Here is a 64,659-nt window from a genome sequence, read left to right on the forward strand (position 1 = left end):
GGTCTCTGCATAGGACTGATTTCATACTGATCATGGAATCAAATCAAGGAGCCCATTTAGTGTAAGGAGAGCTCCAATTTTAGCAGACAGAATTGGATCTGAAGCCTAGGGTCCTGGCCACTGAGGTTACAGCTGTTCCCCAGCCTGTCTGGAAGGTATCACAGACCCAGTTCTGGCCAAGACATACTCCCTTCCAAAGGAAAAGGCATGCTGTTCTGGGCAGTGCGTCTCTCACCCTGCCCACGAGCCTCTGCACACACCCACACTGCAGACACAGATGTGTGTCCTGGGAAGGCCCTCCTGGGCACTGAAGAAGGATTCTGAGATAGCCTTCCAACCTTGAGTGAAGATCGGGAATGAGGGCCTTGCTGAGTGACAGGGAGAGAAAGTCAGGGGCCTCTCAGCAGGAGCCAGCTCACTCACACACCCCCCATTACCATCTTCCCCCCTCCCCGCCCCCGCTCCCTTGGGGTCCTGTTGGTGTTCCTAGGCAGTCAGGCCTCTGTGGAGTGAAAGCTGTGGCCAGTCACCCAGAGGGCCACTTACCCTGGAAGAAACAAAGCCTGGATGCAGCTCTGGGACTACAGGACCTGGAGCTGGGTGGTAAGCAAGGTGGCAAGCGTCTGCTTGTATGAACCATTCACCTCTGGTATGCCATGGTCATCTTACAAGGCTCCTCGGAAGGTGGGCAAAGGTGGGTGCTGAAGGGGTTTCCACGGGAAATGGCCTCAAAGATTACAGGCGTGGCTGCGGAGCATGGGCTCTGCTGAAGGTGTCTAGCAATAACAGTCCCAAGAGGGACAAGCACGCTGGTGTCTGTATCCAGGAGTCGTGAGAATGGGAATGAGCCATGGAAGCACCTAGCTCCAGTGCAGAATGCCAAGTTAGGTGTGCAGTGCCCTCCTTGGTGACGCGGAGACAATGCTCCACTTTATCTGTGGGTGCCAGCAGCCAGTCAGCCTTCTATGCCATTTTCCCCCTGATCTTGGCTTTTAGAAGTGGCCCTGTCAGGGAGCTCCTACCCCAAATCAACATTTTGCTGGGACCCTTTGGGGCTCATGGAACCTCTGGTGGGGCTTTGGGGCAATTCTGTTGCCACTGCTTCTGGCTGGGGCCCCATAGGAGTGTGGAAAGAAGGCAAGCTGCTGACAACCTGAGCCCCCACCATTCCTCCTGCCCCCTCAGGACATACTGGGGATTCATCTTGGGATGTTCTTAAGTCCTAGCATTTTACACTGTACCCGATCCACAGCAGGGGCTCCAGTATGATGTAATCCAAAGTAACCAGGAACACAGGATGTCTGGGTCCACTGACCCCCCCACTTTCTCCTACCCTCAGGTGTGCTGGCACCTGCTAGTGTTCTGGGAAGTTCCAGGAGGCCCAGGAGGGTAAGGACTGTCTGTGCACCTGAAATTCCTGAGAGACTCCGGCAAACTGTGCCACAAATGTCACCACTATCTACCTAGCCCATGGTAGATCTAACCAGCTCATCAAAGACCACTAGTGCAGGCCAGCTGGCCCCTGCCTTTCTAGCCTAGCCTGGAGAGCAATGATTGAATCACCTGATTGAGTCACCGTGGGTAGGTGCCTCAGCAGGGACCTGAAGTTATTAATCTCTGTTTACTCCTTGAAATGCTTTTAGCACCACTGTGAGCTTTCCCATAAGATGTGTGGGGTCATCAGGTTGTGTCCGCAGCCAGCCCCTACTGGAGGAAGGCACCCTTGGGCATTTGGCCTTAGGGTCCTCATCTAGCACATCCAGGTACCTCTGTAGGCTCCCAGAGCCATCCTGCCCTGAGATTTTGGGCTTTCCCTCTGAAAAGGACTTATTCCCAGCCTAAACCCAGCTCTACATACAGGCCCTAGACACCATTCCTAGAGGCAGCCAGATGGGACAACGCACCTTCTGCCTTAGAGGGACTTCCTTCTGTGTACTACCAAATTTTAAAATAACAATACTTCTGCTTAAAAAGTAATGCTACCTCATTGAGGAAAAGCTGGAAATAAACCAGATGTGGTGGCTCACCTTTAATCCCAGTACTGGGAGGCAGAGGCAGACAGAGCTCTGTGAGTTCGAGAACAGCCTGATCTATATAAAAGCTCCAGATCAGCCAACTCTACATAGTGAGATCCTGTCTCAAAATATAAATAAATAAGTAAATAGACAGAGAGATAAAAAATAAATAAAGCTGGAAGTAACTAAATAAAAGGAAGGAAAGACTACCTGGTGATGACTGTCCATTGGGCAGAGCCCTCTTCCAGGGTTCTGTGTTCAAGTGCCCTTCTAGCTAGAGGCCAAAGTATCTAGGAATAGCATTTACAGATTGAACTTTTTTTAAACTTAAAAAAAAACAAGTAAAGATAAAGTGATCTTGGGAATTGATTACAAAACAACCCCATGTATTACATATAAGACACTTTCAAAGCCTGGGAGTGGTGACACACACCTTTAATCCCAGCACTTGGGAGGCAGAGGCAGGTGCATCTCTGTGAGGCCAGCCTGGTATACAAAGCGAGTTCCAGGATAGCCAGGACTATTACACAGAGAAACCCTCTCCCCCAAAAAATCAAGCAAACAAAAAACGTACATTCAAAGAGACTCAGAATGTATGGGAATTAAATATATACCGGAGGAACACACTGAGGAAGCAGGTATGTGTCTTAGCTGCTTTTTATTGCTGTGATAAGATATCATGACTAAAGCAACTTACAGAAGAAAAAGTTTATTGGGGGCAGAGAGTGAGAGTCCATGACCATCATGGCAGAAAGCATAGCAGCAGACACACAGGAAGATAAGCTCTGAAGCAACAGCTGAGAGCTTACATCTTGAGATACAGGAGAAAGTTAACTGGGAAAGAATGGTATGGGATTTTGAAACCTCCAAAGCATCTTGAATATGACCTCAGAGGGAGGCACTGAACAAACCTATTCCTGGGGTATAGACTAGGGGCCAAGCCTTGTCTGCCCAAGAGTGGGGAGAGGGGTAGAAGATGCCCTATCTGTTTAACGACAGAAGAGAGAAGAAGGCCATGTTAAGGTCACTCCTCAAATGTCACTTCCCCAGAAATACCAGCTGACCCTTTGCCTCCAGATCATAATGTTCTGGGGCATGCCCATTCAGCACTGTCTTTTCCGGACTGGCACTGAACCCTGCTTTTAAGCCATCTTCATGCTAGTGTAATTTGCCCCTGGTTCCTGAGACCCCTGAGGGCAGAGACATACCTACCCTGTTCTCAGCGTCTCTCTGCAGTATAATGGCTTTCCTCAGTTGCTGAGTAACCCTTGCAGGAGCAGGATTGGGGTGCTATTTCTTAGTCCCAGCAGATCTAAGCCCAGAGTCTTACGCCAGAGGACAATAGGATGGCTGTGGAGGCCTGTGATTCTTTTAGAGCCAGGACCATAGCTGGAACCTGTGCTGGTGCCGTGTGGTTGCTCAGAAGCAAGGAACGAGGAGCAAGCCCCTAGCAATTGTCCTGGAACTCGAAAATCCTGAGAACACTTAGGAGTGGTTGTACAGTGAGGAGCTGCCAGTGGGTACATGAACATTCTCAGACCTGAAAGCTGCCCTAGTCCCTGAAGCGAGAGCCAGGTGATAAATAGTGCAGGCTGAAAGACCCTTGAGACGCGGAAAATTCAGGAGTCGGAAACACATTTCTTTCTGGGAGCATGCTGAGAGGTTAACACCTTCTCCCGAGAGGTCCAGGAGAGCACAGGCTCTGAGATAGCCATGAGTGAGGCCTGGGCACAGGCGAGCATGCCAAGTGGGCACCTGCTTCCCTCTCTTGATCAATAATTGGGTCATAACTCACTGTGGCTCCTAGAAGCTATTTTTAAATCCTTCTTTATATAAATTCTGAGAAGCATTTTACAGAAAAAAGCCAGTGCATCCAAATGAATTTTAGAGATGAGATGAATTCATCCAGCTAGGGCCAGAGGTCATTTTGTTTAAGGGAAATGCTCTGCTTTTGGGAGAGATAGCCAGACCAAGGTCAAGTATACCTCCTTTTTTTTTTCCTGAGACAGGGTCTTGCTATATAGCTATAGCTGCCCTGGCACTTGCTATATAAACCGAGCTGGCCTCAAGCTCACAGTGGCCAGACTGCCTCTGTCTCCTAAATACTGGAATTAAAGGTGTGGTGCATACTAAGAGTGACCATGTTGAAAATAAAGCTTGAGTTCTAGGAAAATTGCCATGTCCGGCATCTCTAAGCAGGGCTACTAGTTCCCACATTGACTAAGTGCAGGTAGCTCAGTGTCCTGCCCAAAAATACCAGAAAAAATGGCTAAGGTTAGAATTGCAGCCTCAAAGTAAGGATATATGACCCAGTCTATGTCCAGGCCCTGTGTCTTGGACACACTTGGCTTCTGTGTAGATGTAAATCCTTGCAAGTCCTTATTAGAGACTAAACCAGTACCATAGGAGCTCCCAGGCAGGGTGTGCCCCTGGGCAGGTGTGGCCCCGCCCTCAGGCAGGGTTTGTCCTGGGAGCTGGCATGGCATGCTTATGGCAGCTTTCTCATAGAAGGTCAAGATTGGGTGGCAGCATCTCTGCTCATGGTGGCCCTGAGCTCACTCCTGAGATTCACAGATCTGTTTCAAATCCCTGTTGGTATCGCTGAGCATAGGTCCTGAGCACAGCTTCATTTTCAACATGGTCAGTCTTAGTGTGCTTGACAAGCTGCTCTTATCACCAGTGGAACAGCTACAGACATGTGGTTCATGCCAGAGAGAAAGCCCCCAGGGTTCACTCTGACAGTAGGAGAGCTCTCTACACCTTATCTTCTACCTCTCTGGAAGTCTGATTCCCATTCTACGACTGCATTGAGCTAAACACTTGTGTGCACACACATACACAACACACAACACAAAATGTATACAATATACACACAATACACATACACACACACACACACACACACACACACACACACACACACACACCAGGGCTGAGGGAGAGCAAATGGCCCCAATGCCTGAGCCTCAGGACACAGAAGAATGAGGAGGAAGGAAACATTCGTGTGCTCTGTGATGTGTGAATACCCCACCACACACACAGGCTTGAGACAGGGCAAATGGTCCAAAGACACAGAAGAATGGAGAGGGAGAGGTCACTGTGATGTGCATTGTGATGTGTGGGTCCCGTTCTCCCCAACCCCACCACCCCACGCACCAACTGCAGCAGCATAGTTGGTTGGCTCTAGTAGGATGGATGATTTCCCCCAACTCCCATGCCTGTCATATCCTCACCCAAACTTGTCATTCCATGGGATCTCTGTATCATCTAAATGGACCCAAAACTACTTGGAAGCTGCTGGGCTCCCACCATCCGAATTCTGGAAGATTCCCTGAACATGCCCTCCCTACTAATAGGAGACTGATTGATAGGACTGTCTGAGATGTCTGCCAATATACAGGACCTGTCTAACATCTGCTGCTTGGACCCAGTGCAGAGGGAGTGTGGAATGCCTCATGCTCCTTGTGCTTCATGGGCAAATGTCCCATGGAGGAATGTGGTAAGAAACATGAATACTGGGTGGTGGGGACATGGGGTCTGGTAGCAGGCAGGGGCAGAATGCAGCATACACCTTCCCTGGATCCTGAAGCACAGCATGATGAGCAGCAAGGGTATTACATACTCTATCCTGGGGTCAAGTTCTCTCCTCACCTTCCTGCTGGGCTCTCGGTCTTGTGGTTCTTTCAGTTCTCGGCCTTATGATTTCCAGACTCAGAGGCCCCTGGGGACACATTCACTGATCACACAGAGGGAGAGGGAATGGCTCTTTGAAGCAGTGTTAAGGCGGATGGGACTTATTGCCATTAACATGAAAGCCTGTGGTTATACGATGAAGATGCTCTCAGAGCCCAGAGTCCAAAAGGAGTCATGCTGACTGTGACCCAGTTTCCTCTCCCAGTCACATGGAGCCTAGATCCAGACTATGTTGAGTCTAATCATCCTGGGCTGGCTTATGTTCATGGTGGACGAGGTCAGGGTCCTCCTGTGCCGAGCCCATCCTACCATGGGCATGGCATCCTTCCCTGGCAGGTGGCCCTAGGCTACATAAGAAAGCTAGCAAGTAGCATCCTCCATGTTTCTTGCTGTTCTTCCTTGGCTGTGAGGAAATTCTACTCTTAGGTTGCTTTATCTGCTTTATCTACTCTTTGTTGGCATGAGTGTTTTATCATGGCAACAAAGAAGATTGCTTTGCATCTTTGACATTTATAATGCTTAAGCATCTTGGGTTTGTAAGATGGCTCAGTCACTAAAGACCTTGTTGCCACAAGGACGAGAACCTAAATCTGGATCCCCAACACTTGTATGAAGGTTGAGCCAAGCAACACACTCTGTAACCCCAGCACTGGTTGGGGGAGGGGGCAAAGATAGATGGAGCCCTGGGACCCAGTAGTCTGCTAGCCTACCCAATTTGTGAGGTTGGGTTCAGGGAAGAATGCTGTATCAAGAATTAAGGTGGACCTGATATTAACCCATACATGTATGAACATCTGATCTTTGACAACGAAGCTAAAACTATACAATGGGAAAAAGAAAGCATCTTTAACAAATGGTGCTGGCATAACTGGATGCTGGCATGTAGAAGAATGCAGATAGATCCATGTCTATCGCCATATACAAAACTTAAGTCCAAATGGATCAAAAACCTCAACATAAATCCAGCCACATTGAACCTATTAGAAGAGAAAGTGGGTGGTACCCTTGAACGAATTGGTTCAAGAGCCTGCTTCCTGAACATAACACCAGTAGCACAGACAGTGAGGTCAACAATTAATAAATGGGACCTCCTGAAACTGAGTAGCTTCTGTAAGGCAAAGGACACAGTCACCAAGACAAAAAGGCAGTCCACAGAATGGGAAAAGATATTCACTATACCCACATCTGACAGAGGGCTGATCTCCAAAATTTACAAAGAACTCAAAAGCAAGTCTCCAAAACACCAAAGGATCCAATTAAAAAGTGGGCTGCAGAACTAAATAGAGAGTTTTCAATAGAGGAGTCTAAAATGGCTGAGAGGCACTTGAGAAAGTGCTCAACATCCTTAGCCATCCAGGAAATGCAAATCAAAACAACTCTGAGATACCATCTCGCTCCTGTCAGAGTGGCTAAAATCAAAAACACCAACAACAATTTATGCTGGAGAGGTTATGGTGAAAGGGGAACACTCCTCCACTGCTGGTGGGAGTGCCAACTCGTACAGCCACTTTGGAAATCAGTATGGAGATTCCTCAGAAAAATGGGAATAAACCTACCACAAGACCCAGCAACTCTACTCTTAGGCATATATCCAAAAGATTCACATTCATACAACATGGACATCTGTTCCACTAAATTCATAGCAGCATTATTTGTAATAGACAGAACTTGGAAGCAACCTAGATGCCCCTCAACCAAAGAGTGGATAGAGAAAATGTGGTACATCTACACAATGGAGTACTAGTCAGCAGAAAAAAACCAATGGAATCCTGAAATTTACAGGCAAATGGATGACACTAGAAGAAATCATCCTGAGTGAGGTAACCCAGTCACAAAAAGAGAAACATGGTATGTACTCTCTCATATATGGATTTTAGACATAGATCTGGGGAGTGCCAGCCTACAATCCCATGACCAGAGGGTCTGGGAAACAGAACCTTCATTCAGTGGCTGATGGAAGCAGAGGCAGACTCCCACAGCTGAACACTGACCTGAACTCAAGAAATCCAGTGACAGAGAGAGAGGATTGATGAGCAAAGGGGTTAAGACTGGGCTGGTTTAACCCCTAGAAACAGCTGACCTGACAAGGGTTAGCTCTTGAATCCCAGACTGATGCCTGGGAATCCAGCATGGGACTGATCAAGACCTCCTGAATGTGGGTGTCAGTGAGGAGGCCTAGGTAATCTATTGAGCCTTGGATAGTAGATCAGTATTTATCCCGGGTTTACAAATGGACTTTGGGCACCCATCCAACAATGAGAGATGCACTCTCACCCTGGACTCTTGGGGGAGGGTCTAGGCCCTGCCCTGGATGAAATGACAGACTATGGACACCCCCATGGAGGGCCTCACCCTCCCTGGGGAAATGAGGGGATATTGGAGGGGTTGGTGGGAGGGCGTGGGAGGAGGGGAGGGAAACGGAGAGGGACCTGAAATTGATATGTGAAGCAACCTTGTTTCTAATTTAGATTTAAATTTAAAAATAAAATTAAAATAAAAGAATTAAGGTGGAGAATTGAGGAAAATGACAGATGTTCACGTCTAGCCTCCACACGAGTATGTAATGTACATGCACACACATAAACACCTACATACAGATGTTTACACATCTCTCCCTCAACTCAACTTTCTTCAAATGTCTTTTCTTCCTGCCTGTGTGGACCACACCAGTTGTGGCTGCCAAAATGCTCCAGTTGCATTTGAATCTCTCCAACACTATGTGGGACAGTGTTCCAAGTTTACTCTACCTCCAGAGAAGCAGGCTTATGATGGAGGGGAGCCAATGGAGATGCTAAGGAAGGAGTGGTTTGGGAGGATAACTGCGGTACCAACGACTCTTCCATAGGAGCATGCTGTCCCCACTCTCAATGACTCTTCCATAGGAGCATGCTGTCCCCACTCTCAGAGGGAGTGGCAAGTGCCCAAGGAACTCAAAGGTGCTATCTCAACCCATGGTGGCTCCTCCCTTACCTGAAACCTGGGAATCGCAGGCATTAGAGTGCCCTATGCCACTGCTCTCTGACAAGTAGTTCTTTCATTCGAGCTCTGTGTGTGTGTGTGTGTGTGTGTGTGTGTGTGTGTGTGTGTGTTTGTAGATGGAATGCAGGACTTTGAATGCTGAGTTACATTCCTATCCCAAATATGCCTAATAGTAGAACTCAAGGGCTCACTGCAAGCAAATCAGCCAGGCACAATTAGTGTTTACTGTGTCCAAAGAAAACTCCACATGAGGGAATCCACAGATGGAATCCCTATGAAACTATCAGACCAAGAAACATGAGACAGAAAGTAGATTCATTGCTGCCCAGAGCTATTCTTGGGGGTGATAGAATTGTTCTACAAATGGCTGTGGTGATTGTGGTGTCAGTAAATTTCTTCAAACCACCAGACTGCACACCATGAGTGGGTGGGCTGTGTGGTATGTGAACTGTAACTCAACAGAGTTGTTTTTAAAAGATAACACTGAAGGAAGACTTTTCCCAGACAAGTCCCAACAACAGATGAGGGAAGGAATTAAACGCCACCAGGATCAGGCTGCCCTCAAGACTGGGAGTGGGGGTGGGGTTGGCTGCTCTGATGGGGGTATCCAGAGACTCCTGATATGGGGCACGCCCCCTCTCTCTATGCTGTTGAGATTCTAGATGAACCTTACCTCTAACAAGCCCCCTTGTAGTTCTTACCCAATTTTACCCCTAGGAAGCCATAACCTCCGAGTTTCATCTCTCCTTCTCTCCCATCTTTCCAGAAAACGTGTGGTCCCCAGACACTACATAAGGTAGGGACAACAGAGGGATTCTTAGAACTCTCACAATACAGAGGCCATACCAAGTCCATGGCAAAGGACCTCTGATAACCCTCAACTGTTAGAAGAAAGAGGCATCAGTATTAACTCTGAGGGGTCCAGGTTTCCATCCAGAAACATAGCCTGTACCATATTCACTCATGGAGGATCCCAGAAAGAGCACTTTCTGATGCTCTCAAATAGTTCCTCTTTTGGACTCAGAGTGCTCAGAGTCTTCAAAGGCAGGGTCCCTGGGTCCCTGGGGCTCCCAGTGTTTTTACCAGTTATCAGAGGTTTTCCTAGAGTATGGAACCAGCCCCTCTAGCCATTGCCTGAACCACTTGAGGCCTATGGACTCTGTAGTACACCCTTCTAAAGAGGATCCGGCCCAAACGCAGTTCTAGAAAATGTGTCCAGCTCCTTCTCATGCCGATCATGGCCTGAGCCACCAATGAGCTGCACGCCAGCCTCAAGCCTCCTTCCGGGTAGCTCGCCTTACAGAGGTCACAAAGTGACAGGAGAGGCCCTAGTCATAAGGGGATGCCAGTTGTGTTCTTGGTGGGCTTGGCACTCTGTTCTCCACAAGGAACTCGGGCCAGCACCCTGAGCTCTGCTCACAGTAGTCACAGGCTGATGGACCCATCCCCAGCAGAGGCAGACACGGTTTGAATTCCCTCCTTTTCAAAGTTCAGGGAGGATGTGATGCTGATGCAACAGTTCTTCTATAGCTCGAGTCTGTTCATCCAAGGGCAGGGTGTCCCCGTTGTAATTAGGTGGCTCACATTTAATTTGGCAACGATATTAAAAATCATCCCGGAGGAGGCCCCCGGAACACAGGGCTGAGGAAGGAAGGCTCCCGTGGAAACCCTTAGAAAGAGGGCATCTGATGAGCTACAGCAGCAAGGTGTGTGGTGTCCTGAAATCTGGCTTTCAGTTGCCTTCTGCTGTGTGACAGGTGTAGGATGTGCAGAGGCCCACCTCTCCCTGCTCAGAAGGGCTTCTGAAGGTCATCCCAGCTGCCTCGGAGCTCTGGTAAGTGATAAGACACTCTGAAAGTCAATAACAACTCAAAAGTCCAGCCAGCACAGGATTCCCTCTCAATCAAGGACTGACCAAACCTTTTGAATGTGCTTACATGACTGTTCACCACTCCTATCAAGCCTCTACCTGAAGACACACCTCTGCCACCAAGCATCTACCTGATGACACACTCCTCTCACTATGCATTTACCTATATAGCACATCACTCCTATCCCAGTCCACCCACCTAATGAAATCTTACCACCCAGAAGAAAGGAATGGCCCATTAATCAAGGATGATAACAGCCATCCCACCTGGTGACATATATGAGCCTCCAGGTATCTTCTAGGTCCATTCTCCAGGCAGTTTGCCTGAGCTGGAATCTTAGACTGTATAAAAAAAGAGAAAGTGCTGGGCATGGGTGGTGTATGCCTTTAATCCCAGCACTTGGGAGGCAAAGGCAGGAGGATCTCTATGAGTTCGAGGCCAGCCTGGTTTACAGAGCAAGTTCCAGGACGGCCTCCAAAACAATACAGAGAAACCCTGTTTTGAAAAAAAAAAAAACAAAAACAAAAAAAGGAGAAAGTATCAACTATAGGAGCATACACTTTTAATTCCAGCACTTGGGAGGCAGAAGCAGGTGGATTGCTGTGAATTTGAGGCTAGCTTGGTCTACATAGAGAGCTCCATGCTGTCAAGAGCTACAGAGTGAGACTGTGCTTCAATAAATAAAGAAGTAAGTATGAGAAAGTGGACTGGGCACAAATGTTTACCATTCTCTGTTTCCTGACTGGGTGCAATATGATCAGATGCTTTGAGCTCCTATAGCCAGGACCTTCTCATTAGAGTGGATATACCCTCCAACTGCGAGACAAAAACAAAACAAGTTACTTTTGTTAGGGTATTTTATCATAGGAAAAGCAACTAAAATGGAAAGCTGGCATTAAGAAATGAAACTAGTTGGGCATTGGTGGCGCATGCCTTTAATCCCAGCACTTGGGATGCAGAGGCAGGAGGATCTCTGTGAGTTCCAGGACAGACTCCAAAGTAATACAGAGAAACCCTGTCTCAAAAAAAAAAAAGAAAGAAAGGAAGGAAGGAAGGGAGGGAGGAGGGGCAGAGAAAGAGAGAGACGGGGGGGGGGGAATGTTGGAGCTGGAGAGATGGCTCAGGGGTTAAGAGCACTGACTGCTCTTCCAGAGGATTCGGACTCAATTCTCAGCACCCACATGGTAGCCAGCTCACAGCTGTCTGTAACTCCAGTTCCAGGGAATCCAACATCAGTGCGCATAAAATAAAAAGAAATAAAAAAATGTAAAACTGCTGTGAAAAACCTGACCGTGTTGCTCTTAGGTCTTTAGAAGTGTTATATGGCTGGAATGTGGAAGAATTTGGGCCAGAAAAAGCCCAGTGTGTGTGAAGTAGAGCTTAATGGGCCATTTTAGTGGGAGCTTGGAAGGCAAGAGTGCTAAGACAAATAAGCTATAGAGGTATAGTTCATGAGGTTTTTTTTATGGGAACAAGAACCCTATGAGGACCAGAGATAAGGCCATTCATGTGGTATTTTGGCCAAGAACCTGGTTTCATTCTACCTATATTGTGAGAACTTGAGTAAAATTGAATTTAAAGGCAATAGACTCATTTGGTTGGCAGAGGAAGTTTCAAGACAGGAGAGCATTCAGGTTGGTGCTAAGAAAGCAGCTATAATTATTAAAGAGAACAGCTCCACTAAAGATAAACCTCCCCTGCTGCACTGGGACAGCAGGGGAGATCCTGAGGGCGAGGTCCCGCTTATTGGAGGCTCTATCTTGTGAAAGGGGTTCCCTAGTTCTTTTATTTTCCTTCTTTTTTTATTTAATTTAAATTAGAATCAAGCTTACTTCACATGTCAATTCCAGTTCCTTCTCTCTTCCCTCCCCCTCACCCCCCCCAACCCTCCAACCAATCCTTACTCTGTTCCCCAGGAAGGGTGAGGCCCTCCATGGGGGAGCTCCAGATTCTGTCATTTCATTCAGGGCAGGATCTAGGCCCTCTGCCAAAAGTCCAGGCTGAGAGAGCATCCCTCATTGTAGGATGGGCACCCAAAGTCCTTTGTATGCCAGGGATAAATATGCCTAGGCTTCCTCACTGACACCCACATTCAAGGAGTCTGGATCAGTTCCATGCTGGCCTCCCAGCCATCAGTCTGGGGCCCAAGAGCTAACCCTTGTCAGGTCAGCTGTTTCTGTGGGTTAAACCAGTCCAGTCTTGACCCCTTTGCTCATCAGTCCTCTCTCTATTCACTGGATTCCAGGAGTTCAGTTCAGTGTTCAACTGTGGGTGTCTGTCTCTGCTTCCATAAGTCACTGGATGAAGGTTCTGTTTCCCAGATTCTCTGGCAATGGGATTGTAGGCTGGCACTCCCTTGATCCACGTCTAAAATCCATATATGAGTGAGTACATACCATGTTTGTCTTTTTGTAACTGGGTTAACTCACTCAGGATGGTTTCTTCTAGTGCTGTCCATTTACCTGCAAGTTTCAAGATTCCATTGCTTTTTCCACTGAATAGTACTCTATTGTGTAAATGTACCACATTTTCTCTACCCACTCTTCAATTGAGGGGCATCTAAGTTGTTTCTAGGTTCTGTCTATTACAAATAATGCTGCTATGAATATAGTGGAACAGACGTCCTTGTATGAATGTGCATCTTTTGGGTATATATCTAAGAGTGGAATTGCTGGATCTTGTGGTAGACTGATTCCCATTTTACTGAGGAATCTCCATACTGATTTCCAAAGTGGCTGTATGAGTTGGCACTCTCACAAGCAGTGGAGGAGTGTTCTCCTCTTTCCACATCCTCGCCAGCATAAACTGTCATTGGTGTTTTTGATTTTAGTCATTCCGACAGCAGTGAGATGGTATTTCAGAGCTGTTTTGATTTGCATTTCCCTGATGGCTAAGGATGTTGAGCACTTTCTCAAGTGCCTCTCAGCCATTTTAGACTCCTCTATTGAGAATTCTCTATTTAGTTCTGTACGCCACTTTTTAATTGGATCCTTTGGTGTTTTGGAGACTTGCTTTTGAGTTCTTTGTAAATTTTGGAGATCAGCCCTCTGTCAGATGTGGGTATAGTGAATATCTTTTCCCATTCTGTGGACTGCCTTTTTGTCTTGTCGACTGTGTCCTTTGCCTTACCGAAGCTTCTCAGTTTCAGGAGGTCCCATTTATTAATTGTCGATCTCACTGTCTGTGCTACTGGCGTTATGTTCAGGAAGCAGTCTCCTGTACCAATTTGTTCAAGGGTACCTCCCACTTTCTCTTCTAAGAGGTTCAGTGTGGCTGGATTTATGTTGATGTCTTTGATCCATTTGGACTTAAGTTTTGTGCATGGTGATAAACATGGGTCTATCTGCATTCTTCTACATGCCAGCATCCAGTTATGCCAGCACCATTTGTTGAAGATGCTTTCTTTTTCCATTGTATAGTTTTAGCTTTGTTGTCAAAGATCAGGTGTTCATATGTGTATGGGTTAATATCGGGGTGTTCAATTCAATTCCATTGGTCTACCTGTCTATTTTTGTGCCAATACCAAGTTGTTTTCAGGACTATATGTCTATAATAGAGCTTGAAGTCAGGGATGCTGATGCCTCTGGACATTGCTTTGCTGAACAGGGTTGTTTTGGCTATCCTGGATTTTTTGTTTTTCCATATAAAGTTGAGAATTGTTCTTTCAAGGTCTGTGAAGAATTGTGCTGGGATTTTGATTGGGATTGCATTGAATCTGTAGATTGCTTTTGGCAAGATTGCCATTTTTACTATGTTGATCTTACCTATCCAAGAGCATGGGAGATCTTTCCATTTTCTGGTGTTTTCTTTAATTTCTTTCTTTTGTGATACAGGTCTTTCACTTGTTCGGTTAGTGTTACCCCAAGGTATTTTATGTTGTTTGTGGCTATTGTAAAGGGTAATGTTTCTCTGATTTCTTTCTCAGCCCTTTTGTCATCTGTGTATAGTAGGGCTACTGATTTTCTTGAGTTGATCTTGTATGCTGCCACATTTCTGAAGATATTTATCAGCTGTAGGAGTTCCCTGGTGGAGTTTTTTAGGTCACTTATGTAAACTATCATATCGTCTGCAAATAGTGGAAGTTTGACCTCTTCCTTTTCAATTTTGTATCTCCTTTTGTTGTCGTATTGCTCTAGCTAGAACTTCAAGTACAATATTGAAAAGGTATGGAGAGAGTGGACAGCCTTGTCTTGCTCCTGATTTTAGAGGAATCGCGTTGAATTTCTGTCCATTTAGTTTGGTGTTGGCTGTTGGTTTGCTGTATATAGCTTTTATTATGTTTAGGTAAGTTCCTGTTATTCCAGATCTTGCCAAGACCTTTATTATGAAGGGGTATTGGATTTTGTCAAAGGCTTTTTCAACATCTAGTGAGATGATCATGTGATTTTTGTTTCTCAGCTTGTTTATATGGTGGATTACATTAATGGATTTTCATATGTTGAACCATCCCTGCATCCCTGGGATGAAGCCTATTGATCATGGTGGATGAGTTTTCTAATGTGTTCTTGAATCCTATTTGCCAGTATTTTATTGAGTATTTTTACATCAATGTTCATGAGGGATTTTGGTCTGCAGTTCTCTTTCTTAGTTGTGTCTTTATGTCGCTTGGTTATCAAGGTTATTGAAGCTTCGTGAAAAGAGTTTGGCAAAGACCCTTCTGTTTCTATTGCTTGGTTCTCTACTTCTTAAAGGCCACTGCCTAGGCAAATTTTCCTGAGTCAGCACAGAGAAGCTGATATAGCTGTGTTCCCAGCAGGTCGCATCTCAAGCTGGTAGCAGAACATAGCAGATTCATCTATACAATATGGTTTTCCAAGTATGGAAGATTAAAGATCTAGAGAGTATTGGAATCCTGCTCTACTGTTTCAGAAGGCAGCCAAAGACAGACAATGTGTGGCAGCATCAAAGTCCCTGAAAAGAGGTCCTGAAAGGCCAGTACTTGAAGCTGGTAGGGTGAAATCTAAGTTATGATTAAGACCCTCAGGATGCTGGAGATCCCAGAACCAAGAGACATCTAGCAAGGCTGGCTTAAGAGCAACTGAGTGTAATGCAGCAGGCAGTAGAGCTTCAAGTGGTGTCCGTCAAGATCGTTAGGTCATAACCCTACCCACAACAAGAAGAGGAAGAAGAACAAGAAGGAGGAGGTATCCTGACTACAGTTGACAACAGCAGTGATCTGTGGCTGTAAATATCAGTGTTAAAGAGGTAATTTGGAGGCTAGAAAGATGGCTCAGAAATTGAGAACACTGGCTGCTCTTCCTCCAGAGTACCTGGGTTCAATTCCCAGCACCCATACAGTGACTCACAACCATCTGTAATTCCAATTCCAGGGGATCCAATGCCTTCTTCTGTCCCCTGCAGGTACCAGGCATACACAGACATACATGCAGGTAAAACATCCATACACACAGAAATAAATTAATCTTTAAACCTTTTAAGGTGATTTGATGGGTACATTATATCCATTATATATAAAGGCAGTAGTTTCCACATTAGAGCCTATGACCTTTATAGTCACAGCATCCACCCCAGGCTTATAGTACCAAGCATTCATTTCCTTCTGTGGAATGGGAATTTCAAACCAACATAAATTAGTTGGCTACACCCTCATCAGTCAAACCACTATCGCACCAATGGACATATCTTAACTGGCATGTGGATAACAATATGCAGAATCCATAAGTAAGAATAATCACTTGTGATACACCCTCTGGCACTATTAATACAAACCAGCAGGAAGAGAGATTTCAGCTAAATCAGCCTGGTTTCTACATATCCTACAATAAAAATAAGTGATTTTTTGGTAGTAAGGACTTATGTTCAATTTTGGCATGCAGCCAACAGCACTGCAAATATCCTGTGTTATGTGTGAACCCCCATTCCAAGAACTAGTAGGAAGGAGGCCCATCTCCAACACTGGGAATTTCATCTAGTAAACTTAATAACTTGTGAGGTCTTTTTTTTTCACCACTGTAGATAGGATTCTTTCATTCAAACTCTTGAATTGCTATTTTAGGAATTCGTCCTTTTAAGGTTGTAAGGTAGGTAGAAATGATGTTTGATTTAGTGGTCCTCCGCCCAGTTCTGCAAATGTGTGTTTGTGAAATGAGTGCCCCTGTGACTATTGATTTTCTGATGTACTCACTCATAACACTGAGTTGGGTGAGAGCCTTGATGGTAGTCTTACTGTTGTTTGCTGTATGTAAATGTTTACAAGAGGCCCATGGCAATGTCCATACAGGTGAGGGCATATTTGAATCCCTCACTGACAAGCATAGGTATTCCTATGTAGTCTGTTAATATCACACAAAACAGGTATATTTATACACTTGCTCCATTATACTATTTACCCACTGTTCATCTGAGAGGACTCAATGAGCTATTGGTTGTCACATGGAGAACTCCCAGGAACTGATACATAATTGATCTGTTATGTATCCCCCTTCCACATATGTTATCATCACAATTGCTAATCCAGCATCTGCCAGTTCTCCCTTTTCCATTGGGCAATTCATAAAACCAAGTCTCTCCATACAGCCTAATCGTCAGTAAAGATCACCATAGGCCAGTTTTCATTCATGTTGCTCTTACTGCAGTCCACTAGGTATTCCTCCCCTCTCCTCTTTCTTGGCCTCATGATGTCTGTGTTCATTTGTATCGCTGAACATCACAGTCACTATTCTATAGCTGTAAAGAGATACCATGACCAAGGCAACTCTAATGAAAGAAAACATTTAATTGGGGACTTTCTTACAGCTTCAGAGGTTTAGTCCTTTATCATCATGGTGGGAGTGTGGCAGCAAGTAGGCAGGGAAAGAGGAGAGAGAGAGAGAGAGAGAGAGAGAGAGAGAGAGAGAGAGAGAGAGAGAGAGAGAGAGAGAGAGAGAGAGAGAGAGAGACTGTATGGACTTTTGAAACCTCAAAGTCCACACCTAATGGCATACTTCTTCCAACAAGATCACACATCCTAATCATTCTCAAACAGAACCACTCTCTGATGACTAAGCATTCAGATACACGAGCCCAGGGATGGGGAGTAGGGGACATTCATATTTAAACCACCACAGTGAAGTCACCCATTCTTGTGTGGTAACTTTATGTGTCCCACTATTGTACCAGACATCTACAAAGATATACAGTGTCCTTTCCAGTGTCTGACCTAGTCTGGCAATTGGTTCAGTTACCAGAGGAGGCTAAGTAGCTTGGCCCCAGAATAGCCCACATGGCATTAGTGACAGGGATTGCAGGCAGAAAACCATGCTGCTGCAATATATATGCTGTTTTTGCAGATTTTGATTCTGTGCCATGCTAGACAACGGCTTGGGCAGAGGACTTTACCCCAAACCTTGAATAAATAAGCTCTGTTTTACTGTTACTAAAGTGGAATCATGGATGCAGTTGTTTTTACATAGTTGGCAATTGCTGTTGTGGCCCTGGGGGTCTAGAGGACAGAGCTCTCTATGCCTTTCCCTGCTCCTCTATGGCTGTATAACCACAGCAGGGAATAGAATTGAGAGACCAAGGAAGCTGGACAAGGGAGGCTTTAGGACCCTGGAGGTGTGCACCTACCTTTGACCTGCCCCAGTCAGAGCTCAAGATCATGGAGTAAGAACCTGCAAATGGCTGCATAGGTAGTTTTTTTCAGTACTTCCCATGCAACGAGGGCAGGTAGCTGCGCCTACAGGGTGGGCAGCTGTGGGTGTCCCTGTGTCTGTGTGCACCCACAGCCTGACCTGAAGGACAGAAGCCTCTCCTGCCTTGCCTTTGGGACCCTGGTGTCCTGAGGGGTGCTGTGGGAGACAGGACCATGACCTGCATTCTGGCTCCCTTATCTTAGTCCCACCCTTCACTGCCCAGCTTCAGTGTGCAGGATACTTGTATCCCCAGCTCTATGGTTGTAGTCTGGAGACCCCCTCACAGACTCATCCCCACTTTTGGACCCAGAAGCCAAATGAGCTGTCAAGAAGAGCCCACCTGCTGCTTGCTAAGGGAGCAAGAGGCAGAGCATCTCCAGCCCCAGTTGCCACTTTGGCAGAGGGAGGCACACCAGGAACTGTGCAAATGAAGCCTAAATATAGCTATGGCTTTGGTGTGTGCTGTGCTCCAGGGATGCAGGCACCAGTGGTTTAGGCAGTAGTAATCAGGCTGGTCTTTGCTGACCTCCTCCCAGGATGCTTTTGAGTTAGCAAAGGGCGTGCCCTCAATGTGGACTTGGTCCCTTGGCAGCCTTCACCATCCAGATCCTTGCCTATACACTCCAGAGTGCTCTGGGTGTGGAGAGCTGGATGGGCCTGTCCTGCAACCCACAGAAATCTCAGATGTCTTTGGGTGGCTTCTGGCTGGAGGCCTCTGTAAAGTGGGTGATCCCAACTTCAAGGCTCATGGCCCTTCGCATGCTGTCTCGGTGGACTTGAGATCAGGACAGGGCAAGGGGAAATCTCTCTGTAACTGCGCAATAGTCCGTTTACTGCTATCTGATGGGATCACTGAATGAAGAGGGAGTGATGGGGAAAGAATGTGCTTCATTAACATCAAGCCAGCATGTGGGAAGATGGCAGTTTCTGTGCTGATTAAAAGGACTTTTGTCTGGGCTTTGCTGCGATTGAACTTCTGGCCAGCACCCTTCCAGGTGTGATTCTTGACCATGCCATAAAAGTAGGAGGTTCTTAGGAAGGGAGGGTTTGTATGTTCCTGTTCCTTCTATAGAAGACGGCCTTCAAGGGGCTGAAAAGAGCTCAGTAAAGTATGTGTTTTTGAGCATGAAGACCTGCGTTCAATTCCATGTTCCAATACCATGTGCGGTGCTTTAAATGAGCTGTCCCCATTGTCTATAGCACATGAACGCCTGGTCTCAGTTTGTGGTGCTGTCTAGGGAGGTTTCAGAGCATTGCTGGAGGAAGTGTGTCATTGGGCAGTGGCCTTTGAGAGTTAGAAACCCTCTCCATTTCCAGTTCTCTCTCCCTCCCTCCCTCCCTCCCTCCCTCCCTCCCTCCCTCCCTCTCTCTCTCTCTCTCTCTCTCTCTCTCTCTCTCCCTCTCTCTCTCTCTCTCTCTCTCTCTCTCTCTCTCTCTCTCTCTCTCTCTGCCTTGTGTTTATGGCTCAAGACGTAAAGTTGAGGCATCACGCTGCAGTTGCCATGTCTGCCTGCTTGCTGCCTCTGCCCTGCCATGCCATGATGGACTCTAGCCCTCTGGAGCTGTAAGCCAAAACCAACTCTTCTATACACTGTCTTGGCTGTGGTGTTTTATCACAGGTACAGGAAAGTAACTAAGACATAAGGAAAAAAGGAGTCTTGGTGTCACGCACTTGTAATCCTAGTGCTGAGGAAGCAGGTCCTTGGGACTTGTTGGCCAACCAGCCTAGCCTAGCTGGTCAGCTACAGTCCAATGAGAGATCCTGTGTCAGGAAAAGAAGTAGACAGTGCCTGTAATAGTAGACCAAGTTGTCAGTTACCTCTAACCTCCACTACGCATGCATTCACAGTCCCCCTTCCTCCCTTCCTCCCCCCCCCGTCTTTGTCCCCCTCTTACTTGCTCACTCTTGCTTGCTCTCTTGTGTGCACGCACACAAATAGACAAACTTCGGGGGCAGCTAGTCCCACTGAAGTGGAACAGGCAGGAATGAGAAGTCATGCCTAAGAACTAAAGAGAAGAGGACTCATGTGCAGTCACTCCAGGCCATCCCTGTGGGCACAGGTCAACGGGAGCAGGATGGCCCCAAAATGTAGGGGCCCAGATGAGCACCTTTGTAGTTTCTTGAAGCTTCATGAATCTACTGGTACAGTATGCAGGACATGTGTATGACATTTGTTCTGCCTCCTGAAGCCCTCAGCCACTAGGGGGAGCAAGGAACTCATGAGGGGACCAGACACACTGAAGGAGGGCACTCTGAAGACTTGAGGGCTGATCCTCCAGTGAGACAGAATGGGCTCCAGGTGGGTTGTAGGTCAGAGGAAGGGAAGCCAAGGGCAGTCTAATGTCAGAGCTGATTCTTCAAAAGGTTGAGTATAGTCTCGGGGCTATGTCCTTAGGAAGAGGGTTTTAGGGGTGACTAGAGGTGGACCCACTATTAGAGACAGGTAACACATGAGGAGATATTGGATGCAGCTCAAGGGGTCAGGTGGAGAAAGATGACAAGAACAGAAGCACTGGTGGGGGCTGGCCATCAACCTGAGGGACATCAAGGAGGACCCTGTACCATTTCCTAGCATACCCACATCTTCATCCATCAGTGCCTCAGGCAGGGGTGCAGCTAGATAAGAAATAGGTACTTATCCCCCCAAGGAGTGAATACCTGGTAGTGAGGGTCTTGGAGCTTTGCCAGCCCCTCACCAGACTGCTGGCAACCCACTTGCCCTCTGAGCCCTGATGCTACAACTCTGACCATCTCCCTGTTCTGTGCATGTAGTGTGGGGCAGGTCTTATCTTTGGGTGACAAGGGGGGGTGATGGCAGCCTCGGCCCAAGCCCTTTCCAGCTAAGAACCTAAGCAGCCACTCTGACTAGTATTGGGTTAAGCCCTAGATTTGGGAACACATCATGAGCGGGGCAGCTGACAGCCGCAAAGGTTGCCGCTGATTAATTCTTCCCCAGCAAAATGCCACAGGCTGTCAGACACACAGCTTCTCTGTCTGTGGTGGTAAATAGCTTATTGATTACCAGCAGGAGCTCACTGAAATCTAAAGAGCATCCTCCAAACCCCAGCCCATAGAGACAGCAGATAGCCAGGGTGGGGGCAACGGTGTCTCAGCTTGGACTCATAGACCAGGCACTCCACCTGGTCTGTGCCCATTCTGGGACCTGGATTCCCAGGACACGGTCTAGCTAGAGCAAGTGTAGCAAGGGAAATGGAACACTTTAAATGTAGATGCTTGATCAGTGATGGATGCCGGACATCAGCAAGCATGGGGCTCCTCTCAGAGCCTGGCTCTCCACTGCTCCTGAAAGGCAGACTTTTTCCAATTTTTAAGAGGGACAAAGACCAGCAGCAGCTACATGAGAACGGCTGACAAACATTGGGATGTCCAGGGGCCGAGCCTATTTAGGTTAAGTGTGAAAGCACGGGATATAAAAGATGAAGACTCATTGACAGGTGCCTGCCGCTCTTGGTGGGTCAGGCCACCTCCTCCAGGGAGGTATACAAGCATGCACACAGCACATTCCCATAAAGCAACATAAACACGTATGGGAGACACATTTGCATAGACCAGCACACACAGGAACACAATATATTCTCACACTCATCCTACACATACTTATTTACACTTATTCACACATGAATATATATACAAGTGTGTGCAACCCATACACATGCATGTGCCCAAAATAAACTCACATGGAGCCTGAAAGAAGATTCTCTATCATGCAAATTAGAGGGTATAATAGCAAAAAAAGGTGATGGAAAAATTTAGAGATATTTTCTATCAGAGAAATATTTTTTAAATGCCTGCTTTGTACTTTCATTAAAAAACAAGAAAAAATGGACTCGGGGCACAAAAGGATAAATAAGATTCTTCATAAAGTAAGATCTTTTTAAAGCAGAGAAACTGTCTGCAAGCCGGGTAAGAATGAAGAGTGTGACATGGAAGATTAAAGAGACTCAAGTAATCTAGAGAAAGGCACGTCTGTGTGGACGTGGGCTTGAGAAGTCTATTCCTGTTCTCCAATGCTGGCAGCTGAGAAATGACACCAGAGAAAAGTCATCTGGGAAAGGATGGGCACATGTTGAAATTTAAAATATTTATAGTGGGTCTTGAAATAAATAAAGTGTAGAAACGGCTTAAACAATTGTTTACCAAAAATGGTTTACTATAAAAATAAAAGCAGAGTCATGTACAACACTATAACACTTGGGCATCTCAAAGGAAAGTGTGCCTCGAGTGGTGACGTGCACCTGTAATCCAGGCAGATCCAGGAGGATTGAGAGTTCAAGTCCCCGCTGAACTAACATAGTAAGAACCAGTCTCAAAAGGACAAGGAGACAATTTTCTAGGAAAAGAGCACTCTCCTAAAACTGTCTCAAGGAGAAACCTGAAATGTGACTAGATAATAACTGTGGAATGATTGCAACGGTGTGCCAGATAATTACTTTCATACACCGTACCAACCAACACAGTTTTATGGGTTGAACATTTAAAACTTCGAAGGAACAAACAGTTCTAAATGTCAAAGACAACTGATGTAAAACTCCCCAAAGAACTGAGTCTAATATAACCTTGATACTAAAAATTGACAAAAATTTCATTCCAAATGACAGTGCAGTCTCAATTATGTGTAGTAAGAATTCAAATTCTTAGCAAATTCAATTTAGTCACCACCTTCAATTAGCAATGCATTAGAGGGGTAGATTTACTCCTTCAAGACAATGATGAGCTAATATTTTAAAATCTAACTTCATCATATTAATAGGCTAAATGAGATCTATGGTCATTTGATTATCAATGAGTAAAGTTAAAGATATTTGGTAAGTCAGTTAACAGCAGGCAGCAGTGGCACACGCTTTTAATCCTAGCACTCTGAAGGTAGAGGCATGTGAGTCTCTATGAGTTCTAGGGCAGCAAAGGCTACATAGTGATATCCTGTCTCAAAAAACAAAAAAGGAAGTCAACTTTAAAAAGACAAACTTTGTTTTATTTTTACCGTATTTAGATTTTGTTGTTGTTGTTTTGACTTTTGATAAAGGGGATCTATACAGCTCTGCCTATCAGGGAACTCTTTATATAGACCAGAATGGCCTTGAACTCATAGAGATCCTCCTGCTTTTGCCTCCTGAGTGCTGGGATTAAAGGTGTAAGTCACCACACACCACATATTTATTGTATTATTGTATGTATTCCTGCACACGTGTGTGAGTGTGTGCACAGATGTGCCATGGCAGGCTTGTTGGGGTCAAGAACAACTCTTTGTAGATGGTTCTAGAACTATAACTCAGGTCATCAGGCTTGCTCTCGGCAAGTGCCTCTACCCTCTGAGCCACATGACTGACTCCCATTTAACATAATAATTTAACTTCTACAGTTTTGAAGAATTCAACTCTCCACTTAAATTTTCCATCTTTCTACTTAACTTGATCATTTTTCCTTCAATTTCAATGACATATTGCTGTTGATTTATAAAAGTCTGATATCTAGATTTGTGTTGAACCTACTTCTATTGTTTCTTTTCTTTTCTTTTTTTTCTTTTCAGAACAGGTTTCTCTGTGTAACAGCTATGACTGTCCTGGAACTCGCTCTGTAGACCAGGCTGAACTTGAACTCACAGAAGTCTGCCTGCCTCTGCCTCCCAAGTGCTAGGATCAAAGGCGGGGGCCACCACCGCCCTGGCTGTCTCTTTTCTCTTAACAATTAGTCATAATTATTCCTTCATAATTGCCTCTGCCGTGTTCCGTGTTCTTTATTGTGTTTTACATTGTGTATGGAGGAAGTAGTAAGAGCCAGTGGTGTTATCTTTCATCGGTGAAGGTCTCTTGTTCTCATAGGAAGGTGGGATAAAGGCCCATCACATGAGAACAGTCAGTACAGCCTGTGGAGGCAGATGACAATGTCTGCAGCTTGTCTGTCTGCTCAAGGCATGGCCTGCTGAGAGGGAAGGGGTAAGGGCTGTGGCAGGTCCATCTCCAACTTCCCTCTCTTATTTTGTTATCTGCAACACTCTTGGCAGAGATGGAGATTTGTGGCACCCAAGGAGCTTCCTCCCTGACAGGGTGGTTGGAGATGTTGCTCTGCCCTGGAATCTCTTACCAGCTCCCAACCTCTCTGGTAGTGAAACCTGCAAAAGACACTTGACGAGCAAGCCTGATGACCCACGTTCTATCTCCAGAAAACCATCTCCAAAGAGCTGTCCTCTGACACCAACAGCCTGATGTGGCACACACTCACACATGTGCACAGGAATACATTCAGTAATAAAACTTCAAAAATTAAATATGTGGGGGTGTGGTAGCCCACGCCTTTAATCCCAGCACTGGGGAGGCAGAAGCAGGCCAATCTCTGTGAGTTTGAGGCCAGGAAAGCCAGGGCTGTGCTGGAGCCTTGGGCTCCCAGGCTAGCTATTCAGCTGGAGCAAGCCTAGAAGTTCTAGTGGTTTCTCTTTCTGGAAGAGGATCCTTGCCAGGCCCCACTGCTGCTCAGCCAGTACAGAAGGGTAGGGATGGTAGTGGAGGTGATGGTGTGGTAACATCTGGAAGGGATCTGCCTGTTTGAAACCTTTGTTGCCTGCACAGCTCTCAGGTACCTTGGGCGGTATCGTTTTTGCACCTTGTCTGACTCTTTCTGGAAGCAACGGCCTATCACATCCACTGTGCCTTGTTTGGAGTGGTACCTCTAAATGCTTCTTTGCTTGGTCTGGTCACACAGGTACTCTGGCTCCCTCCCTGAGAGCAAGCTTGCTTTTCCTTGGCTCTGTGTGTCTTTCTTGGTGCTTCTGAGTCTGTTTTTCATGTTGCTTGCTTAGCTCAATGAGGAAAATAATTCTGGCTAATTTATTTTTTTTACTTCAGAGTTACAAAGATTTTACAACTCCTAAGTTTTAAATAAATGTAAATTATAGTTTAGCAGGGTGCTGGGTGAAGTCCCAGTCCCACCCTGTGGTGGCCAATAGGCCCTTGTGTTGGCTGCATACACAGCTGGTTTGGTAATGGAGGGAACTGGGAAAGGAGGAGGGAGGACAGGCCTCTGACACTGGTGTGTCCCTACCAGACCACTTTGGATGTGCTGGCCTTTCATTGCGGACTGAGCCCACATAGGAGTCCCCCTGAACTGTCCACACTGAGACTGTCCTACACTCCCAGAGTTCTCCTGGCTCCTTCAGACTAGGCCACTGCTTGTTCTCCCCCAGCCTGGGGACCAGATCTGTCCTCCTGCCTTCTATAGGCCCAGTCCATACTGTGGAATAACTCTTTATTATCTGTAACACAAAGTGCCTTTAACTAGAATTATGCTGCACAAGGAATGATCAGGGACTCTCCCTGGGATAATTATTTAGATAATTTGGGGATAGCTTATTATTAGAGAAAATGAATTTATGTCTTTTCCAAGTATTCATATAAATCAATTCCAACTGGATTAAAGAAAATTAAAGAAAAAATGATGCTACAAGGGGGAAATGTTCACATACATAAACTCTGCAAGCACACTACCACGGAACTGTATCCAACCCTTGCTTTTTGAGACACAGCCTCATTATACAGCCCAGGTTGCCCTTGAACTCACAATCTCTGGATTCAGATTCCCAAGTGTTGGGATTATCCCACTGCACTCAGCCTGATACAAAACTGATGAGTATGTTCTTCTGTATTCTGTGAATATATGTTTCTCTTATTCTCTCGGCCAATGGATAGGCAGGATTTAGTCAGGTGGGAAATCCAAACAGGGATAGAGAAAGGTAGTAGGCAGAGTCAGGGAGACTCCATGAAGCTGCCGAGGAAGCAAGAGACCCAGACATCACTGGTAAGCCAAGACTACAAGGAGATACACAGATTAATGGAAATGGGTTAATAATTAAGAGAGAGCCAGCCAATAAGAAGCCTGAGCCATTGTCCAAGCAGTTTATAATTAATACAAGCCTCTATGTGCTTATTTGGGACTAAACAGCTGTGGGATCAAGCGGTACAGGAAAGTATGCATCTACACAATGCATAAGCCTAAAGAAGAATCATCAAATAAAAGTGTGGATAGATTTAGGTGGTTATGATTTTCACACCGAGACAAGTTCAAAAATTCCTTCAGTAAATTAACAGTCAAGTGACAAAGAGGAAGGAATATTTGCAACAGATGCAAAACTCTGAAACCAATAAAAAGACAAATGTCTCAGGGGAATTGAGAAAGAGCAGGAAGAAACAGCAAAAATAAATGAAATGTCACTCTCTGGTCACAGAGCCACTAAGGTGAAACCAGTTATAGCTGGTCACAGTTCCTTCCCAATGTCAAGCCCTCCTGAGCGGTTCACAAGCCCTTTATTGAGGCCTCTCGGACCCTCCTGTTTAGACTGTGCCCAGATTTTCCCAAAGGCTCATTAACATAGTTTCCTAAGCAGACAGACAGTTTCCCTTGGTGACTAACTCATTGCAGAGCACAGGGACCTGCTGGAAATCAGAACACAGATAGATGTTTGCAGTCAGGCTGCCTGGTGAGATGCAGAAGCCACACCCTACAGCCCTCTGTTCATCCTGGACTGAGCCCCTCAGCCTTGCAAGCATCCCCTCTCTACGACCATGGTCTCACTCACAACACTCTGCCCCAGCAGTTAGCTAAAGGCTCCTTCAGCCTCAGGAATTTAGCACTAGCTCTGCCTTCTGCTTGAGCAGTCGCGCAACCTCACTTCATTCAAGTATTCTCCTCGACGCCCAGACGGGACACAGTTTGGCTGGACACCTGCCTAGCCTTCTCTGAAAGCCTGCACCATCACAATGGGAGGCTTTGCTGGTGGCTGATGTTGCCTGGCACAGTTTTCTCAGCTTCCTTCCAGGGGCAGGAGTACCAGGGTGGTTTTGGGGGGACTCTTCCTATTCCTATCACCGCCATAGCATAGCCTAGGTAGAGAGAGGTCTGGACAGCAAACACACTCAAGGAAGGTCAATGGCTACAAGGTCAATGGCAGACCAGAAGGTCATAGCTATTATATTACTGTAGCGCTTCACAGCTCTGAATGTTTCTGAATGCTTTTATGTTTTCTCTTTTACACTTTTTTTTTTATAATATCAGTAAGTCAGTTTATCACTAAGTCAGGAAACATTCTTTTACAGGAAAACTTTATATTATCATCTGAACAAATGTCTAGCAAGCAAAGAGGGCAGAGGGCAGCCTGATGAGGGCAGGCAGAGAGAACCCTCTAGACCCCTGGACCTGCTGATTCTGGGTTGGCATGATAGCTGACCTGGCCTCAGGTGGGTAACAGGGCCTAGACTGACAACTGCTGGCTGAAGGGCCATAAACAGGCACATCAGTAGCCCAGGACAAGGTACCACATCTGCAGAACTTTCTGAGACAGTTGTGTCTCGGAGATAGCCCCACCTGCCCAAACACACTACCTACTCTGTCTGTGAGGCAGGAAGAATCCCAGAGGACAGGGGGCTGGGATGAGGTCAACGGGCTCAGAGATGCCTCCTCCACCCAAAGCTGCCAAAGCCTCTGCCAGCCAAAGAAGCACCTGCAGCCCTAGGTGCCCTCGAGAGCTCCCTTCCCCTTATCTGTTTCCCCTCCTTCCTTGCCTCCTGTTGTTTTAGGCGCACAAGGGGATAGGTTGCACAAAGGATCATAGGCACACTGCATTTGGGGTAAAATGTGAACACCAGTCCCTTCAGACTTAATGGACCCTTTTCTCCCTGGTGTTTTGGAACAAGAGTTAAACATTGTTACGGCAGTATTGAATACTGCTAAATCGCCGTTACTGTTAATGCATGGTCTTTGTGTAAGCACCCCTGTTAATGTTTATTTTTCCTTTAAATAAGCTTTAGAAGTTAAGTCTAACTAATCCGTTCTTGGTGCCCTGATGACTTGAGTAGAGGACTATCAGCCAAGTGGCCAGCTAGACTGCCTGCATGCCAGCACCAGATGTTTTGAATACTCCACAGATGTGTGGAGGAAGCTACTCAGTAATCGCAGCTGCTTGTTGGCAAAGCACGGTGCCAGTGCCTGAAGGCACAGCTCCGGCTACAATGGTTTCCACCACTTTGAACCAGACATTTTTGCCACCATAAGCCTCAGAAAACTCTAGATGACTCTTTAGCCTTTTCTACCCAGGCCAAAGAGGGGGCACCATGTTGTTTATTTTATGTCAACTAGACACAAGCTATATTCATTTAGGAAGAGGAATTCAATTGAGAAAATACCTCTATAAAATGTGCCTATAGGCAAGTCTCTAGTGTATTTTATTCACTAGTCATTGATGTGTGTATGGGACCAGACCACTGGAGGCAGTGCCACCCCAGGAAGATAGTCCAGGATGGTATAAAAAGCAGGCTGATCAAGCCAGTAAGAATTATTCCTCCATGGCCTCTACATCAGCTCCTGCCTTGAGTTCCTGCCCTGACTTTCTTTGATGATGGGCTGTGATCTGGAAGTGTAAGAAAAATAAACCCTCCCCTCCTGTGATAGTTTGAATGAAAATGGCCCCCATAGGCTCACAAGGAGTGGCATATTTAAAAGGATTAGAACCTGTGGCCTAGTTGGAGTACATGTGGCCTTATTATAGGAATCATGTCACTGGGAGTGAGTTTTGAGGTTTCAAAAGCTCACTCTTTCTTCCTACTGCCTGCCAGTCTGGATGTAGAACTCTCAGCTACCTCTCCAGCATCATGTCTGCCTGTGTACTGCCATGCTTCCCGCCCTGACAATAATGGATTAAGCCTCTGAATGTAAGCAAGTCCTGATATAATGCTTTCCTTTATAAGACCTGACATGATCATGGTGTCACTTCACAGCAGTAAAACCCTAAGTCAGACTTTGGTACCAGGAGTGGGGTATTGATGTATCAGACCTGACCATGTGTTTTGTGAGGATTGTAATGACGTTTGAACATTAGATTGTAAAAACCATTGTATTCTCAGAGACCGGTGTGCTGTTCTGTGGGAGCTTGAAGATAAGCATGTTGAGAGCAATGTGAACAGAGGAGGTCTCATTTGTGAAGTTTCAGAGGAAAAAAAAGATTCTACTAGGGCCATTTTTAATGAAATTGTGAGTTGATAATCTGTGGGTCTGGCCAGCTGGAGCTGTGATTAACAAGAGGCATGAATCACTAAAGTGAAATATTTGCTTTGATGGAATAATTGATTCTGGTTAACTGAAGCTAAGAAGTTAGTGGTGATTTAGTAATAAGACAGTGGTGGCAGCTGGAGAGATGGCTCAGCAGTTAAGAGCACTGGCTGCTGGGCGTTGGTGGCACACGCCTTTAATCCCAGCACTGGTGAGACAGAGGCAGGCAGATCTTTGTGAGTTCGAGGCCAGCCTGGTCTACAGAGCAAGTTCCAGGACAGCCTCCAAAACAATACAGAGAAACCCTGTCGCAAAAAAAAAAACAAACAAACAAAAAAAAGAGGACCGGCTACTCTTCCAAAGGACCTGGGTTCAATTCCCAGCACCCGCTTGGCAGCTCACAACTGTCTATAACTCCAGTTGCAGAGGATTCAACACTCTCACACAGTCACACATGCAATAAGATAAAAATAAATAAATTATTTTTTTTTTGGTTTTTCGAGACAGGGTTTCTCTGTATTGTTTTGGAGGCTGTTCTAGAACTCACTCTGTAGACCAGGCTGGCCTCGAACTCACAGAGATCCACCTGCCTCTGCCTCCCGAGTGCTGGGATTAAAGGCGTGAGCCACCAACCCCCGGCTAAATAAATTATTTTTAAAAACAAGAAGAAAAAAATGACAGTGGTGCTAGGCAGTGGTGGTACATGCCTTTAATCCCAGCACTTGGGAGGAAGAGATAGGTTGATCTCTGTGTGTTTGAGGTCAGCCTGATTTACAAAGCAAGGTGAGCTCCAGAACAGGGCTGTACAGAGGAACCCTGTCACACAAAAAAAAGCAAAAAAAAGGAGGAGGAGGAGAAGAGAAAGAGGAGGAGGAGGAGGAGGAGGAAGAAGAAGAAGAAGAAGAAGAAGAAGAAGAAGAAGAAGAAGAAGAAGAAGAAGAAGAAGAAGAAGAAGAAGAAGAAGAAGAAGAAGAAGAAGAGGGGCCCAAGACAGTATTTTGTGCTAGCAGTTGAACTTGGTAATGTGTGAGAGCTTCTGAGGTAGTAATTCTGAAAGCAAAAGGAGTTCATGGAGGAAAAAACGAGGTCTTTAGTAAAGATGCAGCATCAGTTGCAATAGAAGCCCCAGGATTGGAAAGGTCGTAGGTAGAGGTTAAGACTTTGTACCATACAGTAGGGTCAGGGTTCCTGAAGAGAACCCAGGAGAGGCTGCTGGTGAAGGTGAAGCCCAGTTTCAGTGGAGACTCCAGCATTTTGGAGCTTCCCAAACCATGGGATGACTACCAAGGACAGCAGAAGCTGTGAAGTGGAGCCAGCGTACGCCTGTGAAACAAATTATGTTTGCTGAAGATGCCAGAATCAGAAAGGTGGAGCTGACCAGGATGTCTGGAGCCCAAAAGATTTATTTTTGTCTTGTTTCGTTTTGAGACAGCATCTCACTATGTAGGCTTGGCTGTCCTGGAGTTTTCTCTGTTGACCAGGCTGGCCTCAAACCTGCCTTAGCCTCCAGAGTACTAGAATTTAAAACATGTACCACCACATCCAGCAAGTATTTGGATTTAAAGACTAGGACTTTTAAAAGTCATAATGTTTTACATTGTGATGTTAATGCTAGCATGACATCTTAGGGACAAATGAAAAAGGAAAGGTTATGGTTTAATAGTAATGTGTTACTAGAAGTCACTTGTGTTGGTCAGTTTTATGTCAACGGGACGGAAGCTAGATTAATTTGGAAAGAGGGACTCTCAATTGAGAAAATACTGTCATAAAATTTGCCTGCATTTTCTTGATGAATCATTTTTGTGTGTGGGCCAAGCTTACTGGTGCAGTGCTACCCTTGGACAGGTGGTCCTAGATGATATAATAAAACAGCTGAGCAAGCCATGAAGTGCAAGCCTGTAACTACTGTTCCTCCCTGTGGCCTCTGCTTCAGTTCCTGCCTCCAGGTTCCTGTCTTGAGTTCTTGCTCCAACTTCCTTTGCTGATTGACTGTGGTGCAGAGGTGTAAGCAAAATAACAACCCCCCCCAGCTGTTTTTGGTCATTGTGTTTTATCACATCAATAGAAACACTAAGACAAATACTTACCCTTGGTGACCCAGCAGAGGCTTATGACTAATGTAAGCACAGTTCTTCATTGCCATAATGAACTGCTATGATTGGTTTAAGAGCAGTTCTCAGGCTGGAGAGATGGCTCAGAGGTTAAGAGCACTAAATGCTCATCCAGAGGTCCTGAGTTCAATTCCCAGCAACCACATGGTGGCTTACAACTATCTGTAGGGAGATCTGGTGTCCTCTTCTGGCCTGCAGGTACACATGCAGATAGAACACTGTATGCATAAAAAGAGTCCTCATTTTGTGTGAAGAGTTGTGTCCTTCATTTGCATAAGAGACTGATATGATTGGTGTAAGCTTGGTTTCTTATTTGAATGAGGGCGTATGGCATGATTGGTGTAAATGTGGCCCTTCATTTGCATGAAGGACTACTGTAATTGGTATATGTGCAGTTTCTTATTTGCATGAGGGACTGTGCCATGATTGGTGTGACCGTTATCCTTTGCTTGCTTTTGCTGTGATTGGGGTGGACACCCTTGCCGCACCCTTTTTCTGGTTATTCAAGCAAGCTGTTTGGCTCACTTTGTGAGCCAGCTTAAGGACACCCTCTTGTGCTGCACCCTGATGTTGCAATATTAAGTCCTCCCACTCCCCCCAAAAACAACTGCTCTCAAATCATCTTTCTTGCCTACTTTTGATCTGTCATTAACAGAATGGGCTAAACTGGCAACCTGAAGAAAGGAAGCTGTCAGCAGAGGTGAAGGTAGGTGTCGCCCCTACTCTAGGGGTGGCAAAGGGGACAGTAGCAACAAAGGGACATCTGAAGAATTCCAGTCGGGGCAGAAGCGATGGCAGCAACAAAGGCAGTGAAACAATGAGAAACCGTGGGTCCTGGCCACACCGAGCTCCAGGATCTCTGTTACCCTTCTAGGTCATCAATAGACCAAAGAAAAGATGGTGTCCAAGTCCCGCTTGGTGAACTAATAACTTTATTAGGGTAATTTACAGGAGCACGAGCAACTCACAAGCAGCTATATCAAGTGCCCCAGTCAATTATTTACAGCCAGGATGGAGGAGCCTTCACCCTCCCACCCCTTCCACGAAGGATAGAGAGCTAACTCTCTCCTGTGGGTTTCCTGTGAGTCATCCCAGTTGCTCTTCTCCAAGACAGAGATAAAGGAAACTGCTTCACTACGGTCTCCACACTCTGAGCCCTAAGAGCTACAACAGCTCCCTAATACCCTGGGCCTGAGAAGTACAATGCTGGCTTCTGTCAAGGGCCAAGGATTCCAACACTTTCATCCTGAAAGCTGTAGCACTTACCACTGAAGGACGCAGGATCCCAGCACCTGACGTGTGTATGGAAGCCACACATTAGAAGGTGCTAGCAGCTGCTACCTGCTGTTGTCAGCTACCCACTGTCCACTACTGCTGGATGCCAAGGACAGCCACAGCTGCCAAGTGATGGAGCCACGGGTGGTTAAAGCCCAGTGCAATAAGCCTTTGGCCTGAGTGCCTTGAGTCATGAGTTTGTGGCTGCTGAAGCCTAGAGGGATAGGCCTGTAGCTCTCAAGACTTAGAACTTTAATGCTCGGGTCTGACAGCTCACCCCCCAACCTCTTGGGCACATAAAAGGCCAGGCTTCCTAGAAAGAGACTCTCCTCACCTACCCACAATTCCTACCCAGAGAGGGCAAAAGGACACCAGCCATGGTTAGAACACCTTTGCAGGGCTACCCAGCGGACTACATCACCCACAGCAAGCCCTGCACCCCAGGGTTGCAGTCATCTTGGGCCTCAGCCCCTCCTCTTGGGCACCCCATTGAAACCTAGTTACCTCCTACAGGAGACACCCTCCTTGCTTTGGAAGTTCTCTGGGCATGTTGCCTCTCCTGCCTGGATCTGCCTCTAGTAGGCACCTCTTTGCCAAATAGGTCCTTCTTGCCGTGAGCCCAGAAAATGGGAGAGGGCTTTGTTTTCAGAGTTCCCACATCCTATACATTAATTCATAGCCGGCCCAGGAAGGTGTCCCACATTTAAAGACTTGAGGGTATGCAGTCTGCTTCCGGTCACCTTCCTGGGGAGAGGCCAGTGGGGCCCTGTTCTTCCCTTGCTTCCAGCCAGGAAACTATTTGGCACGGAAGCCACAGGCAAGTCAGACTGCAGCTGTCCAGCCTTGGCGGGCAAGTGTCTTCCTGGGCCGCTGGGAGCACAGTAATGAGATGTTGTGTAATTGCATTGCTCTCCTCTGTGGGCAGCTCTCTCGGCCTTTCCATTTAATTGTAAGTATATTTCCAGAAGTGTATCTGGGGCATGATGACCTGCGGGGAGGGCCAGTCTGTGGGAGGGGCTGGCCCCCAGGGTCTTTCCCCACTTTCAGCAGTTTGTCTAAGCCCTCAGGTAGCAGACACGGGCCAGGCAGAGATCACACTCAGTTGTAGGGAGTCACACTCAGTGTGGGATGAGCTGCCAGCCCAGCGCTAAGTTTCCGCCAGGGCTACCCCGTTCTTACCTCTGAGGCCCAAGTTAGAGGGGAAGCAGGCCAGCATCCTCACCTTTCTGCTCAACCCTCCTTCTGAGGCAGAGTGTCGAGGGCTGGGTCTGCCAGGTTGTCACCTGGTGCCATTCAGACTGTAGTCCTGCTTTGCCTCTACTTGAAAGAAGCTCCAAGCTCACGGGTTGATTCATGACTCTGGCAGGCTGGGAGTGGACTTGGGCACCTTGGAGGTGGTTAAATGGAAAAGGAGTCTTTCTGCTTAGCATACCAATGTCCGACAGCAGCTGGATCTCACAGGGAGTTGCTCTCTAGCTTCAGTGGCCCTAAATGCTGGAGGAGCTGATCTGATGAGGCCAAGAATTGCACAAAGTTTTGGTCATGCCTGTCAGGGTGTGCTCAGAGAAACATGGAGCTTGTCCAGCTACATGGAGCACACAGTGGAACCTGTGCTGGACTGATGGGTGTTGGGATGGGATGCTCAGCCTTTATCCAAAGGCAATGGCTCTATTGTGGAGTGCTCTCTACCCATGCATTTATTCCCTTCCTGTTGGGAAAAGAGCCCTCTGTCAAGTGAGTACTCCCCCGACAAAGACCACCAGCTGGTACAACAGGGTGACTAGCCTAAGCTATGCACTTGGAGTAGGACTGTCCCAGCCTTGGTCTTGGGTCCTGCAGAGTGAGTCTCTCCAGGGCTATCTCTATTGTCTACGGACAGCACCTATCCTGGAAGGAGTTAGAATAGGGAGATGTGACTAGACAGCTCTAGTGCCAGAGCTGAGCCCCTGTGTGCCATTTCTAAGAGAACTAAAATGAAGGGGCCTGGGTTCCCACCCTGGTAATGGGCACAGTGGCCTCAGCCAGGTAGGAGTCAATTGGAGAGTTCCTTAAAAGTTGCCTGGCCAGGAGGTACTCTTTTAGTATAGATTCTGCATTTGCTATTGCAGAAAAGTCACCCAAGTTGACATTGCGGGAAAGATCAGAACTCTGACCTTCATTCTCATATTTTATGTCTTAGAACTGTTTTTATTTCTAATTACGTGTGGGAGGAGACAGCCTCCAATACTCCGGTGAGAGGTCTCAGAGGTCTTAGATCCTTGTGTGGAGTCAAGAGAAACTTTCAGGCCAGACAAGGCACCATGAGCAGAAAACTAGATAGAACCCAAGTTGGGCATGGTGTGAGCATCATGTCTATAACCTCACTAAGTGGCTTGGCTGAGGCTTTGGCAGCCTGATAAGTGAGCAGAAATGATGTTGGTTGAAGGCAAGATAGGCTTGAATCTAGCTCCTGTCACTGCAGTGCACCTGGACTCACCCATTGTGGTCCTCTTTAGGACCTGCTCCCTGACCTACCCTTCCTTGGACTGGGTCTCCTGGGGCGGGGGACTGATAGGCATGATCCTGTGACCCCAGCTCTCCCCACCTCTCAAAAGATGCCTGCACCACCAGGTTCAGCCCCTGCCTGGATGCAACCTCACACGCTTCCAGCATGGTCCATATGCCTTGTCCTCTCCAAGCGAGGATGGAATGAGGATGGTGCTCCAACCTCCTACAGGGATTTTCAGGGTCACGGATTCCCAGAAGGTGCTGACCCTCACACCCACACACTAGGAGGCTTTAGTGGGAACAGCCCTGGTTTGTTTGTAACCCTGCCTGGTGAATCTTTCTGGGGCCGTGGATGGCTAGGCCCCTCTGACACAGTCCTCCTCAGGATGAAGCATCCAGTAACAAGGGCTTAAAATCTTCAGGGTGTCCTACAGAGAGTCCCACTAGGCCTTTCTCCTACTCTGAGCACGCAAACAAGGATGCTGAGAGCTGGAGACCAGGAGGGATCTGCAGGGATGCTTGTCCTTGGTTGGCACTGTGCAGCTGATAGAAGCTGTGATGCTTTCGCTGCTACTGAGCAGAGAGCAGAGCTGAGAGGCCATGCAGGAACTGTGAGTCTAGGGTGGAGAGTGCTGGCATGAGTCGGAAGACTTTCATGGGCAATGAGCCTCCCAAGAGAGTGTCCTAGACATGAGGCCATTAATGAGCCTTGCAGATGAGATTGAAGAGGTCGTGTAAGAATGGGGGAAAGGGTGCTTACTACATGGTGGTTGGGGTCAGTGCCTGGAACAAGGGGCAGTGTAGGATGCTGCCACTGGGCTGTTTGATTTGATGTCTGGCCTTTCCAAGTCCATTTGCTTGTTTGCTTATTTGTTTTGAAACAGTCTGTTTTGATGGACTAGACTAGTACCAAACTCACAGAGATCCACCTGCCTCTGCCTCCTAAGTGCTGGGATTTAAGGCTTATGCCACAATACTCAGACTCAAGATCCCTTCTGACAGCTGCCAGCATCCTTTGCTTCTTCTCAACTTAGCCTCATTACCCCGAAAGGCTTCTGGTCTGATAGGAATGGAGGCTGGGAAGCCTTAAGAGCAGTGAGAGGCTCTGAGGCTGAGTGTTCTGGATTATACCTATAACCCTAGCATTTGAGCGGCAGGACCAGGAAGACCACAAGCTCTAGGCCAGCCTGGGCTATATAGCAAGTTCTAGGCTAGCCTGAACTACATAAAGAGACCTGACTTGAAAACACAGGAAGAGGACTGAGCATAGTATTATATGCCTTTAATTACAGCACTAGAAAGGCAAAGATGGGTAAATCTTTGTAAGTATGAAAGTAGCCTGGTCTATACAGTTAGTTTCAGGACCACTAGGGCTACATAGTGAGATGCTGTCTCAAAAAGAGCGTGCGCACAAAAATACCCATAGACAGAGGCAAGAGATGGGAGGTGGGAGGGCCTGGAGGAAAGAAGGATGGGAGGGAGGGAGGGAGGGAGGGAGGGAGGGAGGGAGGGAGGGAGGGAGGGAGGGAGGGAGGGAGGGAGGGAGGGAGGGGAGGCTCTGGTCTGGTCTGGGCCAGTCTGGCAAGGATCTGGGGACTGAGGCTCCCAGATTTTGCTTCTACATATACTTTTTCCTGGCCAGGCCTGTGCAGAGGGCCCTAGGACTGATGCCAGGAAGGAGGCAACTTAGAGCCCTGGGCCAGTGGCACCCTGTGCTACATGGGTGGGGATTCTCTGTGCTTAAGATCCCCAAGGTCCCTGTCATATCTCATAGGAAAAACAAGGAGGTTCTGAGAGGTCAGTGTGGCTCAGAGCCCCAGCCAGCAAGAGGCGGTGTGACTTCAGGTCCTGCCTGGGGAGTGGGAGGGGCCTGCCTTGGCCTGCAGAACATCTTGGAAGCTTCTGGGTTGGGGCAGGCCCAGGCTCCTTTAGACTCCTGGCCAGAGAAGAAAACCAGATGGACTCGTTCAGTCCAGGCCTGGCCACGTCCTTTCCCACCACTAGGGCCAGCAGTGAGTGCTGTCCTAAGACAGAGACGTCAGCAGTTGCACTGTCTCCAAGAGGCCTGTGCCCAGGGGCTGAAGTAGGGACACACATCCCATCTGTTCTGCTGTGAAGATGGGGGTAACTTGCTGAGGCCCAGGCCCCCTGATGTGGCAGTGGGTTTTCTGAGACACTGAGGCCTAAAGGGAGGAGCCAGGGACAGCTCCTAGGAGCTAATTGACTACACTATAGGGTTGGGTTTCCCCTTTTCATCCTCTCCAGCACTGACATTCACATAATGGTGAGGTTCACTCCCAAATAAAAAGTTCCTCTAATTGGTTGCCCCAGGCTTGTCCCAGACTCACTTGTGTGTGTTCCCTGGTTCTGCTTGCCCATGACTGGTTGTGCCCACACCCTTCAGTCAGAGTAGTCAGTGTGGAGTTTTTTGGACATTTGCTGGAGGATAAGGGCCATTCCTGGGCCAACCTCAAGATGGCTCTGTTCCGTACAGTGAGGCCAGCTCCCCTCCTTCTGGGAGTTTCCAGGCCTGGAAGAACATGCTGGCTTTCAGCTCCGCCAGAGAACATGAGGAGTTGGCTGAGGCTGCAACAGCCCTTCCAAATACATGGGCAGGGCCAGGCAGTCCCAGCATGACTCCCTGATGGCCTCCAGGAGGACACAGGGATACCAGGAGTGTCACCTTTCCAAACATGGACAGGGCCAGACCTGTGAGGTCCCCCTTAGCCCCGTCAAGTCTGCTCCTGGGCCTCTCACACCTGACTAAGGGGGCTACCTCTCTGACTATCTGTTGTCTCACAGAGCTCACAATACAAACTGTCCTGAAGGAGACACCACGATCCTTTTCCACTGAGGGCCCACTTTGGTGTTCTTGGAGGTAGGCTGTGGAGCTGGGGTTCCCCCCAGGGCTGTAGAGGGCTCTAGAACAATGGTTCTCAGTCTGTGGGTCACAACCCCTTTGGCAAACCTCGTTCTCCAAAAGTATTTACATTATGATTGATAACAGTTGCAAAATTACAGTTATGAAGTAGCAATGAAAGTAATTTTACCACAGCATTAGGAACTGTATTAAAGGGTCCAGCATTAGTGAGGTTGAAAACCACTGAGCTAGAAGCCCCAGCCTGCCCTGCCAAGCTCTCCAGAGTGTGCCCAACCACTAGTGGAAATGCCAGCATCCCTGGGACCTTAAAGATGAGCACCGTGTTTGAGGGCCTAGGTATACCACTCCTCAACACCCACTCCTAGCCCTGGTGCTTGCACTGGGGTGCACAGCTGAAAGGACCAGAAAGTTGTCCCTTAAGCAGGGGAAGGGTGTTGCTGGAAGACTCAGCCAACACATCCTCTCTTTTGCTAAGGCTGGGAGAGATGACCAAAAGGAAGTGGGTAGGGGAACAAGACAGACTGTGGCACAAGTCTATTGACCCGGTGACCACAGAATCCCTGCTGCTCTCACGTGGTGCCTGGCACTGTCTGGTTTGCTGAGGTGATAGGGTACTGGGAGACATCTCAGGCAGCACCTAGAGGCCTTCAGTCATGGGAGATCCAGGGTTGGAAACCTCTGCAGTTCTTTCTACCAGGAGAGAGGGACAGGGACCAGTACTTGTCCCATTTCCTACCACTTAAATGTGACCTGAACATCCTTGATAACCCTACATCCATCCACAGAAAGCCTCAGAGAGCACTAGGCAAAAGCAGCATCGGTATTTAAAACCCTCTCAGGGCCAGGACACTCTCCCAGGGCTAGGATATCCTCCCAGAGACAGGACTCCCTCCCAGGGTATTACAGTTAGGATACCCTCCTGTGGAGGTAGGCGGGAAGATGGGAGGTGTTGTTCATTGAGTAAACCATCGTGAGATGCTCCGACTGCCTAGTCTTCTAGTACATCCAGCACTACCTGGGTCACCTGGCCAGCAAATGACCACAGTCCCTGTGTCCTCAGCCTCAACGGGCCAGTCAGATTAGGGTCAGAAAGCAGGAGCTATAAACGGGAGTCTCACTTTCGGCTCATGATTCACCCTGAAAATGGCAGCTGCCTACCTCTAGGGAACGAATGTACCTCCATCTCCAGTCAGGCCTCTTGATGCGCCCATGACCAGTGTCTTTCCCCAGCCCCCTCTGCCGGTAAGGACAAAGTAAGAAGGGGGAGAAAGCAGGAGCCTGAGGAAAGGGAACAGCTACACTCTCCATGGATACCATGTGCTTAGCCCCAAGACTGGGCCTAACACACCGGGGGAGAAGAATGCTAGGTTTTCACACACAGTGGCCTTCTGTCAGGGTGCTTTCTGAGCCATGGTCCCCGAGAGGAGGCAGGGACAGTGCCTTCTCATGATGCTTCCTGCTCAGTTCACCCTGGAAAAAGGTCAAGTAAAGTCTAGACTTTGCCCATGAATTCTAGTGTCCACCCAAGGATGTTCAATGCTTATTCTCAAGGGGGCAGCAGGCTATTTCCCAAGCCCCTAAGTCCCTGCCAGTCAGTGTCCCCTCGTGTGCCACTGGCCACTCTAAATGCTCACCATTGATGGGAGCAGCAGTATTTATGTCATTTAATGCTGTTGTAGCCTGGAGTCCCAACCTTCTTCCAGGCACAAAGAAGTATTCAGTGGGAGCTACACCTCTGTCTTGACAGTTCCTTCCCTGGGGAGATGTAACCATCCTTCTGCTCATAAGGTCCCAATGACAAAGCAAAGTTCATCCTGGAGAACCGAAGAGTTTATTGGGTTTACTTGAAAAGAAGGGATGAGGGAATTAGTGGCTAGAGTGTGGGTGACCCTAAAGAGCTGTATTAGAAAACCTGCCCCAGCATAAAAGATGGCTTCCCCATAGCCACATAGATAAAGTCCCTTCCCAGAACCTTCTGCAACCCATATGCTCTAATATCTCCTAAGGCAACTTCTCTCTACCAAGGCCATGTGCAATTAGGCTGGGAGAAGAATCTGGAATCTCACATAAGGGTCCAGTCACAGCCCCCACATACCCTCCTTCCACGAGGGAATGTCAGCAATCAACTAGTGGGCTTGTGACAATCTCTTGCAAGCAGGGAAAAATGTGATGAACGTGATGGCTGTTTTGCTTGGAGGATAGCATTCAACACCCTCTAGTCTACATAAGTACCTGGGTTCCCTGCCTTCATACGTCTGCACAGGTGCCCATCTCCCGACCTGTTCAAGAGTCTATTACCCTGACTACACAGGTACCCACATTCCTGTATGCACAGGTATCTGGCTTTCCCATCTGCATAGGTGCCCCCTTTCCCCTTTCCTCATCTCCCTAGTCCTGTTTCCTCCTTTGTTTCCCCTTCTCTGGCTGATGCCTAACCTTGTTCCATTGGCTCTGTTTTGCTCCACTATCATTTTCTCATTTGGGGGTAGGGGCACATACCCATAGTACAGTCTTCTGGGAAGCACCAGGCCTCCTACCTGTGCGGGGACACTGGAACGTGACTCCTGAGGCCCATGGAGCTCACTCATCCTCTGACTAATTTAGAAACAACCTAATGGACCTAATTCTCAGCTCTCCCTGGAGGAGCACTGCCATCTGTCCTGGATTTGGAGGCTGCCTCCCCATCCCTCCAGAAAACTGCATAACCTGATTTCACCCATCCTAGAGAAGTATACACTCAAGGACCAGGCAGTGGAGTGCATGGCAGCAGGCTACTCTGCTAGACAAATGTACCCGGGCAGGGGTCAAGAGGCAGGAGCCACACACAAACTTTCTACAGCAAACGGAAGAAAAAAAATTCAGAGTTTTTGAGGCCCTCAGGTCAAAAGGTACATTCTTCAAACATGCATTGCCACAAGAGTCCAGAGTTTAGTCTGGTGTGATATGTTCCATCCATCCAGCTGCCCATCCGTCTAGTCATCTCATACATCTCCCCATCCACCTATCTACCCAACCATTCATTCATATCCATCTACTTATCCATATATTACATACATACACACACCCATGCATCCATCCGCCAATCAGCCATTCTGCCTGTTCATCCACCCACCTAACCATCCATCCATCCATCCATCCATCCATCCATCCACCCATCCATCCATCCATCTGGTATATTTCAGCATGCTCACAAGCAGCAAAACAATTGCTGGGGACCACGAGAACAGGGGCACCTGACGAGTGAGAAGGGAGAGGGGAGAAAGCAAGGCTACCACCAAGAAGAAAGGAGGGGGACAAGAGAGCTAATCAGAAGATGGGGACCAGGAACAGGGAGAAGAGGGAAGATAAGGAGGAGAAGCCGAATGCTAGACTGGCCTGGGGTATGGACCTGACTCTGGCGTCACTGAACCTGTCGTGAAACAACTGTGCTAGCTGTCTGTGCATCAAGGGAAGACATATGGAACCACCATATGTTTAGGGCAGGCAGAACCTCTCAGGTACTGGGGGGCCAGGGCTCTGGCAGCCATTGTTTCTCTTAGCACTCTTAGGTGGTCCTCCCAGGTTCAAAGTGGGGGACCCAACAGAGCTGCAACCAAGGTCAGGTGCAGCTCATGGAGCCCGTCCCTGGCCCCAGGGAAGGTAGAGCTCATTCAGAGCCACCATCCAGTCAGCCAGGGGACAGGGTATCTGTATCAAAAGTTAGCCTTGCGTCTCTCAGGAGGACCTCTGCAAGAGTGTTGCAAGCACACATAAGTCACTCTCCCAAATTTTGTAGCTCTCACTCCTCCAAGAGAGCTCTGATGCCACCTGGAAGGACCCTGGGGACATTCACTCTCACTCTATTTAGGGCCCAGGTGGGTTCTAGACCAGCCAGAGCTACATAGTGAGACCTTGTCTTTAAAGAGGAAAGGGCTGGGTATAGGGTGCACAGCTTTAATTCTAGCACATGGAAAGCAGAGGCAGGTGAATATGAGTTCAAAGCCAGGCCTGGTGAGTCATAGTGAGCTCTGGGACAGATGGAACTATGTAAAGAGATCCTGTCTCAAAAACAAAAACCCAAAATGAACAGTAGGTAGGTAGATAGAGAGTTAGAAGGTAGGTAGGTAGATAGAGAAATAGAAGTTAGGTAGGTAGGTAGGTAGATAAGTAGATGATAGATAAATGACAGATAGAAGGCACATGGATAGGTAAAGATAAATAAGTAGATAAAGATAGACAGACAGACAGACATGTAGGTAGATAGGTAGTAAACAGGAAGGAGCAGAGCAGCACTGAACAGGCTGCACATTGCCAGCCTGTGGTTATCAGTCACTACTTATTTCAAAGATCACACAGTTCTGTTTGTGGTTACATGAGAAACGACAAGGGGGTCAAGGACAATGTGACTTTCCAGCTGCACCACCCCTGAGTCAAACCAGCCTGGCGTAAAGAGCACATACAGCCTGCCACTTCCAGGCCTGCCTGAAGCGGGGTGGGTACCCAGTCTTAGCTCATTCCCAGTTATGTGAATACAGAAGCACACGCCCTTGGGTAAGAAACGTCTGGAAAGAAGTTTCTGGGGTTACTCCAGGTCACAGCTACATTTGACTGTAAGCTTCGGAGTACTCGTCACAAATTTCTGCAGGCTTGCAGCCAGAGGCGCTTTTTTGGAGTTGCACTGTGTACTACTGCTGGTTCCAAGGTAGTTCCCACAGAGCGCCAGGTATTCTGAAACTGCGCACTCAAGTGTAGGGGTGCCCTCTGCTGTCAGAGTTGAGCATGGCTGCAGCCCTAAATGTCAGAGCCTTTTCTGGACTTCTTACTGTATCAGCAGTGCTGGGCTATGACTACGGATGGGCTGCTAAGCCTGTGGACTGTGGGCACTCTCTGTGACCTACTGGAGTGACTATCTTGGTCTACTGGTGGCATTTAGACCTGTCATCTCAAGCTACTCCTGTAGGCAGCCCGGCTCCCATCTGCTGGATGCTCTCTTTGGGCTCTTGTATCTCTTTGGGCAGGTTACCTGGAAGGGGCAAGCTTCTTGGAAGCTTCTTGACCTTTCCCCTGAGGAGGATTTTGGCATCCACAGTGGGTCAACCATTGATTCCACCCCACATATCATGAGCCTGTGCCCACATCACATTGACAGCCAGGGACATGAACCTAGTAGGAGCTACATTCCCATTTACTCACAGTAATGACGTTCTCTAAGCTGGCAATCAATGGGTCCCTCTGGAATAGCTAAATCACAGACTGACCCATGCACTGACTGTTATATGCTGCATAGATGCTCATGCTACATAGTGTCAAGGAGTCTTCACTTTGCGGGTGCTTTGCCTGGAAGAGTCCTCATGGGAGTTCCCATCATTCCCTGAAGGTGCAGACTTCGTACTTGTAGCTAATACACAGTGTCTGTATAGCTCATCCTTGCAGACCTCTGCCACCCATGACTGACCTCATTGGGCTCCTTCTGCATTTGATGATTCCCCAACCCTGACTGGGTGGGGAGGAGGACAGACTCTTCATCCAGTGTACATGCTCAGATCCTAGGACTAGCCAGCCATTCCTGAGATTGCCCTCTGCAAAGACCCAGAACAGATAAAGGGGAAATGGTAAGGGTTAGCAGCACTAAAAGGCCATCATTGAGAAACGTCCCTGCAAGGCCTGTGGAGCACTGGCTCCTTCCTCATCCCTGTCAATCAGCAAGTGTTAGAGCTGGGGGGAGAGGCCGGCGCTGGGGCCTACCAGGGGATGCCTGCAGGAAGACTGCAGGTTCATGACCCAGATCACAGGTGAGACATTCAGTGTGAGGTGGGCAGCATCGTCTGTCACCAGATCACACACAGCTTTCACTTGTGCGATGGTCAGTGTTAATTGTCAACTTAATACAATCGAGAATCCGCAAGGAAGAGAGTCTCAATAAGGAATGTTCTAGATTAAGTTGACCTGTTGGCATGCCTGTGAGGGATTTTTTTTATTGGATTAATTGTGGTGGGAAGACTGTGGTGGTTTGAAGGAAAATGGCTCCCATAGGCCCATAGGGAGTGGTACCATTAGGAGGTGTGGCTTTGTGGGTGTGGCCTTGTTCGAGAAGTGTGGCCTTGTTGGAGGAAGTGTGTCTCTATGGAGCAGGTTTAGAGGTCTCCTTTGCTCAAGCTGCTCTGATTGTAGTACGCAGTCTCCTGCTGCTACCTGTAAATCAAGATGTAGGACTCTCAGCTGCCTCTCCAGCACCATGTCTGCCTGCATGCTGCCATGTTTCCCACCATGATGATGATGGACTGAACCTCTGAACTGTAGGCCAGGCCCAGTTAGATGTTTTCCTTTATGAGAGTTGCCGTGGGCATGATGTCTCTTCACAGCAACAGAAATCCTAACTAAGACAAGGACCTACTCCGAATGTGAGCAGCACCGTCTCATGGGCTGGGCCCTGGAGCAATGGAAAGGTGATAGGGAGCTGAGTGCATGCATGCATGCACCTGTTACCGTCTTCTGGCTGCAGATGCAAAGTGACCTGCTCTCCCAGGCTTTTGCTGCTGTGAATTCCCAGAAACAATGGGCTGTAACCTGGACTTGTGAACCAAATAAACCCTTGCTCCATTAAGTTGCTTTAGTCAGGGTCTTTTATCACAACAGGGGATTCCAAACTGATAGCCTCTAAGGGCAAAGGCCCCTCTCGTGACCAGGTAGCAAGTCTGTAAGGCCAGCCCCATCCTCCACTCCCTCACACAGTGCCACTGTCAGCATGCTCCCTACAGCCAGATAGCAGGAGCAATTCATGGGACCATGGACAAGTTAGCTTAACGGGCTCAGTGTCCAGCAATGATAGGGGCTTCTGTCTGCCCACCCCAGGCTGCTGTGTGTGGATTGTTAGGGTAGGTCAGGACCTTGCCTAGAAGACAGTTCTGATCACTACCCTTGTTGCCCACAAGGCTTCAGAGAAAGCCCAACACAAAGGAGCAGCCCAAGAATCATGACTGTGACCTAGGGGTCTGAGCCTGGGCCACCATCCTGAGAGGGACCGTGACCCTGGAAGAAGTCAGCAAGGAAGCATGGCCCAAAAGGAAGATTTGTGCTGGGTTTGGTGGCACACACCTTTAACCCCAGCACATGGGAAGCAGACACAGGTAGATCTCTGTGAATTTGAGGCTAGCCTAGTTTACATAATGAATTCCAAGACAACCAGAGCTACAAAATAAGACCCTGTCTCAAAAAAGGGGGAGTAGGGTGGGATTTGATGGAGCTCACCATTTTTCTTGGATAAGCTGTGTGCCTCAGTTTCCCTTCAGTCACAGGGAAATCCCCACCTTCCTACTATGGGTTACTATGCATTGGGTGTAGGCAGAGGGTCCAGACTACCTATTTGAGTTAAAAACAAGAGCGGCAAGATGAGGAGATGAGCAGTCCCCACACATGTCCACAGATGCATCTCTTGAGGGTCAGGGTTCTAAGAAAGTACTGACCAGTCCACCTATGGGCCAAGGAAAGCTGAGTAGTTTAGCAGGCTAGAGCCAGAGTGCTGGAATAGCACTATGGAGAGTCATAATAACAGTGACCCCAGCTCTGGCATGGGTTCTCAGGGCCACAGCACCCTGGAGCAAAGATCAGGAAGCACTTAGGAGCCATTTAGGGGTGGGCTGAAGAACCTGGGGCCTGGAAAGCTTCCTTGGTGCAGGTTCATGACCCAGAAAGCTGCTAGCACGTCTCGTCTCCGCAGGTTGGGCTCTTCACATGGCTCATCCATGTGCACCTGCCACCTCTTAGCCTGGCTGTCACCCTGCCAAGCATCACGGTTGCTATGGAAATGAAGATGTCACCTCGTTCCTCTCCCGGGACCTGCACACCCTGTGCCAAGGACACAGTGTGAGCTTTGCTGCCTCTCAGCTTCTTTGACACTGTCATCCCTCCAGCTGACTGCACTGGCCCAGGATGCCCTGGCATCAGAGCCAAGCCCGGAAGCCTCACAGATAGCTCCCTGGAAGTGTGTTCCCTCGGGGCTCCACCCTTAAGACTGTGTCACTCCAGTTCTGTGCCCTGAGGGATGCCCCCAGGTTACCCCATAGTATGTCCGGGGGCTATGCCTTTCCTAGAAAGTCTGTGCAGCTAAGGAGAGACACACACGAGGGCCTCAGCAGCCATGTCCCGACCACTCCCCAGCCCCCACTCTGCTGCACTACCTGAACTATCCTGGTGCTCACCCTGGGATTCAGGCTACAGAACTGGCCCACCGTCATCACCCAAGATCCAAGCATCTAATAACCCACACCCATTGACCGCTGGCATTGTGTTTCTACCCCATGCCCACATTCCTGTGACAATGCGTCTTCTCATCATCTTTGACATAGACAGTCTCTGCTTTAGAAGGGTTCCTAAGCTCAGCCCCCTAAATTCCAAAATCTGTAAATTTATCATGAAAGAAAAGTCACATGCACCTCCTAGACCTTTCTTTGCCTGCACTGGTCTCGAAGCACTGGTTGCTTCTTCTGTTTGACCCTGACCCCTCTACCTGTTGTCTCTCCAGCTTCACCCACGGCTGCCCAAATCCTTGCCTCAGGGGACACCTTTCCTGGTCTTAACCAAGCAAGTCCATGTGCAGCCACTGTCAGTGTCTGTTCTCCTTCGGATCTTACCTAGAGAAGAAGCAATTGTGTCCTTTCTCTTGGACCTGCCAGCCTGGATCTGTGCAATGCTGTAAAGTGTCGGCAGGTGGCATCACTGCACTGTCTGGGCCCTTTCTGCTAGAGGCTAAGGGGAGACCATCCAGGGTAGCACAGCCTTCGCTCCCCACACCACCCCGCCACCACGCCACCCCCACCCCCTGCCTGTGGCCCCACCCTGAGATGTTCTGAAGGCTGAAGTGCTCCTGGGGTGGGAGCGGGGCAGCAGAGAGTAATTCAGGACTCTGCCATTTTTTTTAGAATGCACCTAGAGATGGCATTAATATAATCCTGGGTCACAGATGGGGACAAGGAGGCAGAGCAGGTTTCTTAAAGTGACCCAGCAGGACCCAAGAGTCTAACCCTATCCTCCCTGCCACACTCCAAACCTCAGTCCAGGGTAGCCTGGTCACAGGCAGTACTGTATGCACCGATCTTCCGTGGGGACTCTGACCTCAGTACCTAGTGTTTCTGCTCAGCTGGGATTGGGGGAAGTTCCTAGACAGAGGCTCCGACCCTCAGACCAGAGGTGCCAGCAAGGCCAAAGCCAATGCTAGGGAGTGGGGACCACCTTGGGTGCCAGAGGCCAGGCCTGATGGAGGTCAGAGGACAAGTTAAGCTCTACTACCAGACAGGCCAATTGGAGCCATCAAACCTCCAGCCCCTCCCTCCTGCCCCATGGCGTCCCAGCCTAAGAATCAGGCCATCCGGAGCTTCACGAAGGGCAAGACCAGGGAGTCTGACGGTGCCTCTCCTTAGCAGAGGCCTAAGAATATGGAGGGCGTTTGTGCCTGGCTGCCACAGGCAACTGGGTGTAGGGAGTGCTGAGTGCTGTAAGGGAGCCCAGCGCAGTGTGAACAAGAGGTGCGTGCTTCTAAGAATGCGGCAACTTTAGCTTTCTGCAAGAAGCCAGCAGACGGTGCCCACCCCTCCGGGCTCTGCTGACCACACAGACTACAGAGCCAGGTCACTGGGCAGCAGAGAATCCTGTGTTAAGCAAGCCAGCCTGTGCACCTCTGGGGATTGGCCCCGTGGGCTCTCTGAACTGAGTTTTCCTCCCTAGCCCTAGGGTCCAGGTAGTTCTGGAAGGGCCTGGGGAATTAGTGTTCTGCAGGGCTATTCCCTTCCCTGTTGCTACCCGATGGGCTCCTGGATTTCTGCAAAGTGCTGCAGCTCATCATGCTGTGTCACGAAGCACAATATGCAGGTTCCAGCACACTCCCAGGGGGCGTCACCTGCTAGCAGCTGGTACCCGGGGAATGTGGGTCAGATTCTATGGAGTTACTGTGCCTCTACTCTCAGGAGCTCCCCCAGGGATGGGGGTTCAAGCTCCAGATGGGTTATACCTCCCCAGAGGTCTGCACCCAGATCCCCAGAGCTGCTGTAGCACTGCACCCACCTATGACCACTTCGGGCAGCTGTCGCCCACAGGTACTGACTGGAAGTCAGATGTGAATATTTCATGGGTGGCAACATAAATAATGCACTTAAGCAGAAAGACAATGTGAATATTTTATACATCGATGTGCAGTTGAATTTTAAAAATGGTTGGTGCTATCAGCACAGCCTGCTGGTCACATGGGCAGGGCTGGTGGCCTGGGGCACTTCTCAGGCGCAGGTCTGTGCTGAGAAGCATATCTGTCTATACTTACTGCTCTCCTATGGTTACAGTTCAGTCCCTTCCTGTTGCCCCAGCCTCCCACCTACCCCTCCTGACTCCATTGTCCTCCAAGACCCACGGGATCTACATGCTGGCATCCCATGTATCTGGGACCTCAGCAGCTGACCCTTTGAATGGAGATGGCTCTTCCCAGCCCTTCTAGGTGGGGCCCAGATAAATAGAACTCACTGCATCAACATCCTGGGGTCTCCTGCTCTAGGGGGAGCAAATAGAGGCTTGATTCCTAGACCACAAAGTCCTCCAGCCCACCATCTCATGGTCCCTGCTTCATGTTTTTCTCTTAAATAGATATTTCTCTTTGTAGTTTCAGATTTTTTAATAATGCACATTTTATCTTACTAACATCTATAATAAAAGCCCGAGACAAAACCCTAATACCAGAAGGACTTGGACAAGGTCTAGGGCAGGCAGCCTTTTTCAATTGGAGTGGAGCCTGGAGGAAGCACATAAGGGCCACATCTGGGAAGGGGGCCTCATTCTGGTGCTCTCAGGGGATTCTTCTTTTGTTTAGAAACCCCACTTACTAACAGAATGCTTAATTAGCACTGTTATGGCTTTCCTTGCTGTATTTGAGGGCTCTTTCGGCTGGTGTCTGGGGACTGGCTTCCCTAACCTTAGCCCCGCTCAACCCCACCACCATCCTACCCCTTAGATTACATTTTAATTAGGATTTTTTGACAGGCAATTTGTTTCCTGCCTCTGCCTGAGCAGGTCCTTAGCTTTCTCAGGCTGCCTCTCCTCCATATTCTGAAGGGCCTTGGGAACCCTTCCAAAACAACCTAGGGTCCTGGGAATGGGTGGACGGGTGCCAGGTGGGCTTCCCCAACTTCCCCAGATTGGGAAGAGGGCTCTTGGGAACGACAGCTTCCCCAGGCTACATTCCTGAAAGCAGGACTAGGGCCACCTGTTCACACAGGCCCAAACCGGCTTTTCCAGCTGCCTGCCAGGCAGCCTCACCAGGTTCTGGCCCCTGGCCTCTGGTGTGTAGGAGGCCAAGGAGACGGTTGCTGTGGGGCCTGAGGCTGGCCTTGGAGAGAAAACTGGAAATGTGCTTCTTGTCTGAGGTTTGTGTAAGAACAGGAACCTACAAACCCTGCAGTGCCTGGGCCTTCCAGGGGAAGAGATGGAAATGTTGATTCAGAAGGGAGGAGGGGAGAAGGCAGGTGGGGGAGGGGAGGGAGGAGACGGGAGGAGTGCAGGGCTGGCCCTCACCAAGGCTGCTTACACTAAGCCTCTGCCTCTCAAATCTCCCGCAGGGAAGGCTGTCAGAGGGTAGAACCCAGTGGCCCAGGCTAATGCTACATCCAGTCCCTGCCCAAGGCACCCAGAAGCGCAGGCCTAAGCCTGTACCTGCACCGTCCCTCAGTGCCCTGTGGCGGTTATCCCTGAGCCTTGATGGTCTGAGTCATGCGTTGGGCCACTCTGAGGACCACTCTGACCACCAGCACTCAGGATAGGGTAGGGGCTGGATTCCAGGCCTGGATGCAGCCCCATACTACTAGGAGGATCCTAGAGTCTAGGCCCTGGGCTTGCCTGTCACTCTGGCATAGAACACTAGAGAAACACTAGAGTAGGTCTCCCTGGCCCCTGGTTCCAAGCTCAGGGGCGTCTTTTAAGAGGTGTAGCCTGGGGGATTTCCACAGTGAGCTGCCAAGGCCAGGCTGTGCTCCTGAGTAGCCCAAGTGTCCCTCTCCCCAGAGAGCCTCCTCATCTCTTGTCTATTTTCCACCCCAAATACCCAGAACCCCTGGGAAACAACCTGGATGGCTGCACTCAGAGGGTCAGTTGGAGACCCAGTCTCCCTCCTCCTCTTCTCTTTTCTTCCCCTATCCCTGGCCAGCTCCTATCTTCCTCCTCCTCCTCCTCCTCCTCCTCCTCCACCTCCTCCTCCTCCTCCACCTCCTCCTCCGCCAGCTCCTCCCCCTGCCCACACTTCCTCTGTCTCTCCCTCAGTGAGTCAGCAGGGAGCTGACAGCCCATTGCAATCCCTTAGTCTAGCCACCCTCTTCTTCCAGAATGATCCACTTGAGGCCTCCTCTGCACTCAGTCCTGCCCACCTTTACCCTGACCCTGCTGGACCTAGAGAAGTAAACCAAGTTTCCCTCTCACCCTTGGCCTGACGTCTATTGCTGCTGGCTCCAGAGCTGATTGGACCTTACCTAAAAGCACTTTTGAGTGCCCCTCTTCCCATGGGCCTGGCATGGGGGTGGGGGTGGCAGTGTTGAGAGGGACTTGATGTTCGCTCATAGGCTGGGTGGGGACGGGGCGCTGTGCCACACTCAAGGCCCAGCCTTACCATGGACCACGGCAGCTCATCTCTTAGTGGCTTTCACCTTGGGCCCCTCCAGAGAAGCTGCTAAAACCTTTCTCATGCTTTTCTGTGGAGAATAGGTACTCAAGGCCCACCACTGAGACCACAGACCCTCACCCTAGGTCTGAGCCCAAACACATTGTTTTTCTATCCAAAGGTCCAGACGTAAGGAGGCTCTATCGAATGCCTTAAAGTCAATTCCTGGCCCAGTTGTATGAGGATGTCCCCCAGACAAGGCTAAGACCACTGTGACCAGCCTCTTCTCCTCAACCTTTATGAGGCCACCCGGGTTTCTGGTACATGGACAGAGCCTGGAGTGGCTGGGCCTACTCAGCTAGAGCACAGTGTCCAGGAAGCACTGGCAGCCAGTTGGGCAGGGACATTTCAGGTTCCTTTGACCATTCCTTCTCTCCCCAAGTCTTAGCCTTGGGTATCTGAGGCAGAGACGACTTGTCAAGTAAGGACCAGGGCCCTTGCTGGCTCCTACTGGGATGTGGTGATGACTGGGGTGTAGAACAAGTCTAGATATATGGCCGAGCATGGCTAAGAGGACAAACCAGGAGAGGGACAGGAGTCGGGTGAATGGGGCATGAGGAGAAAGGGAAGCTTGGGGGCTGGGGCCTGGAAGCTGTGACTCTCCTGCCTTCCTCCCCCAGATTCTGCTGGGGTAACCAGGCCTAACCACTCAGTTCAGCTCAGGGACTTCCAGGCTCCAGGGCTCCACCACTGACTCAGCTTGGCTCCTAACAGTTCATAAATATTCATTTAAAAATTAAAGCTCCATTAAAGAGCTAACTGGTTGCTGATATTTGCAAATTATTTTTGTGCAAAAAAGATTTAGTGGTAGAGGATGAAGCCCAAGACGCAGTTCAAAGGCAGTGATGAGACAGGGCCCCCTCACACAGTATCTGGGGCCAGAGCACCAAAGCGGGTCTTTGTGTTGCCACTTAGCCTGCTGGGGCCCTTTCCTTGTACCTGGAGGTAAACAGTGAGGTGTTGAGGTGGCACCCTCTGGTGTCAGCAGTCCTAGGCCCTTGAATGCCCAGGACTCACAGGTAAGTCTAGTAGACACAGAGGCATACAGATCAAACCCTAAGGCCCGAGGACCTCCTGCTCCAGACTTTAGAAGCCAGAGCCTTGTGGCTCCAGGTTCCAAGCTGGAGGCTCATCTCTCTGGGCACTGAGACCCAGCCACCCTTGGCAGCCGTCGGCTTCCTAGGCTTCCATGACAAGTGAGTGGCAGCAGCAGGCAGTGTTAGCTGCTCAGTTCTCATAAGGACCAGTGGCCTGGGGTACTTGGACCCGTGGGGTGACACTTACTTCCAGGCACTGAGGCTCATGGTTTCTTGCCTTGCCTTGCTGTAACCTTTGTCATCTCCACAACTTCCACTCTCTGCCCTGGGCCACTCTGTGGAACTCTCCAAACCTCCTTGCCACCTCCACTGCTGCCCTTCTTGCTGTCTCTTCTTTGTTACCTGCTCCAAGCTGTCTTCACATTCATGATCCTCCTTCCTCAGTCTCTAAGTGCTGAGACTGTAGGTGTATGCTGCTATGCTCAGCTTGGTGGCCATTCAAATTACTCCTATGAATGAATGGTTCAATCTCCAGGTCACATGTCTAAAAGTCGTTCTCTCGAATGTGCTATTTGTGACCCCCTGAGATGTAGTTGTCTGATCTTTTACTGCTGGACATTCTCCTGTCTCAGTGTTGCACTGGGACTACGGTAAATAGCAGGAGATACAGGGTCACAGAACACCTACCAAGGTGTGTCTCAGAAGCAGGAATAACAATCCGTGGAGGGGGAGAGAGACAGAAATTAATTTAAAGGTGACATGTTGGCTTTACGGACGCTGTAACCATACGAGACACACAGTTACTGAAAGTGAAGCTAAGTATTTAATGTAGAAAATTACTCACAAGATACCAAACCCCGAGAAGCCCAGCAGATCTCAGCTAGCGACTGGACCGGAAGCCGAACTCCAGGAAAAGAGAGCGAGACTTCCTGTGCGCTGTCTTTTATGCCTTCCCCCCCCCCATAATGCCCCTAGCCATGCCCAAAAGTGGGCTTGGCTAGTGACGTAGTTCCGCCTACGTACGTATACGTCTTTAGTCCTGCCTAAAGTGGGTGTGGTTAGCGGTGTGGTAAACCGCCCTTTTATTACCTCATCTGTATGCGCCTCTAGTAAGTCACATGTTTAATGGCGGCATAGACTTAGTAAGTCACATGTTTAATGGCGGCATCAGACTTCCTCCTACAGTGACACACACTTTTAATCCCAGCTCTTGGGAGACAGAGGTAGGCAGATCTCTATGAGTTCCAGTCCAGCCTGGTTTAAACAGTGAATTCCAGGACAGTCAGGGCTGTTACACAGAGAAACCTTGTCTCAAAAAACCAAACCAAACAAACAAAGTGCCCACAGATAGCAAGAGAACTGGAGTCACAGGGTGACTCGACCCTGCATGCTCCTCATCCTGGCTGCTAAGACTGGAGTCACAGACCATGTGGCCAGGCTCTGCAGCTCTGTCACCAAGCATGCAGTGGACAGAGGCAGCAGGTGCTGTGCTGAGGGCCAGGGGGGTATTGTCAGCTCTCCCCTTAACTTGTTATGCTCTTTGAGTTCTCATACTTCTATAGTTTGAGCCTTAACCGCATCCTCAGTGGCTGTGTGAGGAAGGCTTGGTCCTGAGCTTGGTGCTCTAGGGAGACGGTAGCATCTTTGGGAGAAGGGGCCTACTGGAAGTACAATGGTGGGTTGTGCCTTTCTGGAGGAAGGCTATTAGGACCCTAGTCTCTTCCTCTCACTCTTGGCTTCTTGGTAACTTAACAGTAAGTCTGTTTCTCTGCCACATACACCAGCTATGATGTCCTCAGCTGACACAGTCACAGTGCTAACCCACCAAGGACTGAAGCTTCTGAAACTGTGCGCCAGAGCAAACTTTTCCTCCTTTCATTATCTCAGGTCTTTTGTCACAGGGACCAAATACTAACTAACATATTTTGGTTTTTGAGAAAAAGTAATATTGGATCATAAAACCTCCCTTCCCTTCACCACTCATGCCCCAGGCTGGCAGGGCAACAGGCTGGGCCATTCTTAAGGGCCTATCACTTGCTGCTTAACTGTTCTCGGGGCTGAATTGTCTTTCAGGGACGGAATATGTCTCCAGGGCTCACAAAGGTGCCTGATACTGTAGTGAGAGATCTTACTAGGTACCTGAATTTTGACCACGCCCATTTGGGTGTGGTCACAGGTTTGTGAGTGAGCATGTAAGATTTAGGTCTGAGGTGAAGGACAGGCTCTCTCACTGGGTTCCGGTCGGCTCTCAGAGGGCAACTGAGCTCAGAAGCTCAGAATGTAGATCCTGGGTTATTGGTTTCTCATGTAAGTGATTTCTCCCTAATAAAATTAACCTACTTTACCCCAATCCTGTGTTATTGTGATTTGTGCAGCCATGTGGTACAGATGCTCACATGGAGACGCAGCTGGAATTGAACATCACTTGGCAGCCAGTGTGAGGAACATGCTCGATGGAGATGATAAAGGATGCAAAGGAGTCCTGAGAGCTAGGATCTACACCTTGGTGGGGTCCAAAGAACATGGAATGGACAGCTTGGGGGTGCTCCCAGAGGAAGCAGTGAACCTGGATCCTATGGAGGGATGGGCGCAGGTCTGTATTAGTTATTCCTGTGTCACCATGAACCAAAACATCTAAAGGAACAAGTTGAAGGAGGAAGACCTTAATCTAAGACATGGTTTCTCAGTCCATGGTCACTTGGCCCTGTGCACTGGACAGACCATTGTGGTCTGTAGGAGTGTGTGTACAGGAGCAGGCTGTTTGCCTCAAGGCAGACATGAAACCAAGACTGAAAAAAGGGCAGAGGACCAGCTATAATTTTAAAGGCACAGCTCCCGGGCAACCTGTTTCTCCAAATAGGTCTACCTACTAAGGTTTGTAGAACCTCCCAGAATAGCGATATCAACTGGGGACCACGTGTTCCGGCATTCAGCACACAACACAGACAGTGTTCTTCTGGAACCTCTTGCCTAGAATAGAGTGGAGGTCGGGCAGAGCTCCCTATTCGTGTTCCCTCTTCTGAACCATCTGATGGGTTGCTGAGCAATCAGAGATTATGGTGGGTGTTTGTGTCACCTGTCAGGGAAAGCAGCATTGCTGGATTCAGAAGAGCCCTCTCTGTGTTGTCGGATGACAGCCTCACTTCATCAAGGCCACAGCAACTGGACAGGAATGGAGGAGCTTATGTGGGAGGAGGTAGTCTTGGCTGTTGTGCTGGTTTGCTGGTCACAGGACAGCTGTGGGGGAAAACTTGCTCTAGACCTTCAGCTCACTCATTTAACAACAGCTTGGGCAGCTCAGAAGTCTCTGTAGTTTACTCTGTAAGGGAGGGGCTGTGGAGGGCAACCCTAAGTTTTCTCTGGATGAATCTCATGTCTGCTCACTATGTGGGGCCAGGGATGGTGTCTTTTTTTTTTTTTTTAATGTGCCTGAGTGTATGTCTGCGTGAGGGTGTTGAGCCCACTAGAACTGGAGTTATAGACAGGTGTGAACCACCATGTGGATGCTGGGAATTGAACCTAGGTCCTTTGGAAGAGCTGTCAGTGCTCTTAACAGCTGAGCCATCTCTCCAGCTCCCAGGGATGATGCCTTAATTAGGATTTTGTAGAGGAACAATTTACAGGCTGTAATCCAGGTAGTCCAACAGTGGCTGTCTACCTACAGAAGGTTCAAGGATACAGTAGTTGTTCGATCCTTGGACTTGGATGCCTCAGCTGGTCTTCAGTATGTGACAGAATCCTGAAGAAGTAGGCTCTAATGCCACTAAAGGAATGGGCACCCTGTGGAGAGCAAGCTAGCAAAGACACAGCAAGCTTCCTTCTTCCATGAATACAGGCTGCCAGTAGAAGGTGTGGTCTAGATTAAAGATGAATCTTCCCACCCCAAAGATCCAGTTTAGAAGTGGGTCTCCCCATATCAAATGATCTAATTTAAAAAAATCCCTCACAGGTATGCAGGGCCATTTGGGTTTTAGTTAATTGTAGACTGAATCTAGTCCCCACAGGTGGAAAGTTACAGACATTCAGGGTGGGTGGCAGAGGGGGCCATTTCTCCAACAGCATGCTGCACCCATGGGCAATTGTGGAGTCAACCCAGCTTTCAGTCCCAGTCCCCAGTCCCTCCCCAACAGAGACTCAGAGAGACAAAGTACAGCCCTTCTTAGGACAGAACACAGGGAGGGACAGCCGGTGGCCTGGTACATGGTAGGCAAAGAAGGACCAGGTGCCTGCTAGTTCCACGGGGTTAGCATGTCCAAGATATCCAGAGCTCTGTCCCTTGCTATCTCTGGGTCCATTCCTTAGAGTCCACCAAAGCCCCGCCCTCTATTATCCCCTACCCTACCCCACCCCCAGCTCTCCTATCAGCTCTCTGCATCTCTTACAGGCTCTCTGTTCCATCTGGCCTCTGCAGGACTAGCAGGTCTTTCAGGGGAGAGATAGAGCTACACAGGAAGCCACCAGCTCAGTACGGACACATCCAGTGTCACCTACAGCCTGTAGTATGTGTTGGACTGACCAAACTACACAGTGCCCGGGCCAGACGAGTGTGCTTCTCATCCTGCTGGACGATTCCTTGCCCCTCCTTGCTATTATTGACACCTCCCCCCCACACACACACATCATGGGTAAAGCAAGAGTGTGCACTTCCCATTGCCCTGTCCCTACATGTGCCCTTCCTGTAACTACAGGCATGAAAATGAATGAATAGAAAGTGAAAGTGCCCCTAACAGAGTCCTCTACACAATCCTGGCAGAAAGAGTCTGGTCTCGGGACCAGCGCAGGACAAGGAGCCCACAGAAGGGTGCTCTGACCGTACCCACTGCTCAAGCCATGTGACTCCTATTCCTGATGGGTGTTTCCAACTTCCTGGGCCCCAAAGTGCTTTGGGGACCACGAGGAAGCTGCACTGGGTGGAGCAAACGGCACCCACTCAAGTCCTTTGCCCGTTTTTTGAGACATGGTTGGGTTTTAGGAGCTCCCGTGTCATCTGAGTTGTTTGCTTAGAATTCTAAGAGCCATGTGAAACAGCATAGAGGTTGCTCATGACTGGCCTCTGTAGATGATGCCTGTGGATCTCACTGCTACCTACAGTCCGAGGGTACCAGCTTCCTTCTTGGCTCCGGATGCCTGCTCAAGCTAGCACTCAAAGAGGCAGTGAAGAAATCTGAGGCCCCAGGGATCAAAGTGGCTTCAAAGTTACTAAATTGTCCTAACAGCTGAGGCCAAGGCCTGAGTTAATCTAACCACCACATACTGCCTCGACCTCTAAGCTTCCTAAAATAAATAGTTTTGTCCCAAAGTAGAAGAAATATACAAAGGCATCCTATAAATAAATAAGAAAATGTAAGCATCAGGAGTTTGGGGGGGGGATGGGCTGTCAGGAGGAAGTCAGATGGCTCAGTAAACAGCATGGCTTATCTCATGAGTAGCCATGGACTTGTGCACTAAGGTTACTGGATTAATCAAGTGTTGTGCAGATGTACAGCTTCCTTTCAAATGGAACTTGCCTTCCAGCTGCCATTGTGCTGCTACCTCCCAGCCTGTAGAGCATCAGAACCCAGTGCCATTGCACTGAGGCCACACTCTTCCAGCAGGCCTGGGCCTGGACTGAATACCACACTGGGCATGCCTCACTTGAGGACCGTGTGGTTGCACAAGTGCCCCTCCCCATCCTCCCCTGGTGTTGGCTGTCCTGCTGTTAGATTCTCATGGTGGTCTGAGCTTCTCAGTTCTGCTCCCTCTTTACTTTGCATTAATGCCTCTCCCAGCTGTTTCTCAGTGCTGAGTTCCTGTGAAAAGCCAATACACAGGTACACAGCTCATACACAAGAACATTTGTGGGGCACATACACACTTATGCACATCCTGCCCTGGACAGAAGAGGGGCTGGTAGATGCAGTATGCTACAATATGCTACAAATTATCTGCATAGTTTGAAGGCTTGGTCCCTGCATCCCTGTAACCTACAACTCCCTGGATGGGAGGGAGGTTGTCTACAGAAAAAGCCGCAGACTGGTATAAACAGTTCACCAGGGGACACACTTATCACGGGGTTGTTATAATAGTCAAATCTAAAAGCCATCTACATTTGCAGTCATGGAAGTCAGGTTATGTAACTCTCTGCGCTCACGCAGTGGAATGCCAGGGGGTCACTCAAAAGGCCTCAGGGTAAGCAGCAGCTTCTGTGGGAAGATGCCTCCTGTGTGGGGACAGAACGGGTTGAGCAGTGGATACCAACGCACTGCAGTTCACTCCTTAAGCCTCTTCACACCTCTTCTGCAATGGGGCAAAGCTCAGGGAACTCAGTCACATGCTGAGACCTGGTGGCCACTAAGTAAGGAAGCTTGAAGCCTCCACACCGCTCCCTGGCTCCTGAAAGAGAAAGAAGGAGGGGGAGTGACAGGGCTTGAAAGGACAGCCACTCTCAGCGTAGGAGGATCAGGGAAATAGTTTTTACTTAACTGACATTTTCCTGTGATTTTCCCACTGAGCGTATGTCACTCTTAATGTTTCAGAAGAGAAAGGGAAATGTCATGCTTCCCATTTCAACACCACGTCTGCGCCTGCCATTTCCTTTGCATTTTGGATAAAACATTTCCTGCAAGCATATCTTTCTGGAGTATCTATGTTTCCAAGTAGTCTGTGTGGTCCTTTAGACCAGAGCCTTAGAAATGACTTCACCTGGAGCCAGGAAGGACCTAGGACATCCCCCTGTAGGCCACACTCAGCAGGATGTGCCATCAGCGGATGACTCAGTACAACCTGGGGTGACTCAGAGACTGCTGAGTGTAAGATTCACCCTAAAGAGTCCTGTTTGTGTAAACAACCCTCTATGCTTGAAGTAAAATGATGTTATAGTCAGATTTGTTTCTCTACCTTCACATGTACACATACATGCACACACGTACGCATGCACACACGCACGCACACACACACACACACACATCCCCAAAAGAAATACAGCAAAGTGGTTAACTGATTTAATCTCTAGTGAGTTGAATACGGAGCCATGCCTTAGCTCCATCCTCCGGCTTCTTGATGCTTAAGGAGAACAGCCACAAGTTTTACAGTGAGAACAGAGAAATATAAGGAACGTTCAGGAGGACTGGGCATCAGTGAGGATCAGCTTGAGCCTGTACTTCTGGGAACAGGGTGCTTCATGGCTGAAATCTCTGTGATGGCTTATATTGTCAACAAAATGTGATAGGATCTAGAATCACGTAGGAAACAATCCTCTAGCGATACCAGTGAGAGATGAGATTAGGCCAGCCTCTGGGCATGACTGTGAGGGCTTATCTAGGTTATGTCAATTAAGGTGAGAGGGCCCACCTTTACCGTTCAGTGAGCTGGGGTCCTAGACTACAGAAAAAAGGAGAAAGGGGGTTGAGCACTAGCACGCACAACTCTGTTTCTCAACTGAGTGCCATGTGACCAGTGGCCTCATGTTGCTGCTGCCTTTATATCCATGCCACGATGGACTGTGTCCCTCAAACTGTAACTGAAACGAACCGTTCCTCCCTTAGGTGCTGGAGGAATTTAAGACAGGAATTTGTCAAGGCAATGAGTAAACTGATGCACTGAAAGTTACTCCCAGGCTCCAGGAAGAGACCTGGCATTTCCTATGAAGCCTCAGTGTGGCTCCAGGAAGGACTGAAACTGAAATGAACAAGCTAGCTGTACACACAGAGCCCCAGCCCTGTGCACAGAGGCCATCACCCATTAGGACATGATGTCTCCCAACAGGAGTCTGGTGTGTGACTGGCGTGAGTTGAGGTCATAGGTACATCCTGAACTTCTCTACCCTGACCTGCTGGCAGGTACACTGGAATGTCCCCTGTGGGGCTCCGGAAAGAGAAGCTCGGTGTCTGCTCCTATACTTGGGACTGTCTGGGTACTGCACACCTGTTCTGTCCTCAGGCTGAGGACATGGCACATTCTAGGTTGTAGAGCTAGCAAGGGTCTCAGGGACAAGCAGGGTATCTGTTGGCCTTAGTCCCCCCCCCCAAAGTCTGCCCTGACCCTGGCTGCTCCTTTGAGGTTGAATTGGGGTAACATTCCCACTCATTTTCTCTGTTCCTACAGGCTCTGGACACATGGCCTGGACTTGAAGCAAGTGGCAAGTAGAGGAGCATTCAAGGTTAAGATGACTGTACCCATGCAGGGTGTTGCCTGGGATCCAAATCCCTGAGGGCCCTGGCTGTCTGTCATAAGCCACACTAAATGAGAGGCTTCCTAGACCCTTGCTTTTGATTTACGTGCCATGGAGTCTCCTGCCCAAGCCGTGTTCAGCAGCTGCAGGGTGACAGCTGACTGAGTCCTGCTGCATCTTCCCTTTTAAAGGGCCTCCACAGTGCCCTCTAAACTAGTGTTTGGCTAAACACTAAGTGAGCATGGAGGACCCAGGAAAGCAACCCTCCTGCTTTCTGCTGCAGACTGGTGCTGGTCTACTCTGAATTCATTTTGAACCTAACCCCCAAAAGGACTGTGTCAGGAGGTTTACTTCAGAACTAATCAGGTCCTTGGACTCTGCCCCTATAGTAGGCCTGGAGGAAGGAAGACCACCCAGCAGAAGGCCTGGAGGGATTCAGACCACCCTATAGAAGGCCTGCAGGGCCGCAGACCACCCTGCAGAAGATCTGGAGTATGCGGACCACCTTCCTGACTGTTTTCTTGTGTGAAGACCCAGTGAGATCAAACCCTCTGGAGCAACCCAGTTGACCAGACACCAGGTCAGCTGAGGCTCAATTGTGAGCTAACCAGGCTAGAGTAAAAAATAAAAATAAAAAAAATTATGGGATAGAAAGATGGTTCAGTGGTTAAGAGCTTATACTGCTCTTCCTGAGGATATGAATTCAGTTTCCAAGATCTGTATCAGGTGCCTATAACCCCAGCTCCAGGGGGATCTGACACATCTGCCCTTTGTGGGCATTTGCATTCATGTGCATAATACCACACAGACACACATGCACATAATTAGAATAATAAAAATAAACCTAAAAATCTTATTTTGTTTATCAACTTTCAGGTCTAATATTTATTGTATCATAAAATAACAAGGACAGTTATGAAGGCCTGCTCAGACTACAATAGGTTCTGGGAATGGTGGCAGCCAGTCATTGTACCCACTGCTGGCTGCACATGATCGGGCCTGCCTGCTGTTTGCTCAAGGTGCCTACACTGGGACATAGTCCAGACACTGTGAGCGTCCCCTATGCCACAGGGCACCACTAGGCATCCATCTCAGGAGAAGCCCCTTCTTCCCACCAGACACAACTTTATTTAGTATATCCCATGTCAATCAGGTATCCAGGCTGTCCAAACACAATGCACAAAGATCAGACTTCCTGTTCAATAAGTCCATAGGAAAATGTTCCCTGAGGCAGAGCCCTCTGGGAGGAAGTTAGAAGCTGCAGGGTCCTGGCTGAGGTCAACGGGAAGATGCTCCCTGGCACTGTCCTTTAAATTCTGCCTGGAGCAAGCAAGAGCAGCAGACAGGTAGGTGCAGGGTTTATGGAAGCACCAGACACCCACGTGGGCAGCACGGGCTCCTACCCCTAGCCAGGTGGCAGCACACAATGATAAGGGTAGTTCATACCTGTCAGCATAGACTCTTCCGTTTTGTCTCTAATCCAATATCCACTTAAGGGGGAAATGGTCATTAATTTTAATGTTAAGTATGTAAGTCCCTCTCCCCTTCCCCCTTCTTGAGACAGGTTCTCCCTCTGGAGCCCAGGCTCTTGTGGAACTCACTATGTAGCCCAGGCTGGCCTCACATCTGCCTCTGACTTTCGACTGCCACCACACCCAGCCTAACTATGCAAATCCTGCATGCTTTAATTCCTCCATTTGCTCCTAAAGCAGACATATTCCAATCAGCAAAGAGGAAGCAACATGTATTGAATCAAACACCCAGATTTGCCTCTCTTAGGATGATGCAGAAACAGGGTGGTGGGGGAGGGGAAGGTATGGGTGGCAGTGGGTGGAATGAGGGCCTGATTGATCTTGTCCATCCCCTCCCTGACTGCTGTCCTCCCTGCTTGTCATTCTTTCTGGCTAGGGCCCAGCTCTCCACGGAAAGGTATTTCCTTCTCTGCTGGGTCCACATCAGCTGACTGGACAAAGGTCTGCATGTGATCCTGTCTACGAAGTTACCTTAAACCCCTCACAGCCACTACCCAGGCCCATGTGAGACCTGTGGGAGAAAACCATTGGTAGCTCTGAAGGCTGGGGTCCCTGGGCCTTTCCTATCCATCCCTTTCTGTGTTTGTGCCTGGAGTGCCCAGTGCTTTCTCAGCTCTTTCTACTGGGGTCTGGGCTGCAGAGGAGGGGCAGAGGCCCTGGCGCTGCTGCCTTCTCTAGGTGAGCCTGGGACAGAGGTGTTTACCATGGACACCTGGCTCTGCTCAGGTCACCTTTGCCCTTCTACAGCCAGCTGCAGCAACTCTTGGTGGCTGTGTCATTGTCTGTACCACAGCTCCTGGTTGTGATGCCTGCTGGCATTCTGGATCCGTGGTCTTTCCCCCACCCACCCCCAGGGCTCTAGGCTCACATGCACTGTCCCCACTTGCCATGGCATTCCCATTTTCTAAGGCAGAGGATGTGGCTGGGGAGGTGAAGGAGACCCGTCTTCCTGTATCAACTGCAACCCTAGCCCAGAAAGTCCCTCTCTCCCTCCCACCTTCCCTGCTCCTCAGGCTCCACACTGATTCCTACTCAAGCACCCTGGGAGGAGCCTCCCCAGGAAGTCCTCCCTGATAGTGGCTCCCCTTTCATACCTACACTACTCCTATATTTTGTCATCTCAGAGGGAGGTGGGACTCAGGGGAGGGGGTTGAGCTGAAAGCATTATTGCTTCTTGCTGCTGCTGGCTAGCCTAGGAGAGTGGTACCACCTTCAAGACTCTCAGCCAGGTCTGTGCTTGCCTTAGTGACCCTGCTTTTTGGCCCCGCTCCCCGCCTTGTTTGCTAAAGGCAGTTAGTTTACCTGAAGGCTCCAAGGCAGGAGTGGTGCATTGCTGGCTGGATAGCAAGCTTGGCTCTGGGCCCATGAGGCTGCAGTCAGGAAGTCTCAGGAGAGAACACGAGTATTCCAGAAACCCAATACACTGCACACACCTATACAGCTCCTCAAATATATCTGTACACACACAGATGTACAAACAGACACATAAAGATACATACATCCACGTGGATTTAGAGGCACACCAACCCCCACCCCAGTGCACACAAGCTCACACATCCATATAGAGGCTTGCAGGACACAGACCCAAGACACTCAGACCTGCACCCCATGAAGATCCCAAATATGGACCTCACACGGGAATGATTCACACACAGAACCACATACTCACGTGAGTATTCTTGTAGACACACACGTGTGTCTCCCCATCCCTCTCACTTCTCATCACACTAACACAGACGCATATCCTCCTTCTGGAGCATCCCAGCCTACACCCACTGCAGCCTCAAGGGGCACAGGCATGTTGGTCTGGCAGCTAGCTGCCGTTTCCTAGGAAACGCTGTCACCCCGTGTCATTGCAGAGCCTGGGGAGGCCTGGGGTATATGCTGGATGAGCCCACAGCCTATCTGGAGTTCAGACTACAGAGGATGTGCTAAATGAAGAGGGGATGCTCACTCAAGGACCCACGTACAAGTATTACTCCTTTAAGCCCAAAGTTTTGCTACCCTTGGTACCGTGTGCTGGAACCTGAAGGAGAAGAAAGCATTGTCTTTCCACCTACTTGTCTCCACTCTGATCTGCAGTGCCCATGAGTGCTTTTGTTCATGAAACACCTGTTTACCGGAGGTCAACAAACAAACAAAACCAACAAAAACCCAGCCATGAAAAGGAGGAACTGAAGAAAGTGGGCCCTAGAGCCCAGCTTGCCCTGAAGGAACAAGACGAGGGTGGGGAACTACGAGGCCCAGGACATTCAGAAAGGAACAACAGCCTTGGGTTGGGGGTTCTGACTAGATCCTCACTCCCAGTTTTGCCCAAGAGCAATCTTAAGTGTGGGTTCACATGTTGATGGATACCAGGCAGCGCCAGTAGGATGAGAGAGAACCTTAGGAATGTTAACAGGATGCCCACTCTATCCCATGGTTGAAACAGGGAACAAAGTACGTCAGGGCCTGCCACTGGGGCTTTCTGTGGGGCACAGGGGTAGTTGCTGGGAGACCTGGATACCAGGGAGCAATGGATGGCTTGGGATGCTAATCATGGAAGCCTACAATGAGTGTGCAGTAGACCCGCCCTTCTTGCTAGAGGGGTCTTTGGTATATCTGATCTCCAGAGCATCCTCAAGCCAAGAGCTATGTGTGGATGGAGTATGGGTCACCAGAAAAGGGATGGGTACAACATTTATAGGCAGCATTCCAACTCTATTTCCTTCCTACACTGGATGCCAAACTCTGGCTCTGGCTGGCTCTGAGTTCCCATATCTGCAGGGGGGCAGGGAGTGTTTGTGCTCCTTGGAGAGAGAAAGTTAAAACAACAATGCAGGATGAAGAGACAGGGTAGGAGAGAGCAGGAGAGGACCTGGGAGGGCAGAGTGGAGGCCTTGGGTGACTGCACAATCTGAAACAACACCAAGGACAAGGTTGCCTAGTGTTGGCAGGACTCTCAGGGCCACCCTGTCAAGGCTCCTTTTCCTCAAGTCTCTCTTCCTTTCTACAGCAGCGTTCTCCCTCCATGGATCTCTGTGTCCACTCACACATTGCACACTTCTCTACGTGGGGGACTTGATCTACAGGAGCCAGGCCCAGGCCCACTTACCTCATCTCCCTAGCTTGCCAGCAGTAATGACAGTGTCTATGACAATGGTCATGATGGTGGTGATGATGAAGACAAGAAGAAGATTGTGATGGTGGTTGAGCTGAAGAGGATGATGGTGGCAAAAGTGATGGCTATGATGGTGGTGGTAGAGTTGAAAGTACTAATGAAGATGTTAGAGGTGGTT

General features: G+C 48.8%; 1 long non-coding RNA gene across 1 annotated transcript; it reads left to right on the forward strand.

The window, feature by feature from the left end:
- Positions 1-49,276: 49,276 nt before the first annotated feature.
- Positions 49,277-60,705, forward strand: LOC121134525. Its single transcript, XR_005871618.1, has 3 exons — positions 49,277-49,380; positions 54,076-54,293; positions 59,783-60,705. It is a non-coding gene; the product is annotated as an uncharacterized LOC121134525 (long non-coding RNA).
- Positions 60,706-64,659: the final 3,954 nt, after the last annotated feature.

The sequence above is a fragment of the Mesocricetus auratus genome, unplaced genomic scaffold (assembly GCF_017639785.1).
Source record: "Mesocricetus auratus isolate SY011 unplaced genomic scaffold, BCM_Maur_2.0 Super-Scaffold_4256, whole genome shotgun sequence".
Classification (NCBI taxonomy): domain Eukaryota; kingdom Metazoa; phylum Chordata; class Mammalia; order Rodentia; family Cricetidae; genus Mesocricetus; species Mesocricetus auratus.